Below are 72,089 nucleotides of genomic sequence, written 5' to 3'. Positions count from 1 at the left end.
AAAACCTGGAAGCTCTCAGATTCAGGTTTTCCCAGATGTGCCAGTATGACATCTGTAATAAAATGAAACTTTGAGGAAACTCAAACCTGGGAGTTTTCTTTCATTGGGGTGTTACTTGGAAACCTGACAGAAGGTTGTGTCTCGGTGAAGTTCAAGTAGGGTCATGACTGAAGGAAAAATACATTGTGTATAAAATAATTTAAGTTTTATTTTAAGAATATCAGTATTTGCTGTCTGTAGTTTCTGTCTTTAACAAGATAAGGATTTCCTGTTTTTCCTTATCTTGTGACTGGCATTTTGGGATCTGTTTTTAACAAGATACAGTAGTCCCTCGCTATATCACGCTTCACCTACTATGGCTTCACTTCATCCCGGGTTTTCAAGAAATATTAATGAGAAAAATCATTCGCGGATCTTCGCTGGTTCGCGGGTTTCTGAGGAAGTCGATCGGCAGATTTAAACAGCCCGCGGAACTCAATCGGCAGGTTTTTCAAAAAATATATATCTAAAATTGTAAATACTGTATTTAAATACTGTATTTAAAATAAATACTGTGTGGGAAGGGTTTATAAACACTTAAAACAATGAAAACTTACCAAAAAATTACAATATAAATACTTAAATAAGTACTACCAGTCGATAAATTCCCCATCGCGGATTTCACCTATCGCGGCCGGGTCTGGAACGTAACACCAGCGATAGGTGAGGGACTAATGTAAATGTTTGCTGTTTAACAAGATAAATGTTTGCTGTTTACCCAATAAACCATATAAGGTACTATTCATCTCCGGGAGAAAGAAACAGGATGTAGACCATATTTAGGCAAGGAATTTTGTGTACCCCTGTGATAAGTTGAGGAATTCTATGTACCTTTGTGATTTGTAAAAACTATATAACCTGCTCTTTAGCTTCTGTACAAGTGTCTCTTCCCTTATGAAGAGTACCTGCTTTGCAAACCATTTTTGGTATACCCAGAGAGAATAAACATTTCTGTTCTCTTTGTCCAAACATCTCGTGTGAACTTTTTCATAAAATTTCAGCGCACAATGACTAAGACCAATCCTTCTCTCCATCAAACACCAGAACTGGATAGGGGCCTATTGATTAAATTACTAAATGCGCCACTTTAGAATAGTTTTTTCCAGATTTTAAAAAGATGAATTTGTCTGTTTTGTTTTATAAAATGTTTAATCCCTGTGGAATGTTTAAAAAGTTGTGACTATGGTTATATTGGTCCAACCCTGGTTTTAGTGATTTTTCAATAGGGTTAGTAAAATCAACCAAGAAGACACTGAAAGTAAAGACTATAAAGCATATATTTTTAGCATATACTTTGAAGAACTAATATCTGCTGCCACAATGAAGAAAGTGCAGAAATTTAGGGACCTTGCTTGTTTTCTACCAGGTCTTGCATTTCCTGAGTGGTGTACCATTTGGAGTAAGGAAGCCCATGCTGTAGAATAGTGTTTCCCAACCTTGGCAACTTGAAGATATCTGGACTTTAACTCCCAGAATTCCCCAGCCAGCATTCGCTGGCTGAGGAATTCTGGGAGTTGAAGTCCAAATATCTTCAAGTTGCCAAGGTTGGGAAACACTGCTGTAGAACACTGATGGCTCATTTAGTTCAGCAAGCTGCAGCATATAGTAGGAAACTAGATGAAGCTCACAAGGTTAGAGCACAAATGAATGGCTGTTGTTCTCTAATTGCTAATAGTTAATGCAAACTTTTTCCTACCTTCTAGACATAATAAATAGCCACTGTCTAGTAACAATTGATAAATATCTCCTTGATGAAGGTATGGATTTGCCCAGTCTTTTTATTAGATACAGTTACAGGCTTCATCAATTCAGTTCAATTATTGGACATTCCTATGTCGTTTACCTAGCTGATATACAGACTTTGTCACTATTTTCTTTCAGTAACTTTTTCCTTTTCCTTTTAGTTTTTTTCTGATAATCTTCCATTCAAATACTACAAATAGTCCTCATTGGTTGCTTAGCTTAATCACTTAGTTTAAAGCCCTGCAGTCATATCACCACATTTTGGGTGTTCAGCTACCAACCTGCACTTACAGCCTTTGCAGTGCCCTCACACAACCATGATTTATGATGGTTTGGCTAGAAACTGGTGTGTAATAATCCTGTAGAGCAGTGTTTCCCAACCTTTTTTGAGCCGCGGCACATTATTCACATTTACAAAATCCTGGGGAACATTGAGGGGGGGGGGTGTAAAAAAAAGTTTGGACAAAAATATCTCTCTTCCTCCCTTTTGCTCTATTTTTCTCTCTCCCTCTTTCTCTCTCTCTCTCCCTTCCCTCCTCTTTCTTTCCCCTCTCTCTCCATCTCTCTTTGTTTCTCCCTTCCTTCCTCTATTTTTTGCCCTCCTTCTCTCTCCCTCCTTCCTTCCCTCTCTCTGTCTTTCCCTCACCCTCCTTCCCCTCTTTCTCTCTCTCTCTTGCTGTCTTTCTCTCTTTCTCTCTTCCCCCTCTCTCTCCCTCTCTCTTGCTATCTCTCTTTCTCTCCCCCCTCTCCTTCTCTCTCTCTCTCTCTTGCTATCTCTTTCTCTCTTTCTATCCCCCCTCTCTTCCTCTCTCTTTCTCTCTACCTCTCTTGCTATCTCTTTCTCTCTCTTTCTCTCCCCCTCTCTCCCTCTCTCCCTCTCTTGCTATCTCTTTCTCTCTCTTTCTATCCCCCCTCTTCCTCTCTCTTTCTCTCTCTACCTCTCTTGCTATCTCTTTCTCTCCCCCCTCTCTCCCTCTCTTTCTCTCTCTCCCTCTCTTGCTATATCTTTCTCTCTCTTTCTCTCCCCCCTCTCTTCCTCTCTCTCTCTCCCTCTCTTGCTATCTCTTTCTCTCCCCCCTCTCTCCCTCTCTCCTTCTCTCTCTCCCTCTCTTGCTATCTCTTTCTCTCTCTTTCTATCCCCCCCTCTTCCTCTCTCTTTCTCTCTCTACCTCTCTTGCTATCTCTCTCTCTTTCTCTCCCCCCTCTCTCCCTCTCTCTTTCTTTCTCTCTCTCCCTCTCTTGCTATCTCTTTCTCTCTCCCCCCCTCTCTCTCCCTCTCTTGCTATCTCTTTCTCTCCCCCTCTCTCCCTCTCTCCTTCTCTCTCTCCCTCTCTTGCTATCTCTTTCTCTCCCCCTCTCTCCTTCTCTCTCTCCCTCTCTTTCTATCTCTTTCTCTCCCCCTCTCTCCCCCTCTCTCCCCCTCTCTTGCTACCTCTTTCTCTCTCTTTCTATCCCCCCCTCTCTTCCTCTCTCTTTCTCTCTCTACCTCTCTTGCTATCTCTTTCTCTCTCTTTCTCCCCCCTCTCTCCCTCTCTTTCTCTCTCTCCCTCTCTTGCTATATCTTTCTCTCTCTTTCTCTCCCCCCCTCTCTTCCTCTCTCTATTTCTGTCTCTCCCTCTCTTGCTTTCTCTTTCTCTCCCCCCTCTCCCCCTCTCTCTTTCTCCCAGTAGCCGTGGGGCGACGGCAGGGTGATCAGCTGTGAAGCGGAGCTCCAGAACGGAGGCACAGATGGCGGTGGCTAGACGCCGTACATTTCTGGCGTTGCGCTGGGCATGGACGTGGGGCTTGAGCCTCCGTCCTGGTCCAGCCAGCAGGCAAGTGCCAGCCACGCAATTCCAGCCGCCGCCGTCGGTGCCTCTGTTCCTCTGTTCCGGAGCTCCGCCTCCGGAACAGAGGAACAGAGGCACCGACGATCACCCTGACGTCGCCCCACGGCTATCGGGAGAAGGAGAGAGGGGGGGAGAGAAAGAGAAAGCAAGAGAGGGGGAGAGAGAGAGGGACCACCCTGCCACCGCCCCACGGCATGGCTCCTGCCCGCTGCCGCCGCCATCACCCTCCCCCTGCGCGCCGCCCTCCCGCTGCCGCTGCCCTCCCACCAAGCCCCAAAGCTCACCTGCTGATAGGGAAGCTCCAGCCGGGCGGGGCGCCGCAACTGCTGGAAAACTTGGAAGGCGCAAAGAAGCAAGCTCAGCTTCCAGTCTCACAACTTTTTTCTCTTTGCAAAAAGTTGCGAGACCAGAAGCTGAGCTTATTTCTTTGCGGCACACCTGACCATGTCTCGCGGCACACCAGTGTGCCGCGGCACACCGGTTGGGAAACACTGCTGTAGAGGATAAGGGTCAACAGGATGGTTGATATTTATATTGAATGACTTTGATAAAATCACCCGAGAAGGATCTCCCCGAAAGGCAGCCACATTCTCTTTTATCCACTTCAGGGCCAACTGTTGGTCCCATAAGCCTAGGTTCCCTGGAGCATCTGGTGGCAAGTAAAGAAAGCCCAGGGATCCCAAGCGATAATTAATAGTGACCACAATGACATTCTCAGTGGCAGACAAAGTTGTCCCATTGAACACATCCACAGAAGAAGCGCCCTTTAAAAAACTCCCTCCGTGTATCCAGACCAAAACTGCCACTGGTGAAGAAGGTTGTGGGTGTGGCACCCAGATGTTGAGAGAAAGACAATCTTCTGACAGTGGTGTTTTAAGAGCCTATTTATCTGCTCCAGGGACATCTCGAGAAATAAATTGAGGACAGGAATGGCCAGATCTGGTGGCTTCCAATGTTTGATTCCATGGCTGATGTGGGCGAGGTTTCTGGAAATGCAATTTTCTCACGGGAGGCTCAGCATAAGGAACGCCTAGATAGGCTATCACAGATCCAAGGCCAGACAGGAACTGCTTGCCCTTAATAGGGCCACTGGTGGTTATGACCACTGTGTCCCCATTGGAAGCAGAACCGGAGACTAATGTAAAGGGAAGGAGGAGGTAGCACAAGAGAGTAGGACCAGTCACTGGACCTGAAAACATTACAACCAATATGAGATTATTCCAATACTGTATAAGCCCACCTTATGCCAATTCATGATTACTTTATTGTAATGCTGGGGCTACTTTTTTTGCTGAAGACACCAATGGTGAGCAGGGAATGACTTAGTCAACTTTGCCTTTCTCCATGTTGTATGTGGAACGTTCTAAAAGAACCGCTTAGAATTCTTGATTATTGATCCCCTTGCTCAGCGAGTGGACAGTTTTACACAGAATTGTAAAATTTCTCCTTAGTTCTGAGTAATTCCAGGTAGCATGAGTTATAACTTCCTTTGACTATCACCTTCATAATTTCAAATGGTTATTAAGTGGTGATGAAAGAAGTTCATATGTACCACCAAAGACTTTTTGACAAACCTAACTTACTCATTTTTAGTATGCTCTCCCTTGCTACAAATATTAGAAATGTTTCAAGGCAAATTGATTATTGATTAAATGTCAACTGATTTTAAAATGTTAAAAGGTTATGAAATCTTGAAATATACCCTTGGAATAATAATAACACACTGTGATTTCACATTGTGATGAGCAAATCATCATCATCATCAATCATCATAATCATCATGGATTAATTCATCATCAATCTATTGCAAAAGGCGTCTTTACTCAGAACAGCTATACAATACAATACCTCTAACACAGTGGTGTGAAACTCGTGGCCCACAGGCCAGATGAGCCATGTGCTGGCCCCGCCCAGTTTAGTGAAGGTGGAAAAAGTCCTGAAACATCATGTGATGCTGCCATGATGACACGGGTCTGACACCCATGCTTTAACATCATAAACATCAGAATCTGCCCATCCCAGGTCCTTTGGAAGGACTTGATAAGTGGACAAACGTACCAAATCCAGTCTGAACATCTGGCTAACTGTGAGATGAACCAGTAATTAAAAATGTCTAATCCAGCCTAAGCATTTGCCTATGTTTCAAGCCATAATATATTAAATTATACATTCCATTCCAGCCATAATTCAGTTAGTGAGTCTTAGGCAAAAACATACTTACAGGAGACATTCATTTTGTTGACTTCTAGACTGTCAATGGCAATACTTGGAAGAAGATTTACTGATGCTACATAAAATGTTCAAAACACTTTGATCCACATGTCAGGTGGATGCATTGGAAAATGTTTTTATACCCTAATCTTCTTTGCTACTCTTTTATCCTCCCCGCCCATCTAATTACACACAAAAGAAGGAACAAGGAAATCAACTGTTCTGTCATTTCACATCCAAATCCCTCTTGCAACAATAGTTTAAAAAAACCGATTGAGCAAGCTGGTTGAAAAACACTAATCTACAGGAACCTTTCTCAGTCTTTTTATCCTGGAAGAACACTTATAATAAATTTCAAAAAATGCCTGCTTAAAGACCACAAAAATATAAAAATATTACAATACAGTTAACTTCTACTCTAGAATTCCCCCCATGTCAAGGATTCAAGACCCATCTCATCACTAAAAGGTCCCAACAACAAAGAATACTATGACAAACCAATCAAAGCTAACTTCTTCAACACATTTTTTGGCTCAGTCTTTGTAAACAGTAACATCTCATCCCCAAAATTCCCTAATCGCACCACAAACACTTACAATGACTTATCACAAATAGACTTCACTGAAAACAATATTACAAAAGCACCATGTGACCTAAAACCTTTACTTTCAGTTGGGCTTGATAGTCTATGTGCATACATCATGGAAAAGATGCAAAACAGGGCAACAAGAATGATAAAGGAAATGGAGCACCTCCCTTATGATACCAGGTTGCAATGCCTTGGTCTCTTCAGCCTTGAAAGACGGCATTTAAGGGGTGACTTGATCGAAGTGTATAAAATCATGCATGAGATAGAAAAGGTAGATAGAGAAAAATTATTTTCTCTATCACACAATACTAGGACAAGGGGGCACTCCCTAAAGCTCATAGGTAAGAAAGTGAGGACAAATCAAGGGAAATATTTCTTCATCCAGAGGGTCGTTGGTTTATGGAATTCACTTCCAGAAGAGGTCGTGATAGCTATCAGCCTTGATAGCTTCAAGGCAAGATTAGACAGATTCATGGATGCCAAGTGTATTGGTGGTTATTGAAACGGATGTCCATGTGCCGCCTTTATGTTGAGTACCATTTGTTGGGGGTCAAGGGAAAGGGAGGGTTCTGCCTTCTCTTTTTGCTCAAGATCCCCATGGACAATTGGTGGGCCACTGTGTGACACAGAATGCTCTATGGGCTTTGGCCGATTCAGCATGGCTCTTCTTATGTTCTTATGTTCCTAAAAGAGCTCTCCACAGCCATAGGTTGGACCAGTTCACTACCAAAGCTATGGTCACTAGCCATGGCCATCCCCATCTTCAAAAAAGAAGATCCCAGTCTAGTTGAAAACTACAGACCAATTTATCTATGCTGTGTCACATGCAAAGCCATGGAATCAATCATGAACCAATCCCTTACCCCTCTTCTAGAACCTAGCAACCTACTCTCTAACAAACAATTTGGGTTCAGAAAAAAATTATCCTGTAACCTGAAACTCCTTCACTGCAAAAACATATGGATAGCACATCTTGATCAGGGCAAATCAATAGACACAATTTACATATGCTTCTGTAAAGCCTTCGACTCAGTGGTTCATGATAAATTTATTATTTATTTTATTTATTATTTGGATTTGTTTGCCGCCCCTCTCCGAAGACTCGGGGCGGCTCACAACAAGTGGAACAAATCATAAATAATCCGACTAAATTTAAAATATTTGAAGATTTAAAAAACCCCATATACTAACAGACACGCACACAAGCATACCATGTATAAATTAAACATGCCCAGGGGGAGATGTTTCAGTTCCCCCATGCCTGATGGCAAAGGTGGGTTTTAAGGCGTTTACGGAAGGCAAGAAGAGTAGGGGCAGTTCTAATCTCCAGGGAGAGTTGGTTCCAGAGGGCCAGTGCCGCCACAGAGAAGGCTCTTCCCCTGGGGCCCGCCAACCGACATTGTTTAGTTGACGGGACCCGGAGAAGGCCCACTCTGTGGGACCTAATCCGTCACTGGGATTCGTGCGGCAGGAGGCGGTCTCGGAGATATTCTGGTCCAATGCCATGAAGGGCTTTAAAGGTCATAACCAACACTTTGAATTGTGACCGGAAACTGATCAGCAGCCAATGCAGACTGCGGAGTGATGGTGAAATATGGGCATACCTAGGTAAGCCCACGACTGCTCTCGCAGCTGCATTCTGCACGATCTGAAGTTTCCGAACAGTTTTCAAAGGTAGCCCCATGTAGAGAGCATTACAGTAGTCGAACCTCGAGGTGATGAGGGCATGAGTGACTGTGAGCAATGAGTCCCGGTCCAGATAGGGCCGCAACTGGTGCACCAGGCGAACCTGGGCAAACGCCCCCCTCGCCACAGCTGAGAGATGGTTTTCTAATGTGAGCTGTGGATCGAGGAGGACGCCCAAGTTGCGGACAATCTCTCTGAGGGGGTCAATAATTCCCCCCCAGGGTAATGGATGGACAGGTGGGATTGTCCTTGGGAGGCAAAACCCACAGCCACTCCGTCTTATCCGGGTTGAGTTTGAGTCTGTTGACACCCATCCAGGCCCCAACAGCCTCCAGGCACCGGCACATCAGTTCCACTGCTTCATTGACTGGGCATGGGGTGGAGATGTAAAGCTGGGTATCATCAGCATATTGATGATACCTCACCCCATGTCCTTGGATGATCTCGCCCAGCGGTTTCATGTAGATGCTAAATAGCAGGGGGGAGAGGACCGGCCCCTGAGGCACCCCACAAGGGAGAGACCTAGGAGCCGACCTCTGACCCCCCACTAACACCAACTGCGACCGGCCAGAGAGGTAGGAGGAGAACCACTGGAGGACAGTGCCTCCCACCCCCAACCCCTCCAGCCGGTGCAGAAGGATACCATGGTCGATGGTATCGAAAGCCGCTGAGAGGTCAATGAGCACCAGGACATAGGATAAACCCCTGTCCCGGGCCCGCCAGAGATCATCCATCAACGCGACCAAAGCGGTTTCTGTGCTGTAACCGGGCCTGAAACCCGACTGCTGGGGACCTAGATAATTGGCCTCTTCCAAGGACCGCTGGAGCTAGAGTGCCACCACCTTCTCAACAACCTTCCCCATAAAGGGAAGGTTGGAGACTGGATGATAGTTATTAAGTACGGCTGGGTCCAGGGAGGGCTTCTTGAGGAGGGGGCGCACGAGCGCTTCTTTATAGAGTGTTGGAAAAACTCCCCTCCCCAAGGAAGCGTTGGTAATCTCCTGGGCCCAGCTCCGTGTCACCTCCCTGCTGGCCGAAACCCACCAGGAGGGCCACGGATCCAGTAAACAGGTGGGGAAACTCACAGCTCCAATGGCTTTGTCCACTTCATCAGGTGTCACCAGATCAAACTCTTCCCAGACAGGTGGACAAGTACGTGCCCCAGTCACCTCGACTGCCTCGTTGTCAGTCGACTCTGTTTTACAATTGGAGTCGAGGTCGGCCCGGATCTGAGCGACTTTATCAGCGAAAAACGTGTTAAAATCCTCGGCACTACTCTCCAAGGGCTCCCCACCTCCCCCCTGGTTGAGAAGGGAGCGGGTCACCCTAAACAGAGCGGCCGGGCGGGATTCCGTGGATGCAATCAAGGCGGCATGGTACGCGCATCTTGCCGCCTTGAGCGCCACTTTGTAAGTCTTAATAAAAGCTCTTACAAGTGTTCGATCAGATTCAGACCTACTCTTCCTCCATCGCTTCTCTAGACGTCTCTTTTGGCGTTTCAACTCCCGGAGCTCCTCGTTGAACCATGGGGCTCTACGGGGTCTAACGCCACGGAGAGGTCGCAAAGGCGCAATCCGGTCAAGAGCCTCCGCCGCAGCCCTGTTCCAGGCCTCCGCAAGAGACTCCGCCGAACTGTGGACGAGTGCCTCTGGAATAACCCCAAGCGCCGTCTGAAAGCCCTCTGGGTCCATCAGGCGTCTGGGGCGGAACATTTTCATTGGTTCCGCCTCCCTGCGCGGAAAGATTGGAGCCAGGAAGTCAAGCCGTAGTAGAAAATGGTCTGACCATGACAAAGGCAATGCTTCTAAGCCCCTTAGTCTCAGACCATTACTCAGTTGCTCGGAAAGGAATACCATGTCAGGTGCGTGCCCTCCCCCGTGAGTCGGACCCTGTACTACTTGAGTCAGGTCCATTGCTGTCATGGTGGCCATGAACTCCTGTGCCAACCCAGAGGTTTCGCCGAGTGACAGCAGGTTGAAGTCCCCCAGGACAATGAGTCCGGGGAACTCCACCGCCAACCCGGCTACCTCCTCGAGTAGCACAGGCAGGGCTTTTGACACGCAGCTGGGAGGCAGGTACGTGAGAAATAAGCCCACCTGAACCCCTAAGTCCAACTTCATCAAGAGAGACTCGCAACCCGCAATTTCCGGAGCAATGAGTCTACGCAGGCAAAGGCTCTCCCTGGCTATAATAGCCACTCCTTCCCCCCTTCCCTGGGGTCGAGGTTGATGCCATATCTGAAACCCGGCTGGGCAAATTTCAGAGAGAGGAACACCTCCCTCTGGGCCCAGCCAGGTTTCAGTAATACATGCCAGGTCGGCCTCCTCATCCAGAATCAAATCCCGGATGAGGAGAGCTTTATTTACCACCGACCTGGCATTAAGCAGCAGCAACCTGAGCCCAGGGCCAGAGTTACACTCACCACCAGTACCCAAGATTGGGCTCACAGAGCCAGAACAAGGGACCGTTATTAAGCAACGATCCGTCGTTCCCCTGGAACGGCTAACTCTGTGGCCCCCGCCATATCTGCCTCTCCCCAGCAACACAGGGATATTCCGACCCCCTGCCACCCCAGCGATCGGTGCCCCTTCCTCTCCTGTCTCCCGAGCGTCAGGTGGGCCAAACCTATCATTCACACTACTATCACTCAACTCATCCATACCATAACCCCACCCACCCCCACCCGCCCAATCATACCAGTCATTCCACTCATACCCACAAGTATATTTACCCCAGTCATCCTTTACTTTAGAACCCCAATTATGTTAAAAGTCAATTAAATTAGTAACAGTGTAAAATAGCAGTTAATAACAATTTAAAACACTAAAACATTAAAAATATAAGTATATAAAATATAAGATAAAAATTATAAGTTAATATAAATTAATTTTGTTTGATGGTATAATCAGTTGTCCACGAGGTCAGCAATGAGACCTCAGTTCTCAGATCTAAAAAGGTGAGGGCTTTGGGGGGGGGAGTTTTGGGGTAGGGGTGTTCAGGGAAAGATATTCAGGAAAGAAGTCCTAGTGTATTTTCTTCAGATTTGTGGTGACAACCCCTGCCACAGGCTATGGGTTCTGTCCTCCAAAGTCTCTGAGGTAGGCTTTATAGTTCTCTATGTTTCAGCCACCAGTCTCGGCCCCTCTGACTCAGCAGTACTGCCCAGCTCTCGATGTTCCACCTAGCCTCTTCCCCGTGTCTCTGTAGTTGTCGGGTGACATCACCAGTCCTCCAATCTCTCCGCAACACCGCAACACCGCATCGCCACCATTCGGTCGCTGCAAACCTCGGCCCAGGCCAGTAGCCTCCACAATGTTCTCCTCGGCTTCCACCTCCGAAGGGATGATTTCCTTCTTGTTCCAAAGCCATGCCACAGCTCACTGGCCTCCACCACGCTCCTCCGACTTCCTTCACCATAACGGCCACCCCACTTCTTCCGTAATAGCCCTCCGCCCGATGGCCCCTCCAGCACCGAGCGCTCCCACCAAACCACGCTCGGTTCCTGGGCCCATCGGGGAGGAAGGAAAGGGGGAGTCGTCCTCCAAATCCGCCCGGCTCAGTTTTCAGTCTCCAGCTCCAACGAGCCCCAGTTAGCTCCTGGTCCCATCAGGATTCTTAATGACAGCTAGCGGCCGCCATCTTCCTCCTCCCAGCTGATTTTCCTTCTGGCGTTCCGCACTCCAGGGCAAAAAACGGCTCCGAACACCGCAGAGGATTGCAAACTCAGGGGTCTTCAGAGGCAGCAACACTTATCCCCCCCAAGGCTTCAAAACTTTTTGCTGACTCGGATCAAAACTTCCAAAATTTTCAGATGTTAAAGCCGTAGTCCGGCGGAGCTGCAGCCTCCGCCCTCCTCTCTGCTCCCCAACCGGGGAGTTAAATTATTCACTTAATTAAAGATTCACTTAATAATCATGTTATTAAGTTAACAACTGCAGTGATTAATTTAATAATTGTGGCAAGACAGGTCATAAAATAGGGCAAAGCTCACTTAACAACTGTCTTGTTTAGCAATGGAATTGTTGGGCCCAATTGTGTTCAGAAGTCAAGTTCACGCAGCTCTTCTCAGCTCTCTTTCAAGCAGCCACCACCAATCTTCTCAGGAAACATATTTTGGTTTACTGTACAGAGTTCCCAACTTTATTCTTCTAAATAACCTTTTTAATTCCAATTGCAAAGATGTCTGCAAAATGTCAAGATGGTGTCCTCAGTGGGGCGACTGGAGCTCAGCATGTACTGTAAGAACAGAGTATTGATAGTACCATTACAGCCACCTTCTTGACTTGGTTGACTGAACCGTGCAGGGGCTCCCTGAGTTCTACTTTCTAATCTCCTGATTGTCCCCGTTGCCCTTTTTGTTCTCCTATCATCTGAATCCTCCTTAAAGAAGGATGCCAAACTGGACATAGCACTTAAAGTGGGAGTTGGACTATTAACGTGAAGGAAGTTATTATCTATTGGGGGAAGCAGAAGAGAGGGAGAGAGACAAAGTCAACCAGTAATAATAATAATAATAATAATAGGTTCGCCTGGTGCACCAGTTGCGGCCCTATCTGGACCGGGACTCATTGCTCACAGTCACTCATGCCCTCATCACCTCGAGGCTCGACTACTGTAATGCTCTCTACATGGGGCTACCTTTGAAAAGTGTTCGGAAACTTCAGATCGTGCAGAATGCAGCTGCGAGAGCAATTATGGGCTTCTCCAAGTATGCCCATATCACTCCAACACTCCGCAGTCTGCATTGGCTGCCGATCAGTTTCCGGTCACAATTCAAAGTGTTGGTTATGACCTATAAAGCCCTACATGGCACCGGACCAGAATATCTTCGGGACCGCCTCCTGCCGCACGAATCCCAGCGACCGGTTAGGTCCCACAGAGTTGGCCTTCTCCGGGTCCTGTTAACTAAACAATGTCGTCTGGCGGGACCCAGGGGAAGAGCCTTCTCTGTGGGGGCCCCAACCCTCTGGAACCAGCTCCCCCCTGAGATTAGGATTGCCCCCACCCTCCCTGCCTTTCGTAAACTCCTTAAGACCCACCTCTGCCGTCAGGCATGGGGGAACTAAAGCACCTCCCCCTTGTCCATGTTGTTTTGTTGATTGATTGACTGTGTGCCTGTTTTTTATATATACCGTTTTTATGAGATTACTAGTTTTAAATTGTAATTAGATTGGTGGGCATTGGATTTGGTATTACGTACTGTGCTGTTTTTTATTATTGTTGTGAGCCGCCCCGAGTTTGCGGAGAGGGGCGGCATATAAATCCAATAAATCTAATCTAATCTAAATCTAATAATAATAATAATAATAATAATAATAATAATATTGTTGTTGTTGTTATTATTATTATTATTATTATTGAGGAAGCTCTGGAAATTGTAAAGCAGCAGATAACAGCGACAGCCAGGAAAATTGAGTGATATGAAGCTAGGATCACCCAGTACAGGCAGAATCAAATCAATTCCTCCCAAAGATTCACACGGCCTCCATCCTCATGGCCTTCCAAAAGGCCTTCAAAACACAGCTTTGCCAGCAGGCTTGGGACCATTGAGTGTTATACTCTGCTCTGGCCAGTAGAACTGAATGAATGATGTGTGAATAGTTAATATTTGGGTTTTAAAATCGTTTATTATTATTCAAATTATTCAAATCAAATTATTATTATTATTATTATTATTATTATTATTATTATTATTAATTAGATTTGTATGCTGCCCCTCTCCGAAGACTCCGGGCAGTACCTACTGCTTCAGCCACAACGTTTCTAGGAACACTCTGGCCCAGTAAGATTTGGAACACAGTCATGGAGAGGCCTTTTACAAAAGAATTGATGAGGTTTTCTAGTTGGGAAATGCAAATTTGGGAAACACAAGCAGCCCTTAAATTATGAGGTTAATTGAACCCTGCAATGCTAATTGACCTCTCAGTGGCTTTTGAGATCATTGACCATGGTATCCTCCTGGGACGACTAAGGGACCTGGGGTTGAGAAGCACCTTGCTGTGGTGGTTTTCCTACTATCTCTCTGGTCGTTCACAGTCGGTGTTGGCAGGAGGACAGAGATCAACCCCTAGATGCTTTATTTGCGAGGTGCCTCAGGGCTCGGTCCTATCTCCCTTCCTATTTAATATCTACATGAAACCACTGGGTGAGATCATCCGATGTTTTGGGGTGAGGTATCAGCAATATGCTGATGATACCCAGTTGTATATTTCCACCCTACGTCACTTCAGTGAAGCAGTGGACATGATCTGCCAGTGCCTGGAAGCTGTGATGGTCTGGATGGGTGTCAACAAGCTCAGACTTAACCCAGATAAGACTGAGTGGCTGTGGGTAGTGCCTCCTAAAGACTGTATCGACTGTCCATCCTTGGGTCTGGGGAGGGGAAGAAATGGTCCCCCTCTGAATGGGTCCACAATTTGGGTGTCCTCCTAGACTCACAGCTAAGATTAGACCAGCATCTAACAGCAGTGGCTCAGGGGACTTTTACACTGGCTCATCTGGTGCACCAATTGCGACCCTACTTGGATCAGGAAGCTCTCCTCACAGTCACTCATGCCCTTATCACCTCACAGTTGGATGATCGCAACACACTCTACATGGGATTATAATTGGTCCAGAAATTTATTCATTTATTTATTCGGATTTGTATGCTGCCAACTTCTGAGGTTTTCACAAGGCAGTGATGGCGAAACTTTTTTCCCTCGGTGCTGAAAGAGTGTGGGCGGTGCTATCGCGCATGCACAAGAGCCCACACCCATAATTCAATGCCTGCAGAGCGCGAAAACAGCTTCCGCCACCCTCCCCAGAGGCCCTCTGGAGGCCGGAAATAGCCTGTTTCCCAACTTCTGGTGTGCCTACCGTGTTTCCCCGATAGTAAGACCCCCCCGATTGTAAGACATATGGGGGGTTTCAGGGGGGTCGGCTAATATAAGCCATACCCCGAAAGTAAGAAATATGTCTTACTTTCAGGGAAACACGGTACTAAAAGCGAGGGAGCTGTGCGCGGTGGCGCGCTGCGCCCAGAGCTTGGGCCACCCGGCGGGCGAGGTGGCGGCCCTGGCCGAAGCGGCGCGGCTCTGGCTGCGGCACGAGCGGGAGCTCCGACTGCGTTTCCTGCGCAAGCCCAACACCGACAAAGAGACGTCCAAAGGCGGACCCTTGAAGTTCAGTGACATCGGTGCCGAGGACAAGTCCAGCTTCAAGCCTTACTCCAAACCCAGCGCTGATAAGGAGGACTCCTCGGCTGGTGGAGGAAGCGTGGCGGCGGCGGCAGGCTCCGGAGGGAGCTCGGGCGGTGGCCGCTCCGCCGCTTTGGCCAGGGCCGCCGCCTCGCCCGCCGGGTGGCCCAAGCAACTCCGGACGGGGCGGGCAGGCGGGGATGCGGATTTGTCTCCGTGTGTTTGTGTGTGGGGGGGAGGGTGCTACTACTTTTTACTGGACACGGGTGTTGCGGGTTCGGGTAGGTGGGTTGGCCGGGTGTGTCTCATTTTTTCCAATATAAGACATACCCTGAAAGTAAGACATAGGGGGGCTTTTGGGGGTAAAAAGAAAGTAAGACACTGCCTTACTATCGGGGAAACACGGTAGTAGACTTGTGTTTCATTTTCCCCAGGCTCCAAAGGCATCCATGGAGCTGAGGGAGGATAAAAATGCCCTTTCCCTCTCCCCAGAGGATCTCTGGAAGTCAAAAACGCCCTCCCAGAGTCTCCGTGCAAGCCCAAAATCAGCTGGCCAGCACACACATGCATGTTGGAGCTAAGCTAAGGCAATGGCTCAGATGCCAGCAGATATGGCTCTGCATGCCACCTGTGGCACCTGTGCCATAGGTTTGCCATCACTGTCTCAAGGGAATATAGCGAGTGGTTGTGGGTGCACCTAGGTACACTCACATTATATCAATACTCCGCAAGCTGCACTGGCTCTCTTGATCTCCGGGCTAAATTCAAGGTGTTGGTTATTACCTTTAAAGCCCTACATGGTTCAGGGCCAAGTTATCTTCAAGATTGCCTTCTATCTCATAGTTCCCAGCGACCCGTAAGATTCCACAGAGCTGATCTTCTCCAGGTTCCGTCAGCTAAACAGTGTCGGTTGGCGGGCTTGTGGGGAAGGGCCTTCTCTGTGGCTGCCACCGCTCTCTGGAACCAAGTACCCCCTGAGATCCAGACTGCCCTCACTCTATTGGCCTTCCGGAAAGCATTGAAGAGCTGGCTTTTCCAGCAGGCTTGAGGCTGTTGATCTCACAATTGCGAGGTCTGGCCTTGTTTAATTATTTGTTTAGCAGAGTGATGGCATTCGGGAAAAAAACTTTCTTTGTGTCTAATTGTCTTGGTGTACAGTGTTCCATACTGTCATTTTGAGGGTAGGAGTTGAAACAATTTATGTGCAGGATGCAAGCGGTCAGTAAATATTTTCATGGCCCTCTTTTGGACTCGTGCAGTATAAAGGTCCATCATTTGGAAGGCAGGTTGGCAGTAATTGTTTTTTTCTGCAGTTCTGACATTTAGGGAAATAGATTTCTGAAAGTAGTTACCTAACTGTTCCTGTGCTAATTTATTGGTGTACCTGTTTAGCATGTTCCGTAATTTGATGGACTTCCCTTTTCTTATGACAAGGTGTCAACTTTTGGATATTACGAGAGAAAAACGGTTGCATACACTAAATCCAGTAAACAAAAGCGGGAAAACATGCTGCCTGGCTAACTGCTCTTTCCTCTTACTCAATTATATATAATTGCAAAATCAAAATTATTTGTCAAGTATTGAAGATATTTGCAACCATGTAAACAAAGCCACAGTTCTTCTTATTAGTATTTTTTAAAAATACAGGGTGCACCAGTTTTAATTTAATAACTAATGATTTAATATTATTGTTTTTACACAATGCAATTTCTCTAAATGTGGCAATTTTAAATGTTAATATAATGATATAGCATTTGGAGTAAGAAAGCCCATGCTGGAGAACACTAATGGCTCATTTAGTTCAGCAAGCTGCACCATATAGTACGCAACCAGATGAATTGAGAACTCGCAAGGTTAGAGCAAAAATGAATGGCAGCTGTTCCCTAATTGCTAATAGTTAATATATACTTCTTCCTACTTTCTAGAGGTAATAAATAGCCACTGTCTAGTAACAATTGATAAATATCTCCTTGATGAAGGCATGGATTTGCCCATGCCCATTTTTTATAAGATAAAATTAGAGGCTTCATCAATTCAGTTCAATTATTGGACGTTCTTATGTTGTTTACCTGGCTGAAGTACGGACTGTCATTGTCTTCTTTCAAGAATTATTTTATTATTATTATTATTATTATTATTATTATTATTATTATTATTATTATTATTATTAATTAGATTTGTATGCCGCCCCTCTCCGCAGACTCGGGGCAGCTCACAGCAGTGATAAAACAGCATACAATGACAAATCTAATATTAAGTCTAAAATAACAATTTTACATTAAAAACCTAAAAAAACCTTATATAAAACATACACACAAACATTCCATCCATAAAACTACATAGGCAAGGGGAGATGTCCAGTTCCCCCATGCCTGACAACAGAGGTGGGTTTTAAGAAGTTTACGAAAGGCAAGGAGCGTGGGGGCAGTCCTGATATCCGGGGGGGGGGGCTGGTTCCAGAGGGTTGGGGCCACCACAGAGAAGGCTCTTCCCCTGGGTCCCGCCAGTTGACATTGTTTAGTTGACGGGACCCCGAGAAGGCCAACTCTGTGGGACCTAACCGGCCGCTGGCATTTGTGCGGCAGAAGGCGGTCTCGCAGATATTCTGGTCCGGTGCCATGAAGGGCTTTATAGGTCATAACCAACACTTTGAATTGTGACCGGAAACCAATCAGCAACCAATGCAGACTGTGGAGTGTTGGTGTAACATGGGCATACCTAGGGAAGCCCATGATTGCTCTCGCAGCTGCATTCTGCACAATCTGAAGTTTCTGAACACTCTTCAAAGGTAGCCCCATGTAGAGAGCTTTACAGTAGTCGAGCCTCGAGGTGATGAGGGCATGAATGACTGTGAGCAGTGACTCCTGGTCCAAGTAGGGCCGCAACTGGTGCACCAGGCGAACCTTGGCAAACGCCCCCCTCGCCACAGCTGAAAGATGTTTCTCTAATGTGAGCTGTGGATCGAGGAGGACGCCCAAGTTGCGGACCCTCTCTGAGGGGGTCAATAATTCCCCCCACCAGGGTGATGGACGGACAGATAGAATTGTCCTTGGGAGGCAAAACCTACAGCCATTCCATCTTATCAGGGTTGAGTTTGAGTCTGTTGACATCCATCCAGACCCCAACAGCCTCCAGACACCGGCACGTCACTTCCACTGCTTCGTTGACTAGACATGGGGTGGAGATGTACAGCTGGGTATCATCAGCATACTGATGATACCTCACCCCATGCCCTTGGATGATCTCACCCAGTGGTTTCATGTAGATGTTAAATAGTAGGGGGGAGAGGACCGACCCCTGAGGCACCCCACAAGGGAGAGACCTAGAGGTTGACATCTGACCCCCCACTAACACCGACTGCGACCGACCGGAGAGGTAGGAGGAGAACCACTGAAGAACAGTGCCTCTCACTCCCAACCCCTCCATCCAGCGCAGAAGGATACCATGGTCAATGGTATCGAAAGCCGCTGAGAGGTCAAGGAGCACCAGGACAGAGGATAAACCCCTGTCCTGGGCCCGCCAGAGATCATTCATCAACGCGACCAAAGCAGTTTCCGTGCTGTAACCGGGCCTGAAACCCGACTGTTGAGAGCCTAGATAATTGGCTTCTTCCAAGGACCACTGGAGCTGGAGCGCCACCACCTTCTCAACAACCTTCCCCATAAAGGGAGGGTTGGATACTGGACAATAGTTATTAAGGATGGCTGGGTCCAGGGAAGGCTTCTTGAGGAGGGGGCGCACAAGTGCCTCCTTGTATGGAGCCGGAAAGGACCCCCTCCCCAAAGAAGCGTTGACAATCTCCTGGACCCAGCTCCATGTCACCTCCCTGCTGGCCAAAACCTTTTAATTTTTCTGATAATCTTCCATTCAAATACTACAGGTAATCCTCATTGGTTGCTCAGCTATTCCCCAAAATGTTCCAATTTTCACGTACCCATCTGCCCTTTAATCATACCACTATATCATGTTGTATTCAACAACCAGACTGCATTTACAGCCATTTGCAGTGCTCTGTGGTCACACGATCATGATTTATGATGGTTTTGTCAGAAACTGATGTTTACTATTCCGGTTTCAGGTAAAATCTGCCCCATAAAGAATAATGAGTTCACTTAACAACTATGGTGTTTACCAGGGTTGGTTCCAATTATTTTTACTACTGTTCTGTGGGCCTGGCTTAATTTTGTGGGCCTACCTTAATTTTGTGGGTGTTGCTTGACAGTCATGTGACTGGCTGGAAGTGGTTTGGCAGCCGTGTGACTAGATGAGAGTGGCTTTGCAATCATGTGACTTGGTTGGGGAGGTGCTTGGTGATTATGTGACTGGGGGATCATATGACTGGGTGGGTGTGGCAACTTGACATCACTCACATACTTTCCCTCCCTCCCTCCCCCCCTCCCTCCCTTTCTCTTTCTTTCTTTCTTTCTTTCTTTCCTCTTTCTATTTCTTAATACCCTATACAAGCCCTACAGATTAATATAAGTGAATTTTATTCATATGTATCTTCATGTGATCTGCTACCTCTGCTAAAAGGAGTATGCCAGCAAAGGATTTAGAAGTCTTGGATACCTTAAAAATTGAATGGTTAATATCATAGAGCTACTAAAAATGATGCAGGAAGCACATTAAAACATTTAGGGTGGGTTTTTTTGTTAGTTTATGTCTAGTCCAGGTACTATTAGAGTATATTGTAGTGCAAATGCTAAATTCCTTTTTTTGGGGGGGGGGGAGGGGGGTTATAATTTTTTTATTGTTTTTCACACCTTGCAGAGATTTCAATTCACATACCTCAAATTAAAACACAATACAATATAATGTCAAATGCCAAATTCTTAATCAATTTTTTTCTAATTATTTATCCAATTTATTCTGGTACGTATCATGCATCCTGTGCTACCTCCTTTCCAAATACTATCATCCGGATTTTAGATATTGTTCTTCGCCTTCATTTGCATTTCATTTATATGAGAAAGCCATTAGGTTTGAAAGATTATGGAAAAACTGGTTGTTGGAAATTAAAGTATTTATGGTTTAAAGCAATCAGGTTATGAATGGAATAAGTGTATTGTAAAATAATTAGTTTCCATGGATTTTAAAGCTGGGATAGCTGATCCTTTTTTATTTAGGAGAGAGAAAGATGGTTTGATTTCTCTGTTGCTATTATTTACAGATGATATATAAACGAGGCAACAAGCATTGCAATCTTCGGAATGTTTAAAATGTATTAAAAATTACTAAAATTAACTAACCTTTTGTTGGTCCTCTACTAATGTCGTTAAAGTGTTAAAATCCCCATTGAAGACAGTTGATTTTATATAATGCTGCTCAATTTGCTCATTGCCCGCGTCACAGGCTCACACCCTTCCTTCCCTCCTGTAATTAGCTTTCTTGTTGCTAGCTTAGCCATGTAAACAGGTGGAATTGCTGTTCCTTCTTTATCTTTTGTGTATTGCCTCTTTCTTTCCCCAGGGGATATAGTAGAGTTATACTTTGGGTGTACTAATCATTACTTTCTCCCCCTTGTTGTTATTCCTCCCTTCCTTAGGTACCTACATTGTCTCCTCTGGCATCTTTTTTGTCCGTGGTTGTGTATTGGGTCTGCATTGTTCTACACCCCATCCCCCCACCGCGTCTCTATGCTCTTCCAATGTGCTCTCTTGCATGCAATTCGAGTTTGCCCCACCTTCATTATATTGATTGATTGATTTGTTTGTTTGTTTGTTTGTTTATTTATTCATTCATTCATTTATTTATTTTGTCCGATACACAATAATACACAATGAATGTTATAGACGATAGAGTAGAGAAGAAATACGAGATATAGGAGAGACTATAGGATAGGGGACGGAAGGCACTCTAGTGCACTTATGTGCGCCCCTTACTGATCTCTTAGGAATCTGGAGAGGTCAACCGTGGACAGTCAAAGAGTAAAATGTTGGGGGTTAGGGGATGACACTACAGAGTCCGGTAATGAGTTCCACGCTTCAACAACTCGATTACTAAAGTCATATTTTTTACAGTAAAGTTTGGAGCGGTTAATATTAAGTTGTTGTGTGCTCTTGTGTTGTTGTGGTTGAAGCTGAAGTAGTCTTTGATAGGCAGGACATTGCAGCATATGATCTTGTGGGCAATACTTAGATCATGTTTAAGGCATCGTAGTTCTAAACTTTCAAGACCCAGTATTGTAAATCTAGTTTTGTAGGGAATTCTGTTTCGGGTAGAGGAGTGAAGGGCTCTTCTGGTGAAGTATCTTTGGACATTTTTGAGGGTGTTAATGTCAGAAATGTGGTATGGGTTCCAAACAGATGAGCTGTATTCTAGGATGGGTCTGGCGAAAGTTTTGTAAGCTCTGGTAAGTAGTGTGAGATTTCCAGAGCAGAAGCTACGTAGGATTAGATTAACAACTCTTGAGGCCTTCTTGGCGATGTTGTTGCAGTGGGCTTTGACACTTAGATCTTTAGTTATTAGTATTCCAAGGTCCTTGACCGAGTGGGGATTATCTGTGATAATTTGTTTATTCAGTTTTTATTTGAAGTTCTGATTCTTTTTGCCGATGTGTAGGACAGAACATTTGCTGGTTGAGATTTGGAGTTGTCATGTGTTGGACCAGTCAGAAACTGAGTCTAGGTCTTTTTGTAGACCTTATGTCTATGAGGGTATGTGATATTTTCAGATCTCCATCTAACCTTAATGATCCATCCCCCCCAGGCCTTTGCTGGTATCTTAATGCCTGATATGCCAGTGGTATGTCAATGTGTCTGTTAAGTGAGTTTTTATTTGAAAACCAGGCTTCTTTCAGGAGATGGCCTCCCTTTGTTTTGTCAAACACCTGGAACTCGTATTCTTAGGACAGATGATATAGCGATTATAACAAAAAGTTGAACTAGAAGCAAAAGATATTGTATCTAGAATTACAAAGGAAATTCAGGATTAGAAATTTAGGGGAGATTAAACATTATTTGTGTCTTGATATAATGAAGATAAATAGAGGATTCAAAATTTTGCCAGCTAAGAAGGTTAGCCAATTGTTAAAAAGGTATAATATGGAGAATTGTAAAACTGCTAAAACACCAATAAGTCAGGGATTTACACATAGTGATATAAAATGTCCTTTATTTGATAAGGAAATGTATCAATCTCTAATTGGTAGTCTCTCATATTTGAATAATTGGTCTAGACCAGATATAGCCTACAGCGTAAATCAATTGGCAAGATATAATGCTGAACCAAATGAAAGCTATTGGCATGCAGCTAAGCAAATAATTAGGTACATAAAGCAAACAATACATTATTATTTATATTTAGAACCAAGAAATGAATTTAAGTGCATATGCTGATGCAAGACTTACTACTGATACAATGACCTGTAAGTCAACATCAGGTATAGTGGTTATGTTTTAGGCTATCTATTAGGCAACAACATATTAGTTTATTCAGTATGGAAGCAGGAGTCTCAGGTTTATCATTAATGTGTACAGAATTGGTGCATTATAAACAATTGTTAAAGGATATAGAAATTATTGTACATGAGCCATTTACTGTGACAATCAATTTGCCATTATTATGGTTAATAGTTTCGCTATGAAAATAAGGTCTAAACAAACTGATTTGATATATCTGAATGTTAGACAGTTTGTTTAAAATAAACTGGTTTAGTTAGAATACTGCATGACTGACCAGAATGTTGCAGATCATTTCACTAAAGCGTAAGGTGCAATTAAACACAAAGAGTGTTGTGAAAACTATGGGTTAAAGATGTAAGGTATTATAAATTGAACTACCCAAAGGGGAGAATGTTAGGACTCTGTCCATAACGGTTGGGTTGACAATATATATATATAAACCAACAATATGTGTTATAACTGAGCTATGTCTATTTAGCTGAGGTGTTGCAGACTGCCACAGGAGAGAGCTATAGTTCACCGCTTATTCCTCTGAGTCACTCACTCTGTTTCACTTTGTCTGGCTACTTACTGTTAGTGACTACTCACTCTTAGATATGCTCTGCCTTTTCTCTGCAATCTCTCTGCATTGTAGTTATATATTAGAGCTAAAATGGGTTGATTGCTTCGTTTGCTAATTATGACAAAGACAACTGGTAGGAAAGACTATGTACTTGGTAATATTTGGATTAACACATTTTAGTATAAGAACTTTCCTAATCTAAGAAATGTAACTTTCCTAATATAAGAAATGTAACTCTTCTTCAGAAGAAAGCATTTATTGTGAATGATGTAGTCTATTTTTTAATTTAAAAATTCACATGCAATTTAGTTTAGGGATTTCCCTACATAGATAGTAAATTCTTCTGCTTCTTCTCTATAAAATGATTGAGAGATGTATCAACCATCGAATAGATATTCTAATCAAACTTTGCTTCTGATGGCACTATCACTTGTGAATAAATTATGATAATCCGATTTAGTGTTTCCTCATTCATTTCTTCCTTCTCTCACTCAATTGATATACCATATTTTTGGAGTATAAGACGCACCTTTTTCCTCCCTAAAAGAGGCTGAAAATTTGGGTGTGTCTTATAGCCTGAATGTAGCTTTTTTGAAGCTTTTGTTAAAAGGCAGATTTTTATTTTTTAGGCCTACCCTACAACTTCCAAGAGAAACATTGGGAGTTTGGGATATGGGAAGGTGGCATGCGGAGCCATATCTGAGGGCACACAAGGCGTTGCTCTATGCCATCTTCACCGCGCATGCACAGGCTGCCCAGCTGACTTTTTACCATTTTGGCTGTTTTCACTCTTCTCAGGGTTCAGGGAAGCCTCCTGAAGCTTGAGGATGGCAAAAAATGGTCCAACTGGAAATTTGCTTGTATGCTCACACCCAGCTTCCTTTTTGCCGCAAAGGCAGTGAAGGGCTACCAAAGTTTTTACTACCAAATTCTGGGCATGGCTTATGCAGGATGCCCTGCATTTTCTTTCATCTTTCCTTGAAAATAGGATGTTCTGGGATGAAGGTCTATTTTCACTACCCCACTGCGTCATCCCCCCCCCCCGGTCTGGGCAGCAGGTCACCCCTGTGCCCAGATGTCTTCAGAAACTTCTTCGGCTTTGGACAGTTGCAGCCAGGCCTCACACACCTCGGCCCATTTCTTCAGCGGTGAGCAAGACTTTTCTGAAGACCTCTGCAGCCGATAACAGAGCTCCAGATCAATCTTGAGCTCTGTTATCAGCTACAGAAGCCTTCAGGAAAGCCTTGCATGCTGCAGAAGAAATGTGCAGAAGTGTGGGAGGCCTGGTTGCAACTATCTGAAGATAGGTAGTAGGACAGCTCCACAGCTTCAGTGAGGCCTGTGCACAGTGATGGGCTACCAAAATTTTTATTACCACACTGTGGGCATGACTTATGCATTTTGTTTCAACATCTTACATAGAAACATAGAAGACTGACAGCAGAAAAAGACCTCATGGTCCATCTAGTCTGCCCTTATACTATTTCCTGTATTTTATCTTACAATGGATATATGTTTATCCCAGGCATGTTTAAATTCAGTTACTGTGGATTTATCTACCACGTCTGCTGGAGGTTTGTTCCAAGGATCTACTACTCTTTCAGTAAAATAATATTTTCTCACATTGCTTCTGATCTTTCCCCCAACTAACTTCAGATTGTGCCCCCTTGTTCTTGTGTTCACTTTCCGAGTTAAAACATTTCCCTCCTGAACTTTATTTATAACTTTAACATATTTAAATATTTTGATCATGTCCCCGCTTTCCCTTCTGTCTCCCAGACTATACAGATTGAGTTCATGAAGTCTTTCCTGATACGTTTTATGCTTAAGACCTTCTGCCATTTTTGTAGACCGTCTTTGGACCCATTCAATTTTATCAACATCTTTTTGTAGGTGAAGTCTCCAGAACTGAACACAGTACTCCAAATGTGATCTCACCAGCACTCCATACAGCGGAATCACAATCTCCCTCTTCCTGCTTGTTATACCTCTAGCTATGCAACCAAGCATTCTACTTGTTTTCCATACCACCTAACCGCAGTGCTCACCCATTTTGAGACTGTCAGAAATCACTACCCCTAAATCAGTGGTTCTCAACTTGTGGGTCGAGACCCCTTTAGGGATCGAATGACCGTTTCATGGGGGTCACCTAAGACCACGGGAAGAGACAAATTTCCCCTGGTGTTAGGAACTAAAGCTTCTATTCTGGCACCTTGGGACAATTTTTACTATCCGACCAATCAGGTGTTGACAGTGGGGGTGTCCCTCTGACCTTCCTGCCAATCAGCCTAAAGCTCTGTTGGGAGAATTGATGCTAGACTTATGGTTGGGGGTCACCACAACATGAGGAACTGTATTAAGGGGTCGCGGTATTAGAAAGGTTGAGAACCGTTGCCCGAAATCCTTCTCTTCTGAAGTTTTTGCTAACACAGAACTGCCAATACAATACTCAGATTGGGGATTCCTTTCCCGCAAGTGCATTATTTTACATTTGGAAACATTACACTGCAGTGTCCATTGCCTTGACCACTTATCTAGTAAAGCTAAATCATTTGCCATATTATAGACGCCTCGAGGAATATCAACCCTATTGCACACTTTAGAGTCATCGGCAAATAGGCAAACCTTCCCTACCAAACCTTCCCCTCTGTCACTCACAAACATATTAAAAAGAATAGGACCCAGAACAGACCCTTATGGCAAACCCCTTGTAACTAGGCTCTGCTCAGAATACTTGCCATTAATAACAACACTCTGATATCTACGCTTCAGCCAGTTGCAAATCCACTGAACCATATGTACCACCAAAGACATACCTATCTTAAAATCTGGTCATTTTACACTCACATTATATCAATCCTCTGCAAGCTGCACTGGCTCCCTTTTGGTCTCTGGGCTCAATTCAAGGTGTTGGTTATTACTTTTAAAGTTCTACATGGCTCAGGGCCAGGTTATGTTCAAGACTGTCTTCTACCTCAATTTCCAGCGACCGGTAAGATCCCACAGAGTTGGTCTTCTCCAAATCCCGCCAGCTAAAAAGTGTCAGCCTTCTCTGTGGCTGCTCCAGCTCTCTGGAACCAACTACCCCCTGAGATCTGGACTGCCCCCACTCTGTTGGTCTTCCAGAAAGGATTGAAGACCAGGCTTTTTCAGCAGGCTTGAGGCCGTTGATCTCACAATTGCGAGATCTAGCCTGAATGATATTCGTTTAATTATTTGTTTAGCAGAGTGATGGCATTCGGGAAAAAAACTTTCCTTGTGTCCTTGTGTCCATGTACCGTACGAAAATAGACTAACAATACTGGATCTAGAAATCTTAGAACTACGACGCCTAAAACACGATTTAAGTATTGCACACAAGATCATATGCTGCAACGTCCTGCCTGTCAATGACTACTTCCGCTTCAACTGCAACAACACAAGAGCACGCAACAGATTCAAACTTAATATTAACCGCTCCAAACTTGACTGTAAAAAATATGACTTTAGCAATCGAGTTGTCGAAGCGTGGAACTCATTACCGGACTCAGTAGTGTCAACCCCTAACCCCCAACATTTCTCCCTTACACTATCCACGATTGACCTCTCCAGGTTCCTAAGAGGTCAGAGTAAGGGGCGTACATAAGTGCACTAGTGTGCCTTTCGTCCCCTGTCCAATTGTCTCTCCTTATCTTATGTATCATATATCTTTTCTTCCTTTCATATATGTTCTCCTCTATTTTTATATCTTTTCTTCTATCCTTTTCTTTATATGTAATACTACATGTCTTTTCTCTTCAATATGTATTGTGTATTGGACAAAATAAATAAATAAAAATAAAATAGTTGTCTTGATGTACAGTGTACTATACTGTCATTTTGAGGGTAGGAGTTGAAACAATTTATGTGTAGGATGCAAGCGGTCGGAAAATATTTTCATGGCCCTCTTATTTCCTCTGTCAGGCCGAAGCCATCATTTGGAAGGCAGGTTGTGGCAATAATTGTTTTTTCTGCAGCTCTGACATCTGGGGAAATAGATTTCTGAAAGTAGTTACCTAACTGTTCCCGTGCTAATTTATTTGTGTACCTGTTTCGCATGTTCTGTAATTTGGTGGCCTACCCTTTTCTTATTACAAAACATCAACTTTTGGATATTACGAGAGAAAAACGGTTGAAAACACTAAATCCAGTAAACAAAAGCGGGAAAACATGCTGCCTGGCTAACTGCTCTTTCCTCTTACTCAATTATATATAATTGCAAAATCAAAATTATTTGTCAAATATTGAAGATATTTGCAACCATGTAAAACAAAGCCACTGTTCTTCTTATTAGTATTGTTTAAAAATACAGGGTGCACCAGTTTTAAGTTAATAACTATTGATTTAATATTGTTGCTTTTACACAAATAGTAAATATTAATAAATATAACATACATACACCTAGGTGCTTTCGGGGTCCTCCATCATTTTTAAAAGTAGGAAGGGTTTCTGGGGAAAATAAATGCTGCTCTACATAAATACACTTCTGATGTTGAAATTATAGCCCTACACCCTTCAATGAGTGAAGCAGCTCATATATACCCACTGTCTTCGTGCCAGTCTTTTTCTCAATAGAGTCTCTGTTTTCCAAGGACATTGATGAGGAAAATATAGCACTGTTTTCCATCTTTCTTGAGATGTGAGATAAGAGGAAAAGGCTATGTCAGCATTAGTCCAGCTGTGATTGACTTGAGGGTGTCCCTCTCATGGGTTAGACAGGGGAAGATCACGTCATGGGGACTTATGGAAGAGAATATTTGTAGCTCAGAGTTGAACTGGTGTGTGTGTGTTTCTTTGGTTTGATTGTTTCCTTGCAAATGTTCCGTTACCCAACTAGGTAACAAGTAGTAGCGTTGATGATATTACCTATTGGGATAATGAAATGTCTGCAACAACCAAGCTCAGCAACCACCAAGGACTCCGTATGGGGACTTAGCAGGGAAAGAAAATGTTGACAGGGAAGGTTGTGTCTGGGTTAAGTACAAGTAAGGTAATGACTAAGATAAATCCTTCTCCCCGTCAAATACCAGAACCGGACCGTGGGCCTATTGATTAAATTCAATGTGCCACGATGTTTTAGAATAGTTTTGTCCAGATTTTTAAAAATGAATTTGTCTGTTATTTTAATAATTTTTTTTAATTCCTGTGGAATGTTTAAAAACTTGTGACTATGGTTATATTGGTCTAACCCTGGTTTTAATGATTTTTCAATATGCTTAGTAAAAACAACCAAGATACTGAAAGTAAAGACTAAAGCATATACAGTATTTTTAGCATACACTTTCAAGAACTAACATCTGTTGCAGCAATAAGGAAAATGCAGAAAGTTCAGGACCTTGCTTCTTTCCCACCAGATGTTGCATTTCCTAAGTAGTGTAGTATTTGGAGTAAGAAAGCCTATTCTGGGGAACATCCATGGTTCACTTAGTTCAGCAAGCTGCAACATATCGTACGCAACCAGATAAATCGGGAAGCTCGCAAGATTAGAGCAAAAATGAATGGCTGCTTTTCCCTAATTGCTAATAGTTAATATAAACTTTTCCCTACCTTCTAGAGGTAGTAAATAGCCACTGTCTAGTAATCATTGATAAACATTTCCTTGATGAAGGTATGGATTTGCCCAATCTCTTTATAAGCTAAAATTATAGGCGTCATCAATTCAGTTCAATTATTGGACATTCTTTTCAGCTGTTTTTGCTTTACTCAGTGTTTATTTATTGATTGATTGATTTCGTCCAATACACAATGAGGGTTATAGTGGGTATACACATAGTAAAATACATGATGAAAGTTATAGAGGATATACTCATAGTAAAATATATCTAAGAAAGGATAGAATAGAAGTTATAGGTATAGAACATATCAATGAAAGAATAGAAGCCTCCTGAAGCCTGGGGATGGCGAAAAACAGTCCAACTGGAAATTCGCTTGAATGCTTATGCCCAGCCTCCTTTTTGCCGCAGAGATCTTCAGAAACCTCTTCAGCTTTGGACAGTTGCAGTCATGCCTCGCACACCTTGCAGCCAGCAAGACTTTCCTGAAGGCCTCTGCAGCCGATAACAGAGCTCCAGATCAATCCTGAGCTCTGTTATCAGCTACAGAAGCCTTCAGGAAAGCCTTGCAGGCTGCAGAAGAAATGGGCAGAGGTGTGGGAAGACTGATTGCAAGTATCTGAAGATAAGTAGTAGGACAGCTCCACAGCTTCAGTGAGGCCTATACACTACTCAAAATTTCCACTACCAGTTCTCCAGCTGGATTTCACCCTTGATTAAGAGGGTCTTTTTTGAGGGAGCGGGATTAATTAAAAGCCTGTCTCAAATCAAAATGTAACAAATCTAGCAATTTTTTATATTGACAGCAAAAGCGATGCAAATTTTAGTAGTCTTCTTATTTGTCTTCCAAGTCCCCACAAGTCAGTCTCTGAAAGGACAATGGGTGCTTCCGGAAGGTTCTCTGATGCAGCTTGTCATCATTTCTCTAGGTTTTAAAGAGAAGTCTTGACTGATTCCTGTGAGAAATAAACACACAACCATTATTCTGAAGCCAACAAAACTGTAGCTAGGTTTTCAAATGGTGCCTTTGAGATGTGGATGCCATTTTCAAAGAGGTTCAACCTAACTGGCAGCCCCTCCCAGTAGGCCAAGACACAGGCAAAGCAGAGATTCCAGGAATGCTCTTCTCTGTGGTAAGGTAGAATAAGAGAATTATTATTTTTGTTTATTATTTGTATCTTGCCTTTATTATGTTTACAAATAACCCCAGGTGGAGAACATACCCCACACTCCTTCTTCCTCCTATTTTCACAACAACAACACTTTGAAGTGTGTTGGGATGAGAGTCTAAAATCAGCCTATTTATTGTAAGGGGAACACAGAGTACCTTAAATGCAGGGGTGGGCTACTGCCCAAAAGCATTGGGGAGGGGGATATGCAGTGGGGTAGTGAAAATGGAGCTCCACCCCAGAACACCCAATTTGCACTGAAAGGTACTGAAAGAAAATGCAGAGTGTCCTGCATAAGCCACAGCCACAGTGTGGTAGTAAAAATTTTGGTAGCCCTTCGCTGCTTCTTGAAATTGTCACCAGGTTACAAGTTATTAGACATTGAAATCTAATCTTACTAAGGCAGGATTAGAACTCACAATCTCCTATATGGTGGAAAAAGAAAATCAAATTAAGATGTTTTATAGATGGCACCTTCCACCATATAGAATTTCCAAAATGTTTCCAACAGTTTCACCTATATGTTGGAAATGTAAAAAAGAAATTGGCACATGTATTACCATGTATGGTGGACATGTTTAGAGGCAAACGAATACTGGAATAAAGTAGAGAAATGGATAAATGAAATAACAAAGGAGAAGATTAAAAAATCTCCCGAATTTTTCTTATTGGGTATTTCAAATATTAAGTATAAAAAAGAAATTTATTATTTAATAATACATATATTGGTTGCGGCAAGAATTACATTTGCGCAGAAATGGAAAGATAAGGAAATACCAAAGGATGCAGAAGATTATAAAAAAATTATGGAATGTGCAGAATTAGATATGATGATAAAATGCTTGAATAATCAAGTAGAAACAGAATATTATAAAATATGGAACAAATTGTATGAATGGTGGGATTTTAAAAATAATATTACAAGTTAAAGCAACAAGAATTTATAACTTTTTGAACTTATAGTTTTGAAATTTTATAAGTTAGAGTTTAATAGTTTAAAAAAGGTTTACAGTAGAATAAATTTAGATATGCTATTTACTATATTATATGTTTTTGAATAAGTATTTTACAGACAAAGTAATCAATTAACATATAGAGTTAAATTTAATAAATATCTAATATAAATGTATGTTATTTTTCTATTGATCTGACTATAATTAGATTTTTATTTTTTGTAGTAGTTAGACTTCTAAGATAAGCGGAGCAATGGCAGCTCCTTGAGTGTTTAATGTTGTGTGTCTTTGTTTGTCCTTTTAAAAAAAAGTCAATAAAAATACTTTTAAAAAAAAGAACACAATCTCCTGATATCTAGCCTAGTGCCTTAATCTTAACCTTAAAAGTCTTTCCAAGGTGCTCTGTATTCCCCTTATATCAAACATGGAGGGCTTTGTGGAATTAATATGCAGGACCCAAAGCATGCAACCAAGTCTTGCTGCAGTATTTACTATTAAGTGCACAGGAGAAATTCCCTCGAGAAAATTGTGGGTGGAACTCTTGAAGAGAAAATGATTCTATCAAGCTTGTTCCAGCTTGGATGTTTAGGAAAATAGGACCCTCAAATCCATTTATAGCTAAAGGTATATTTTTTACTAAAGTCAAGTGGTTACAGCGTAAAGAAAGTGGATCTCAATATTCCTGTGCAAACCTGCCTTTTCCCCTTCTCCAGGGCCCTCCCATCTTCACCAGTTTTAAGACTCCAATAATATTAGAAGTTTTGGTAACCGGTTTAACGTTCGGTGCCTCTTTGGTGAACTTTCCCATTCCATTTTTATGCTCATGTTGTTGGATCAACTGGTCTGTTCCAGACTGGCACCTCTGGATTCTATCATCCTGTCATTCCCCTTCCCTACATCCTGATTCTCCCCTCCCTGCATTTTATGGCAAGATGCCAGCGAAGCAAAGTAGGCTAAAGCCATTGCGATGGCATACCTGACAGATTCACTCATAGTTATACATTTCAAAATGGAGGAGGATTTATATGCATGCATACACATTGGGAATTAATAACACAATTAATCTTAAGTTATTTCCCTCCGCTTCTGTTGTCTAGAGAGGACAATGGTCTTAGAAGTAATATTTGTACCTTGAGATTCAGGGATGCTTATGGGAATGTTCTGATAATATTCATCAATGGGCTGCAAGAAAACATTCCCAATGTCTCCATTTGTCTATTAAATAGTCCCATTCATCTGAAAACTGATTTCCCCGACAGGCTGAATTTCATTCTCATGCTTTCTCTTTCTCAGCCCTGCAGAATCTTCTCTATAAGTTACTTTTTGTGGCTCATTCCTTGCTTCCCTATGTCCAAGTTCTTTATTTGTTTATGCTGAGATCTACAGGTTTCTCCAGGTTCCTCTTCCACAAAGGCCATTGGCAACAGCTTGGAGAGCTTCCATTTCACACAGCGAAGCTGAGCTACAAAAGTGCTATTTAAAAATGGTTTCGAATGCCGATGTGAAATTTACTATTTAGAAAGAAGTCCAGCCCCCTTCTGAAATCATCCCACTTGATCCCAATTGCCGGCCCTTGCCAAACACTGGATTCCTACCTTGTGTCTTGTTCCTAGTCCAATGAAACAGAATCACCTTTGGACTTCTCTGCAGAACAAAGAAAAATGAAATATCAGAATAATGTCTACACCTTATCACTAAAGAATCTGAATCTAGAAGTAGGATTCAAAGTGTTGGTTATGATCTTTAAAGCCCTTCATGGCATTGGACCAGAATATCTCCGAGACCGCCTCCTGCCGCATGAATCCCAGCGACCGATTAGGTCCCACAGAGTGGGCCTTCTCCGGGTCCCGTCAACTAAACAATGTCGGTTGGTGGGCCCCAGGGGAAGAGCCTTCTCTGTGGCGGCACCGGCCCTCTGGAACCAACTCCCCCCAGAGATTAGAACTGCCCCTACTCTTCCTGCCTTCCGTAAACTCCTTAAAACCCACCTTTGCCGTCAGGCATGGGGGAACTGAAACATCTCCCCCTGGGCATGTTTAATTTATACATAGTATGCTTGTGTGTGTGTCTGTTAGTATATGGGATTTTTTAAATCTTTAAATATTTTAAATTTAGTCGGATTATTTATGATTTGTTCCACTTGTTGTGAGCCACCCCGAGTCTTCGGAGAGGGGCGGCATACAAATCCAAATAATAAATAAATAAATAAATTCTGAGGATTCCAAGGCATCAAACATTATTGTTCGTCACATGGTCAGCCAGATGTTTATACTGGATTTGACATTTTTTGTCCACCTACTCAATCCTTCCGAAAAAGCTAGAATGGACAGATATTTTTTAATAGTATTAAAGTTATCATTGCAGGATATAAGCTATTCCAAATAAAGCTGCCTTTTGCAATTGACTGAGGAATTTTGTCAATGACGATCATTGTCAAGTGGTGAATCTGATGTTTGGGGATTTGGGCGATGGGCAATCTCTATATTTGATATATAAATGATTAAAAAAAATATTTTTCATCAACCATTACTCCCTTCCAAAGGCAGAACTAATAGCTGAACTTACGTGTCTCTTCAACCTTTGAAAGAAGGCTCTTTAAAAAATCACAGTGCTCTATCACCCTTTCATGGTATGGCTTAGTACTAAGAAGGAAGGAATTCTGCTTTCTGGCATTATAGAGAGGCCACCTATCCTTGGTGGCTGCTGACCCATTGGGATTCCTAAGGAGAAAGAAAAGGACATTGATGGAAACCATCCTACCATCTTTCGAACCAACCTAGGAATAAGGAGAAATTTCCTGACAGTGAGAACAATTGATCAGTGGAACAGCGAGCCTACAGAAGCTGTGAGTGCTTCATCGCTGTAGGTTTTTAAAAAGAGATTGCACACCTGCTTGGCAACTGCTTGAGCAGAAGATTAAGCTAGCAGACCTCCAAGGTCCCTGTTATTCTTATGTAGCTTTTTTGCAAAGAGCCTGGTTTTGACTTGAGAAACTACCACCAAGGGGAATTCCCAAAGGGGACTTTTATTTATTTATTTATTTTATTTATTTATTTATTTAGATTTGTATGCCGCCCCTCTCCGCAGACTCGGGGCGGCTCACAACAAAGTGAAAAAACAATTTACAACAAATCTAAATTTCTACTAAAAACATTTAAAAACTTTTAGGGAAGGGGGCAGTGGAATTAGCAGCCCAACCTCTTTAATACATTTTTTGGCTCATTCCCAATATTTCCTAGTCGTACCACAAATAATTACAACGATTTAACACAAATTAATTTTACAGAAAATATTTTTGAAAAGGCATTACTCAAGTAAAAACCATCTCTATCTATTGGAGCTGATGTACTATGTGCATGCTTCTTTAAAAAGTTCATCACAGCCTTAGCTGAACCTCTAAGCCTAATCTTTGATAAATCATCCCTATTTTCAAAAAAGAAGATTCCAGCAAGGTCAAAAAGTAAAGACCAATTTAATTATGTTGTATCACCTGCAAAGCCATGGATCAATAATAAACCAATCAATTATCCTCCACATAGAAACTAACAACCTACTCTCTAACAAACAATTTAGTTTCAGGAAAAAAATAATCTTGTAATCTGCAATCCCCTACATTGCAAAAACATATGGACAACTCAATCAGGGTAAAGCAATAGATTCAAATTACAAAGACTTTTGTAAAGCCTTTAATTCAGTGGTACATGTCAAACTGCTTCTGAAACCAAAATCTTATGGCATCTCTGGACCTCTACATGATTGGATAACTACGCTCCTGTAAAACGGAAAACAAGAGGTTAAAACAGAGAGTTCTCTATCAAATCCTGCACCTGTCAATAGTGGTGTCCCTCAGGACAGTGTTCTAGGACCTACACTCTTCATGTTTTACATAAATGACCTGTTATCACATTAAAATGGCATTGGACCAGAATACCTCTGGAACCGCCTTCTGCCGCACGAATCCCAGCGGCCAATCAGGTCCCACAGAGTTGGCCTTCTCTTGGTCCCGTCAACTAAACAATGCCATTTGGCGGGACCCAGGGGAAGAGCCTTCTCTGTGGCGTCCCCGGCCCTCTAGAATCAACTCTCCCCAGAGATTCAAATTGCCCCTACCCTTCCCGCCATCCGCAAGATGTTGAAGACCTATCTATGTCACCAGGCATGGAGGAAATAACTATTTTCTCCCCACCACCACCTTTTTTCCTGACTGTAATATATGAGAATGGTGTGATTGTGCAGTAATTATTGCTTTTAATATCTGTTGGTTTTAAATCTTGTTTTTTTAACTCTATTGGATTTGTATTTTATGTATTGTTGTTGTTGTTGTTGTGAGCCGCCCGAGTCTTCAGAGAGGGGCGGCATACAAATCTAATAAATCTAAAAAAAAATATCTAAAAGCAAATGTGTTCTCTCCTCTGATGATGTCAGACTATTTAACACCACAGACAATACTGCTACCCTTCAAATACAGCTCACTTGTCTGGAATGTGCATTGCATATTGGACATTAATACAGTTGAGCCCAGAAATATTTCACAAGAAGAGTCATCCTCTCCTCAGCTCGCAACAGAATACCTAATTCCACCAGAATTGAAATTTTGGCCTTAGATAGCTTAGAACTTAGCCACCCCGAGTCTTCGGAGAGGAGTGGCATATATATTTTTATTATTAAATAATAATAATAATAATAATAATAATAATAATAATAATAATAATAATAATAATAACAACTGTGTCACCTTTGAACCAATCTAAATGTAGTCCATAAAATTATCTGCCACAATGTCCTACCTGTCAATGACTACTTACTTCAGCTTCAAACACAAGAATACACAAGCACACAATAGAAACAAACTTAATGTAAACCACTGCAAACCTGACTGCTGAAATACGACTTCAGCAACAGAGTGATCAATGCCTGGAATTCACTACCCGATTCTGTGGTTTCTTCCCCAAACCCCAAAAACTTTAACCTTAGACTGTCTACTTTCGACTTCACCCCATTCCTAAGGGGTCTGTAAGGGTCATGCAAAAGTGCACCACTGTGCCTACCCTCCCTGTCTTACTGTCCTATTCTCCTCATTTATCTGTACTTACTTTGCTTATGTTTATAGCTATACCTGCTGTTTTGTAAAACAAAGGAACAAACAAAATATCTATAAGTGACACTATTAAAAATTCCAGGGCTGTTCCCAGTACTGGTAGTCCTTGACTTACAACTATTCATTTAATGCCCATTCAAGGTTACAATGGCACTGAAACAAGTGATTTACAACTGATCCTTGCACTTTGCAACTATTCCAAATATCCTCGTGGTCATGTGATCAAAATTTGGCTGCTTGCAAATTGGCATGTATTTACAAGGGCTGCAATGTCCCAGGGTCACATGATCACCATTTGCAACCTTTCCAGATGATTTTCAACAAGCAAAGTTAGTGGAGGAAGCTGGATTCACATAATCATATATTTTACTTAATAATTGCAATGATTTGCTTAATAACTGTGGTAAGAAGGGCTTTAAAATTGCTCAGGCAGGGGGTTGGACTCGATGACCTAACGGTCCCTTTCAACTCTATTAATAAAATAAAAAATAAAAATAAAATAAATAACGTGCATTGCTTTTATGGCTGCATTACTTTAGATATAAAGTGCATTTGTTGAACAGAACGGCTTTCTTTGAATTTCAAAAACAAATTTATAGAAATAAAGTGAAGCACTTACCCAGTTCTGGCAAACTCTGCCCAGTAGTGCATGATTTTACTGCTCAGCCTGGCTTCAGCCTCTGTGATTGGTTTATTGACAGGCATCACTGATTCAAGGGTTCCAAAAACATAAGGAATCTCAGCAGTGTGAAATGCCCCAATCCATTCAGGCCAAACTGACCATGAAGGGTGATGTGCGAATAAATAGACATATACAGGACTCCCTCTTTTCCTGATATTTCTTGCAGCCTCCCTCAATGGGCAGGCAAAGATCCGATCCGTATAGAAGCGGGACAGAGCGGAGCGGTATCGTTCTCGGAGGGGTTGTCCTTTACTGTATTTCATTGCAATAGCCCGAATAACATCTTCAGTTGCATTTGGCACCAAGAGCTGTATCCCTTTCAGAAGCTGTTCCTCATTGATGAGATTGTCAGTGACGTTAGGGAAAACAAAGGGGACAAATTGGGCTCCGTCATCAGAGTTTGCACCTGTGAGGACTGGTTTGAGCTGAATTTTACCCTCCTCCATGAGCTTTTCTGGATTACCAGGCAAAAAACCCCCATCTATAGTTGGCCTGAATGGAAAATTTAAAAGGAGGCCATCTTTAAAGGCCATAGCTATTTCATTCTGAATAAGTTCAGGAACATTTTTTGTTTGTAGACATTGCACTATGCTGGTATTATTGTCCTTGGAACAACCTAGCAGACGAGCGAATTCCAGAGTTGACTGTTCGGCTTCCTCAGGAGACTTCCAAGCATAGAAGGCACTGGCTGTTCCACTCTGGATCACCGCTTGAGCAAAAAGGTCCTTGCTTTTTGGTGCAAGAAGATGGAAATTCACACAAGCTGCTCCAGCACTCTGGCCAAAAATGGTCACCCGAGAAGGATCTCCCCCAAAGGCAGCCACATTCGCTTTTATCCACTTCAGGGCCAGCTGTTGGTCCCATAAGCCTAGGTTCCCTGGAGCAGCTCCTGGGAAGTAAAGAAAGCCCAGGGCTCCCAAGCGATAATTGATGGTGACCACAATCACATTCTCAGTGGCAGCCAAAGATGTTCCATTGAACACATCCACAGAAGACGTGCCCGTTAAAAACCCCCCTCCATGTATCCAGACCAAAACTGGCAGTGGTGAAGAAGGTTGTGAATGTGGCGCCCAGATGTTGAGGGAAAGGCAATTTTCTGACAGTGGTGTTTTAGGAGCCCATATCCCTGCATCGGGGGCATCCTGGGAAATAAATTGAGGACAGGAATTGCCAAAGCTGGTGGCTTCCAATGTTTGATTCCATGGCTGATGTGGGCGAGGTTTCTGGAAGCGCAACTTCCCCAGGGGAGGCTCAGCATAAGGAACGCCTAGATAGGCTGTCACAGGTACAAGGCCAGACAGAAACTGCTTGCCTTTAATAGGGCCACTGCCGGTCATGACCACTGTGTTCCCTTTGGAAGCAGAACTGGAGGCTAATGTAAAGGGGAGGAGGAGGAGGCAGCACAAGAGAGACAGGCAAAGCAAACAAGGCATTGCAATAGTAGTACGAGTCGGTGGACCTGGAAAAAATTACAACCAATATGAGATTATTCCAATACTGTGTAAACCCACCTTATGCCAATTCATGATTACTTTACTGTGATGGTGGGGCTACTTTTGTGCTGAAGGCACCAATGGTGAGCAGGGAATGACTTAGTTATGTTGTGTGGAGAACGTTCTAGAAGAACCGCTTAGAACTCTTGATTACTGATTCCGTGGCTCAGCGATGTGACATTTTTACACAGAATTGATTAGATTATATTGGAAGGCACCTTGTAGGCCATCTAATCCAACCCCCCACTCTAGCAGGAATTCCTACACCACTTCGGACAAATGGCAGTCCAATCTCCCTTTGAAAGTCTCAAGTGTTGGAGCTCTCACAACATCCGCAGGGAAGCTATTCCACTGGTTGATCACTCTCACAGTCAGAAGTTTTTCTTTCTTTCTTTCTTTCTTTCTTTCTTTCTTTCTTTCTTTCTTTCTTTATTTATTTATTTATTTATTTATTTATCAGATTTGTATGCCGCCCCTCTCTGCAGACTCGGGGCGGCTCACAGCAATAATAATACAATGTAAACAAATCTAATATTTAAGTTAATTTAAAAATCCCAATTTAGAAACCAATCATAAATGCATAAATTTTATAAGCCTATGGGGGAGGGAAAGTTGTCAATTCCCCCATGCCTGACGACAGAGGTGGGTTTTAAGGAGCTTACGAAAGGCTAGGAGGGTGGGGACAGTCCTGATATCCGGGGGGAGCTAGTTCCAGAGGGTTGGGGCCGCCACAGAGAAGGCTCTTCCCCTGGGTCCCGCCAGCCGACATTGTTTAGTCGACGGGACCCCGAGAAGGCCAACTCTGTGGGACCTAACCGGACACTGAGATTCGTGCGGCAGAAGGTGGTTTCACAGATATTCTGGTCCGGTGCCATGAATGGCTTTATAGGTCATAACCATATTTCCAGGTTGAATCTCTCCTTGGTCAATTTCCATCCATTATTCCTTGTCTGGCCTTCTGGTGCCTTGGAAAACAGCCTGACCCCCTCCTCTCTGTGGCAGCCCCTCAAATATTGGAACACTGCTATCATATCTCCCCTGTCCTTCTCTTCGCTAGACCGGCCATGCCCAGTTCCTGCAACTGCTTTTTGTATATTATAGCTTCCATTCCCCTAATCATCCTAGTTGTTCTCCTCTGCGCTTTCTTTGGAGTCTCAATGTTTTTTTTGTAGGGTGTGGTGACCAAAATTGGATGCAGTACTGAAAGTGTGGTGTAACTAAGGCTTTATAGAGTGGTAGTACCCCCGTAGTCCTAGATTGTATCCCTGTATTAATGCAATTTATGATTGCATTGGCTTTTTTGGCTGCTGCTGAACATTGCTGGTTCATATATAGTTGGTAGTCCACCAAGATTCCAAGATCCCTCTCACAGTCACTGTTATTGAGTGTGGTTTCACCCAGTATATCTTTGGTTTTTCTTATCTAGGTGTAGGATTTTAGTTTTCTGTGCATTGAGTTTCATTTTGTTAGATTGGGTCCAGTGTTCAAGTATGTCAAGATCCATCTGGATCCTGAGCCTGTCCTATGGGGTATTAGCTACTCCCACAAGCTTGGTATCATCTGCAAATTTGGCCAGTTCCCCTTCTGTTCCCTCATCTAGGTTGTTTATGAAGATTTTGAAGAATGCTGGGCCTATGAAATTGAGATACATTCCAAGTCTTCTATCAATCAGAGTAGTTATCTTGTCAAAGAAGGAGCAAGATTTGTTTCACACAAGTGTTCTGGGTTACGTTTTATGAGATAGGCCAGAAAAGGGTATACAAGGTTTGATGCCTTTCCAGAAGGTCAAACGGTGGGAGCAGACCTCAATTTAGGTGGAGAGATAATCCATAGAGTAGGGCTCATAGATGAGTTCCTCCCGGTTCAGACCGGGTTACCCAAACCGGTAGCAAACCACTGATGATGTCATGGAGCCAATTCTGTCGGTGCTGGTCCACGGATGCCACCATCTCTTTTTTTGGATATTTTTTGGGGGGATTTTGGGAATTTTTTGCTGATCTTTTTCTTCTGCACATGCACAGAAACTGAGTTTTGAGCACTGCGCATGTGCCGCCATCTTGTCTTTGCCTTTTTCTAAAGCAATGGTTCTCAACCTGGGGGTCGGGACCCCTTTGGGGGTGAAATGACTATTTCACGGGGGTTGCTTGAGACCCTGGGAAAAGACAAATTTCCCCTGGCATTAGGAACTAAAGCTTCTACTCTGGCATCTTTTGAACATATTTTTACAATCCGACCAATCAGGTGTTTACAGTGGGGGCGTCTCTCTGACCTTCCTGCCAATCAGGTCAAAGCTCTGTTGGGAGAATTGGTTCCACAACACAAGGAAATGTATTAAGGGGTTGCGGCCTTAAAAATCTTGAGAACCACTGTTCTAAAGGATTGTTTTGGGAATTATCGGTACTGTGCATGCGTGTTTGAAGTGCGGAATGCCCATGCTGTACAGGCACATGTCGTGGGAGGAAGCACATTGGCAGTGAGGTAAGTTAGAACTCACGCCTGATGGGGATCCCCTTCTAGATCTTATGGCCTTGCCAGCCCAAGGATGTCTGAGGCTCCAGTTTGTAAGTAATATGCCTTCAACAAAGAAATATTGGCGTAATGGTGAGAGAAGGTGGCACCCTACAAATGCAACTCTGGCATGTGTACAGTCATTATTGGATCTCCTCCCATGATTTTTTTATTTATTTATTTTTTTTATTTTGTCCAATACACAATGAGGGTTTTAGTGGGTATATATCGATATACACATAGTAAAATACATGATGAAGGTTATAGAGGAGATACTCATAGTAAAATATATCTAAGAAATAATAGAAAAAAAGATAAATAGAACATATCAATGAAATAATAGAAGAAGAGATATAGGAATAGAAGAAAGCTATAGGAGATACAGCAGAGCAATAGGACAGGGGACGGAAGGCACTCTAGTGCACTTGTACTCGCCCCTTACTGACCTCTTAGGAATCTGGATAGGTCAACCGTAGATTATCTAAGGGTAAAGTGTTGGGGGTTTGAGGATGACACTATGGAGTCCGGTAATGAGTTCCACGCTTTGACAACTCGGTTACTGAAGTCATATTTTTTACAGTCAAGTTTGGAGCGGTTAATATTAAGTTTAAATCTGTTGTGTGCTCTTGTGTTGTTGTGGTTGAAGCTGAAGTAGTCGCCGACAGGCAGGACGTTGCAGCATATGATCTTGTGGGCAATACTTAGATCTTGTTTAAGGCGTCGTAGTTCTAAACTTTCTAGGCCCAGGATTGAAAGTCTAGTCTCGTAGGGTATTCTATTTCGAGTGGAGGAGTGAAGGGCTCTTCTGGTGAAGTATCTTTGGACAACATTGATAGCAATGTTTGCCATCAACCGAGTTAATGGCAGTGCATTAATCCTTATGAACCCTTTACGTAAGCAGTCTTGTGTGTCTGGGTGATTAGTATTAGATTATGACATTCACTGTGGAATTTTATGGAAGCAAAAGTTGGAATTTAAATGAGCAGGCTAGGAACTTTAATGTGAGAGAAGCCAAGAAAAGAAAACAATGGATCATCGAGCAAATCAACTCAGCATTCCCACTTGAAGTACAAGTGACCTGGGTCAAATTATTCTACTTTAAAGGGGAATAGATGTAGCTCAGAATTGATTCTCATATTCTGGTCAATCAAGGAAGAGAGGGAAGATTGGCCTACCTGGGAACATTTCCCAAAGCAGATGGACAGGGGAGTTTATATAAAGCTATTGTAAGTTTGTATCACAATAGGAAAAAATAGAATAGAATAGAATAACAGAGTTGGAAGGGACCTTGGAGGTCTTCTAATCCAGTGTTTCCCAACCTTGGCAACTTGAAGATATTTGGACTTCAACTCCCAGAATCCCCATGCTGGCTGGGGGATTCTGGGAGTTGAAGTCCAAATATCTTCAAGTTGCCAAGGTTGGGAAACACTGTAATCCAACCCTCTGCTTAGGCAAGAAACCCTACACCAGTGATGGTGAACCCATGGCATGGATGCCACAGGTGGCACGTGGAGCCATATCTGCCGGCACACAAGCCATTGCCCTAGCTCAGCTCCAACATGCATGTGCATGCTGGCCAGGTGATTTTTGGCTCACAGGGAGATTATGGGAAGGTGTTTTTGGCCTACAGAGGTCCTCTGGGGGAATGGAGAGGGTCTACTGGGCCCACCAGAAGTTGGGAAATGGGCTATTTCTAGCCCCCAGAGGGCCTCCAGGGGAAGGGGGAGGTCATTTTCACCCTCCCCAGGCATTGAGATATGGATGTGGGCACTCGGACATGCGTGATAGTGCACGCACACACACTTTTGGCACCCATAGGAAAAAAGATTCGCCATCACTGCCCTACACCATTTCAGGCAAATGGTTATCCAACATTTTCTTAAAAACTTATAGTTTTGGAGCATTCACAACTTCTGGAGGCAAGTTGTTCCACTGATTAATTGTTCTAACTATCAGGAAATTTCTCCTTAGTTCTAAGTTGCTTCTGTCCTTGATTAGTTTCCACTGATTGCTTCTCTTTCTATCCTCAGGTGCTTTGGAGAATAGCTTCACTCCCTCTTGTTTGTGGCAGCCCCTCAGAGGTAGGAAAACTGTTATCATGTCTCCCCTATTCCTTCTTTTCGTTAAACTAGACATACCCAGTTCCTGCAACCATTCTTCATATGTTTTAGCCTCAAGTTCCCCAATCCTCTTTGTTCTCTTCTCTGCACTCTTTCTAGAGTCTCCACATTTTTTTTTACATCGTGGTGACCAAAACTGAATGTAGTATAACCCTAACCTTATAAAGTGGTATTAACGCTTCATATGATCTTACCCAGCTCTTTGCTTTGATCAAAAATAAAATCGGATATTTTTTCCAAGCCTCATCTTGGGTTTCTCTCTTTGGCATCCTGGTGACTCAAGTACGTTTTGGGACCTTACACTATAACATTTCAGACAAATGGTTATAGAAACATAGAAACATAGAAGACTGACGGCAGAAAAAGACCTCATGGTCCATCTAGTCTGCCCTTATACTATTTCCTGTGTTTTATCTTAGGATGGATATATGTTTATCCCAGGCATGTTTAAATTCAGTTACTGTGGATTTACGAACCACGTCTGCTGGAAGTTTGTTCCAAGGATCTACTACTCTTTCAGTGAAATAATATTTCCTCACATTGCTTTTGATCTTTCCCCCAACTAACTTCAGATTGTGTCCCCGTGTTCTTGTGTTCACTTTCCTATTAAAAACACTTCCCTCCTGAACCTTATTTAACCCTTTGACATATTTAAATGTTTCGATCATGTCCCCCCTTTTCCTTCTGTCCTCCAGACTATACAGATTGAGTTCATGAAGTCTTTCCTGATACGTTTTATGCTTAAGACCTTCCACCATTCTTGTAGCCCGTCTTTGGACCCGTTCAATTTTGTCAATATCTTTTTGTAGGTATTGACAAAATTGAACGGGTCCAAAGACGGGCTACAAGAATGGTTATCCAATCTCTTGTTAAAAACCTCCATTGTTGGAGCACCCACAACTTCTGGAAGAAGCCATTCCACTGATTTTAATTATTCTGTTAGGAAATTTCTTCTTAAGGCTAAGTCAGTGATGGCGAACCTTTTTTCCCTCGGGGGCCGAAAGAGTGTGGGTTTGTGCTATCGTGCATGCTTGAGTGCCCACACCCATAATTCAATGCCTGGGGAGGGTGAAAACAGCTTCTCTCACCCCCCCCAGAGGCCCTCTGGAGGCCAGAAATTTCTTGTTTCCCAAGAAATGGCCTATTCTGGTGCACCCAATAGGCTAATGTTTTGCTCTCCCCAGGGTCCAAAGGCTTCACTGGAGCTGGGAAAGAGTACAAACATCCTCCCCCATCTCCTTGGAGGCTCTCTAGAAGCCAAAAATGCTCTCCGAGAGCCTCTGTCTGTGTCAAAAATCAGCTGGCTGGCACACACATGCATGTTGTAGCTGAGCTAGGGCAGCAGCTCACGTGCCAGCAGGTATGGCTTCATGTGCCACCTGTGGTACCCGTGCCATAGATTCACCATCACTGTTCTAAGTAGTTCCAGGCAGCATGAATCATACTTTAACTCCCTTTGATCCTCACCTTCATGCTTTCAAATGGTTACTGAGTAAGTGGTGGTTAAGGGATGTCATATGTACCAACAAAGACTTTGTGACAAATACAATTTACTAGTTTTTTGTATGTTCTTCTCTTATTACTATAAATATTAGAAATGTTTCAAGGCAAATTGAATATAACCCATCTCATTAATTTGAATCTGACCACTTGATCAAATGGCAACTGATTTTAAATGATAAAAGGTTATGAAATCTTGAAATGTAATCATGGAATAATGATAATACACTTGTGATTTCATATTGTGGTGAAGTAATAATAATAATAATAATAATAATAATAATAATAGATAAATTCAATTGCAAAAGGCAGCTTTACTTAGAACAGCTGACAACCTGTGACAATACCTCTAACATAGGAGTGTGAAACGTGCGGCTCGCAGGCCAGATGAGTTATGTGCTGGCCGTGCCCAGTTTAGCGAAGGGGAAAAAAGTCCCGATATGTCATGTGATGCTGCCGTGATGATGCAAGTTTGACAATCCTGCTCTAACATCAAAAACACCAATATCTGCCTATCCCAGGTCTTTAGGAAGGACTTGACAAGTGGACAAAAAACCCAAATCCAGTCTGAACATCTGGCTAGCTGTGAGATGAACCAGTAATTCAAAATGCCCAATTCAGCCTAAACAGTCGCTGGACTATGCTTTGAGCCATAATATATTAAATAATACATTCCATTCAAGCCACAATTCAGTTAGTGAGTCTTAGACAAAAAGGTACTTACAGAAGACACTCATCTTGTTGGCTTGCAGACTGTCAATGGCAATGCCTGGAAGAAGATGCTATGTAAAATGCTCAAAACATTTTGATTCATATGTCAAGAGGATGCAGTGGAGAATGTTTTATAGCCTAATTTTCTCGCCTACACTTTATTCTCCCCGCCCATTCTAATTATACACAAATAAGGAACAAGGAAATCAACTATCCTGTCATTTCACATCCAAATCCCTCTTGCAACAATAGTTTAAATAACCTGATTGAGCAAGCTGGTTGAAAAACACTGATCTACAGGAACCTTTCTCACCCTTTTTATCCTGGAGGAACCCTTATAATAAATTTGAAGGAACCCCTGCATAAAGATCACAAAAATATAAAAACATTGCAATACTGTTGAAGTCTAATCTAGATAATACATGCTTTACAAGAGTTACAACACCAGCGTAGGAACAGGCTAGCAGCTAAGTTACAGCACTTAAAAATGTCCATCAGGTTGAGCAATAGTATAAAGTTTTTTTTAAAAATCTGATTTACAGTATTTTTTTCTATCACAATCCCTTTCAGAATCTCTGGGCTTATGGAATCCCAGTTTAGAAAGGCTGCCATATTAATATCCTATGAATTCCCTCCACACTCCCCCTTAGTTTTCAGATTGGGATTATTTGAAAGTAAATTTAGTATAAGGGTCAAATTATACATCTGTTCCAATATCATCCAAATATGCTTTGCAAACTTTATTATTAGGTAATACAGCACAATTTTGATTAAATTCTGACATGATTTAAGAGAGGTCATACAATACATTTCTAACTGTGTCCATGGTGGGTTTTGGATTTACCAGTAATTGTTTGAATTCTTCAGAAAAATAGGAAAAAAATGAAAGCTGGAAAGATTAAAAAAAAACCTATTATTGTATTCTAGCTATAGTTAAGTTAAAGAAAATCTAGTAGTGTGTCATTCCATTAAATTGATGACACATAATTCTTTCTTTCTTTCTTTCCTTTCTTTCTTTCTTTCTTTCTTTCTTTCTTTCTTTCTTTGCCAAGTGTATTTGGACACACAAGGAATTTGTCTTTGGTTATATGATCTCAGTGTACATAAAGGAAAATAGACATTAATAAATCAATCAATCAATAAATAAATATGAGATTTCCTCGGTTGACGGGACTTGGAGAAGGCCAACTCTGTAGGACCTAACCGGTCACTGGGATTCATGCGGCAGAAGGCAGTCCCCTAGGTATTCTGGCCTGATGCCATGTAGGGCTTTATAAGTCATAACCAATGTACAGTATATGTATATGTATTCGTGGGGGTGCATGGGTGTGTGTATCATTTATTTTAAGCATTTTAACTTTTCCTAAAATTTCACCAAATTTTACCTATTTATTTATATTTAAATTAATCTGAGACAATACGAAATAAAGGAAATTTAAACACCAAATAAAGCCCCACTTTTTATATATTAGAGACTAAGAGGAAATGTATGTAATTATCTGAGTAATTTATGCCAAGATGTAACCATTTATGTTGGCATGTCACATTTATACTGTAGCAATGAATAAGACTTAAATGTATTATTGACATAGAAAACTATCTGTTACTGGCTCAGTTTTTTATGCTAACGTGAGCTTTGATAGATCAGACAAAAACAGTCAATATTGCATTAAAACTTAATGTAGATAAATACTGCTATAGGGAACATTTGTTTGTTTGTTTATACTTAAACTGTGTTTAATATTTTTATTTATTATTTATTGGATTTGTATGCCGCCCCTCTCCGGAGTTATTTATAAATAACTCAAGTCAAATAACATACCTAATGCTCTTTTTTTGTCGTATTTTTCACCCAACAATAACCCTGTGAACTGGGTTAGTGACAGGTCCAAAGTCACCCAGCTGGCTTTCATTCAAGATTGAATGCAGTCACACCATTGAGACATTAGAGCACCATTTTCCTTCCAACCTGCAGCATCCCAAACTACAAGAAACTATATCCTGGGGATGTTGGCAAAACTACAAATATACACTTATTTATACCGCACCAATCTCTGTAAAGTGGACCAGAGCAGGTGGAGAGCTAACTCTCTTGGTCACAGATTTCTCTAATCACCTTTTTTGTTCTCTGCACTTTTTCTAGAGTCTCAACATCCTTTTTGCATTGTGGTGACCAAAACTGAATGCAGTATTCCAAGTGTGGCCTTACCAAGGCCTTATAAAGTGGTGTTAACACTTCACGTGACCTTGATTCTATCCCTCTGTTAATGCAGCCTAGAACTGTGTTGGCTTTTTTGGCAGCTGCTGCACACTGCTGGTTCTTATTTAAATGGTTGCCCACTAGAACCCCGAGATCCCTCTCAGTTACTACTATTGTGTGAGGTACCACATATACTGTACCTGTGCATTTTGTTTTGGTTGCCTAAATGTGGAACCTTCCATTTTTCACCATTGAATTTCATTTTGTTTGAGAGCACCCAATGTTCATGTCTGTCAAGATCCTTTTGTATCTTGAGCCTATCCCCCCTGCTTCCCCAGGGAGACAAATTTTGTTGTTCTTCAGTCATTTACGTTGTGTCTCACTCTTCGCAACCCCATGGACCATATAGCACAACTCCTTCTTGACATCTTCCATTGTCCACCAAAGCAATCTTAAATTAACAACAGCAATAGAGTAATCAACACCTGGAATGCACTATCTGACTCTGTGGTTTCTACTCCTAACCCCAAAACCTTTAACCTTAGACTATCTACAATTGACCTCTCCCCCTTTCTAAGAGGTTTGTAAGGGGCGTGCATAAGTGCCTACTGTCCCTGTCCTACGTTCTATTGTCTTCTATCATTACTTTCTATCATTACTCATCCAATGTTTTATTTGTACAAATTACCATCCTATAATTATTTGACAAATAAATAAATAAATAAATAAATAAATTCACACTCAATGACGCTTTCTATCTAGCCACCACATCCCCCGCTGTCCCTTTCTCCTTTTGCTTTTGTTTTGTATTTGAGCTTCAGCTTCAGCAGTTCGTTTGTTTGTTTGTTTGTCAAACATGCATAGGACAGTAGTAATTTGTATAAACATAAGGAAAAAATAGATAGGACAAGGACCGTAGGCACAGCGGTGTGCTTACGCATTGCCACGCCCTTACAGACCTCTTAGAAATTTTTGATTTTTGTTGATTTTTGAAGATTTTCTGTTATATCATTTTTTATCTGTATTTGGCTGTGAGCTGCCCAGAGTCGTCTGGGAGTTGGGCGGCATATAAGTTCATTCAATCAATCAATCATTCATTCATTCATTCATTCATTCATTCATTCATTCATTCATTCATTCAATCAATCAATCAATCAATCAATCAATCAATCAATCAATCAATCAATAAATAAATATTTTTTTTAAGGAAAGGAGGCAAATTAAGGAAGGGGGGGAAAAACCCCAACACTCTAGCAGTATAAATATTATATCTCTGTATAGCACCAATATATACGTGATAAAACAAATAAATAAAAATAAAAATAAATAAATAAATAAACATTGTGGAATGAATACAGAGTGAGCTCGGTGCTTTCCAGAAGAGGCTAGAGAGTCATCGGTTGCCTTACAGACCTCTTAGAAATTTGTCCTTGAAAAGGACTGTTAGGGTTGATTTTTCAAATTTTTCTGTTATAACATTTTTTATCTGTATTTGGCTGTGAGCTGCCCAGAGTCCTCTGGGAGTTGGGCAGCATATAAGTTCAATCAATCAATCAATCATTCATTCAATCAATAAATCTTTTTTTAAGGAAAGGAGGTAGATTTTGTCTCTTGCTACAAGAAACAAATTGGAATCACTTTATAATATGTAAATAGATACTTTGTTCTTGGGTTAAAATGATTTATACAAGAAACAACCCCAATTTGGTGGTGGGGTAGGAATGTTTGTCTGGTGGCGGGCACAATTCACAATTTATATTGTAAAAAATCAATAATTTTTTTTTTTTAAAGGAAAGGAGGCAGATTAAGGAAGGGGGGGGGACCTCAACGTGCTAGCGGTATAAATATTATATCTCTGTATACCACCAATACGTATGTGACAACACAAATAAATAAAAATACAATAAAAATAAATAAACATTGTGGAATGAATTCAGGGTGAGCTCGGTGCTTTCCAGAAGAGGCTAGCGAGCCATCAGTTGCCATGCATTGGACAACTGGTTCGTTATCTCAGTGTTTCCCAACCTTGTCAATTTGAAGATATCTGGACTTCAACTCCCAGAATTCCCCAGCCAGCATTCGCTGGTTGGGGAATTCTGGGAGTTGAAGTCCAAATATCGTCAAGTTGACAAGGTTGGGAAACACTGTGTTATCTTATGTTGCTTCAAAAATATCCTAAATCCTCAATTCACTTTCTCTTTGAAAAAGATTCTCCAGATTCCTTAGAGGTCAGTAAGGGGCGAGCATAAGTGCACTAGTGTGCCTTCCGTCCCCTGTCCAATTGTCTCTCCTATATTTTATATATCTTTTCTCCCATCCATATATCCTTCCTCTGCTCTTCATTGATGTATTCTATTCTCATATCTCTTCTATCCCTTCCCTGATATTTACTACTACACGTTTTTATTCTCTTTAACTTTCAATTTGTATTGGACAAAATAAATAAATAAATAACATAAATAAAAAGAAGGTGAAGAAGCTCACTCAACCATCTATGTTAGGGAGAGCAAATGGAAGATAGGATCGCCTCCGGATCACCTGCCCCCCCTCCCGATCACTCGGGATCACTTGAGACAAGATCGAATGTACAGCTTGTTAAATCGTTGCGATCTCTTGCTGGGCTGCTGGCTTTCTTTGGCTCCGTCTTTCTTAAGCCGAGAGGTGCGATCGGGGAATAAAACCACCGTAGTTTCATTTTGAAGTCTTATTTTATTTTATATTTGTAATTTTATTTTATTTCACTTCTCTCTTTTAAAAAGAGAGAATCTGCCGTGTTGTCGCCTGCGCAATGGCGTTTGCGAGGAAGCCGAGTCCAGGGCGAGACATTGGAAGGTGAAGGGGAATGGATGGCGTGGTTAACTCGCGTTTGCTGCAGAGGTTTATAGAGAACCCTGAAAGGCGGTAGATTTGGGGTGGGTGAAAAAAAAAAGGATTATGTCAGAAGTGGGATTTGAACCCACGCCTCCATTCGGAGACCAGAACACCCAACACTGGGAAAGGAAGCGAGCCTTGAGTCTGGCGCCTTAGACCACTCGGCCATCCTGACATCTGGGGAAATGAGCTTCTGAAAGTCATTACCTAATTGATCCCGTGCTCATTTATTTGCGCACGCGTTTTGGATCTCGTAATTTGGAAGCGTTCTCCTTCCTTGTCACAAGGCGCCGCCTTTTGGATATGACAAGAGAGAAGAAAAGGTTGCACAAACTAATTCCACTCACTTCCTTGTAAACAAAGACAGGAAAACATGCTGCCTGGCTAAACACTCTTTCCTCTTACTCAATTATATATAATTGCAAAATCAAAATCATTTGTCACATGTTCGGAGGTGCTTGCAAAAGTGTACAACAAAGCCACTATTCTTCTTATTAGTGTTGTTTAATAATACAGGGTGCGCCTGTTTTATTTAAGTTAATAACTAATGATTTGCTATTGTTATTAATGCAATTTCTCTAAATGTGGCGATTTAATTTTTTAATACAGTAAATATTGATAAATATATCTAAACAGGTTATTTCGGGGCCCTCCATTTTTAAATGTGGGAAGGGTTTCTGGGGGGGAAACAAATGCTGCTCTATTTATTTTTTATTTGTTTTGTCAAATAGTACTGGTGGTATACAAAGATATAACAATATATTTGTATATTTATATATGTGTGTATGTATGTATGATATGTATATGTATACATGTAGTCTGCGGAGAGGGCTGGCATACAAACCTAATAAATAATAATAATAATAATAATAATAATTATTATTATTATTATTATTATTATTATGTCAGTACAACACAGCAAACAAGATCACTATGCTGAATTTCGTATTTCATCACCACTCGGGCGCTTCCCAAGCACCTAGGACTGAGTGATGTAGTGGCGAATTATGTTTGCCGATCCCAGTAAAGCGGCCTTTTGCAATTGACAGATGGAGATTTTGTCAATTCCAATGGTTTTCAAATGTCCGCTGAGATCCTTTGGTACTGCGCCCAGCGTGCCAAGTACCACTGGGACCAATTTCACTGGCTTATGCCAGAGTCATTGTAGCTCGATTTTTAGACCTTCGTATTTCACTAATTTCTCCAGCTGCTTCTCCTCAATTCTGCTGTCTCCTGGGATTGCGATGTCGATGATCCATACTTTCTTTTTTTCCACAATCAGAATGTCTGGTGTGTTATGCTTCAGAATTCGGTCAGTCTGAAGTCGGAAGTCCCACAGTAGTTTTGCTTGCTCATTTTCGACCACTTTTTTGGGCTTATGATCCCACCAGTTCTTTGCCACTGGTAAATGGTAGTTCCGGCACAAGTTCCTCTCTCATCTGCCACAGCAACATGTCTATGCTTGTAGTCAGTCTGTGCGATCTTTTTGCAGCAGCTGAGTATGTGATCGATTGTTTACTCAGCTGCTGCAAAAAGATATTATTATTATTATTATTATTATTATTATTATTATTATTTATTAGATTTGTATGCCGCCCCTCTCCGAAGACTCAGGGCGGCTCACAACAGTAATAAAAACAATATAGTAGTAGAGGTTTGCCCAGTTCTCTTGCTGGTAATACACATAACATCTTATATATTGTTCCACCATTGCATTAGCATGCTCCACTGTGCCATTCGTGCTCGTTTCTTTACAGAGTCTGCACTTTGGATTGTCTGTTGATTTTTCAATTCTGGCTTTGACAACATTTGTTCTAATGGCCTGTTCTTGTGCCGCCAGTATTAGTCCTACTGTCTCCTTTTTGAGTGTTCCACTTGTAAGCCATGACCAGGTCTTTTCTTTATCCACTTTGCCTTCAATCTTCTCCAAGAACTGTCCATGCAATGCTTTGTTCCGCCAACTGTCCATATGACATTGAGTTACATTTTTTCTGTACTGGTCCTTAGTTTGCTTCACCTTGAGAAGCTTCCTATTGTTGACCTCCATCAACGCTGACTCTTTGCTCCCCTTCACGTAGTCAGCTAATGCATGCTTCTATTATTATTATTATTATTATTATTATTATTATTATTATTGTTGTTATTGTTATTGTTATTGTTATTGTTATTGTTATTATTATATACACTGCTCAAAAAAAATAAAGGGAACACTTAAACAACACAATATAACTTATGGAAGAGAATATTTGTAGCTTAGGGTTGAACTGGGGTGTGTGCATTTCTTTGGTGCTCTCTGAGTTTGATTGTTTCCTTGCAAATGTTCCATTATCCAATTAGGTAACCTCATCCGCCACAAGTAGTAGCACTGATGATGTTACCTACTGGGATAATGAAATGTCTCCAAGAAAACAACCAAGCTCAGAAACCACCAAGGACTTCATATGGCAGTGATGGCAAACCTATGACACATGGGCCACAGGTGGCACGTGGAGCCATATCTGAGAGCACACAAGGCATTGCCAATGTCAGCTCCAGCACACATGCACGTGCTGGCCATATGATTTTCGACCTTATTTTCAGTCATTTTTGCTCTTCCCAGGCTTCAGAAAAACCTCCCGAACTCTGGGGATGGCAAAAATTAGCCCAAAGGGCCTACCAGACGTCCGGAGGCTTCAGTGAGGCCAGTGCACATGTGCGGGATGGAGTGGGGGTGGGTGGCAGCAGAAGGGGGTTATGCATATGCATGGGGGGCATTGCATTATGGATGTGGGTGCGTGCAGCACGCATGCTATTGTATGTGCGCACATTGTTTTGGCACCTGAGCCAAAAAAGGTTCATTGTCACTGCCATATGGGGACTTAGCAGGAAAAAAAATATTGATAGGGAAGGTTGTGTCTGTGTTAAATACAAGTAGTCATGATTAACACCAATCCTTCTCTCCATCAAACACTAGAACCAGACAGTGGGCCTGTGGGTTAAATTAAATGTGCTACGGTGTTTTGGGATACTTTTGTCCACCATTTTAAAAAGATGAATTTGTCTGTTTTGTTTTTTTAATTTTTTAATTTTTTAATTTTTTCCTTTCCCTTTTAGCTTTTTCTGGCAATCTTCAAGTACTACAGGTAGCCCTCATTGGTTGCTTAGCTTAATCCCCAAAAAGCTTGCTACCTGTTGCATTTGAGGTTCCAATTTTCACATACCCATTTGCCCTGCAGTTATATCACCACATTTTGGGTGTTCAACAGCCGGCCTGCATTTACAGCCGGTTTCTGGCAAAATCTACTACACAATGTGTTGTATCCTGTAATGGCTACCTTGTATCACTGTAAATAGTTTGTTCCTTGCTAAAGCGCTGCTGAGCTGGAAATCAGGAAGTCGCTCCTGATTGGCTCAGACGTGCCCTGCTCTTGCTTTGGCGGGAACCGCAAATGTATAAAAGAAGCGGTTTCTCCCAAGCAGAGCAGACGGTACTCGCTGAAAGTCACTTACCTATGCTGAGCTGAATAAAAGTACCGTTCTAAACCAACCCTGCCTCTGGGTTTACTTCACTGACGACGACGGACGAAAGAAACTACGCGTGCAACATGAACAATCTCCAAATCGGCCGGGCTCCTGAGTTCTTCGACCCAGAAAAGACTTCCTGGGACGACTACCTAGCCAGCTTCGAGATCTTCCTCGAGGCAGCAGGAATACAGGACGCCGACGCCGATCGAAGATGGGCCATCTTCCTAAATTACTGCGGTCCAGAAATCCGCGCCCTCGCCCAGACTCTCACTGACCTGCTGCCGGCAAGATCCGTCGCTTGGGACGTCCTACAAGACAAGCTTGCGATCCATTTCAGGCCAACAAAACCAGCCATGGTTTTCCGGCACCAGTTTTCTAGAATGGCTCAGCGCGAAGCGGAATCAATCAACCAATTTGCAACGCGACTTCGAACGGTGCTTGCGAAATGCAAGTTTGACAACCCGGAAGCTCGCCTCACCGATGCCTTAGTCTTTGGCATGAGAAACGCCGCGGTCAGGAACAAACTCCTCACCGAAGACGAACCGACCCTACAAACAGTGATTAAGCTAGCGCAAACCGCAGAGGTCGCCGACGCCGCTGCTAAAGAGCTGATAGATCACGAAAAGAAAGAAGTCATCGCCAAGATAGACTCCACGTTCTCCCGCGCCGAGGACCCAGATGACCGCAGCCCACCAGCTCGCAACGAGGACAGCTGTTTCCTGCTGCAAGACCAGCTGAGACAACACAGACTTCCTCACCCCGCCACCCCCTGCGCCGGCTGCCGAGGAAACCATCAGCGCCAACGTTGCCCCTTCCGGGACGCCATATGCCGCCGCTGCAACCGACGCGGCCACATCGCCGAAGCCTGCAGAGCATCAGCACCGGAGGAAACCTTCTCCACACCGCGCCACCAACGACCCCAGAATCAAACACCTCAACCGCGAGAAAACCGACCTTTCCGTTTCTCGAGCCGTAAGAACTACTCAGCCGCTAACCGCGACTACTCAAGAGGTAACACTCAATTTTCCGTGAATACCACGGCAACAAAAAATGGGGGCAAGATTGTTATTTCTTTACTTTTAAATAACAAGCCATGTTCTATGGAACTTGACACGGGGTCTAAATACACCATTATGCCGTGGGAAAAGCTTAAATTGTACATGCCTAGCCTGTCTAAATCTGAGCTATTGCAAACCTCGTTGGTAATTAGAGACTTTCAAGGGGGGATAATCTCTGTTCTGGGCAAAGTGAATGTACCTATCGTATTTAAGAATGTTAAATGTACCCTACCCATGATTGTTGTTACAGGGGCTAAACACTCTCTCCTGGGGTTGGCTTGGATGGAACCTTTGGGAATTGAAATTTCTGGTATTTGCAATGTTAACTGTGATAGCATGCCTAACTTTTTACAAGAGTTCCCTGAAGTGTTTAGCCCCACCTTGGGGTCGTATAAAGGGCCCCCTATCTCATTTTTCCATCGATCCCAAGGTCCCACCTGTCCGGCTCAAACCTCGCAGGGTACCCCTTCCGCTACTCCCCAAACTTGACCTGCAGCTGGATAAGCTCATAAGCCAAGGCATTTTAGTTCCTGTGGAGCAGGGACCATGGGAAACACCCATAGTCACCCCTCTAAAACCGGATGGCTCCTTAAGAGTTTGCGCTGACTATAAATCTACGCTAAATAAGGCCCTCCAACACCACCCTTACCCCATTCCGGTGGTACAACAACTCCTGCACTCCCTGGGGGAAGGGAAAAGGTTTGCAAAGATCGACCTCGCCCAGGCTTATCAGCAACTGCTGGTCGATGAAGCGACAGCAAACGCGCAAACGATTGTGACCCACAGGGGTGCCTTTAAATGTACCAGATTACAGTTTGGAGTAAGCATAGCCCCAGGGATATTCCAAAGCATAATGGAAAGATTGTTATCAGGGATTAAAGGGGCCATTCCCTATTTTGATGACATCTTAATTGCAGGAGAAAACCAAGAACAGCTCAACAAAAGGATTAGGGAAGTATTCCAGAGACTTCAAGACAAAGGGTTGAGAATTAAGCCTGATAAATGCGTATGGGGAACCAACAGTGTAGAATTCCTAGGTTATAAAATCGACAAGGAAGGTATCCACCCCACCACTGAGAAACTGAGAGCTATTGGAGAAGCCCCAGAGCCACAAAATAAGACTGAATTGCAAGCCTTTTTAGGCCTTCTTAATTTTTACTCCATTTTTTTAAAACAGAAGGCAACAGCAGCAGAGCCTCTACACCGTTTGCTACAGAAAGAAACCCCTTGGACATGGGGGAGAACTGAACACGAAGCCTTTGTACAAATAAAACAATTATTGACTTCTAAAAGTGTGGTAGTCCAGTATAGTACTTCGCTACCTATCAGGCTTACGTGCGACGCCTCCCCGTACGGCATGGGAGGAGTCTTGGCTCACGTTTTGCCTAACAAAACAGAGGCCCCAATTGCTTTCTTTTCCAGAACGATGACCAATACTGAAAGGAACTATAGCCAGCTAGATAAGGAGGCTCTAGCTCTAGTGGCAGGAGTAAAAAAGTTTCATAATTACTGTTAAGTATGTAAATATGCCATGTAAATAGTTGCCTGAGGTGAATGCTGTCTCCAGGCAGATTGAAAAGACTAGGTTGCGTCTGATTGGCTCAGACGCAGGGCAGCTCTTTTGGCGCGAGCCTTAAGGGTATAAATAGAGCCGAGTTTCTCATTGCCGGCTGACGAGTTCCCAGCTGATTGTCACTTGCAGAAAGAGCTGAATAAAGGGAACCGTTGTTTAGCACTTGGTCTGGCGTCTCAATACTTTTCACTGGCGACGAGAACCGGAGAGAACCTACGAGCAAGATGAATCCTTCGCAGATCGGCCGAGCACCCGACTACTTCGACCCCGAAAAAGCGTCTTGGGAAGCCTGTCAGGGTATCCACCCCACAACTGAAAAATTAAAAGCAATTACCGAAGCACCTGAACCAACCAATGAGACTGAACTACAAGCTTTCTTAGGTCTTCTGAATTTTTATTCTATTTTTTTGAGACAGAAGGCAACGGTCGCAGAACCCCTCCACCGACTCCTTCAGAAGGGAATTCCCTGGACCTGGGGCAGACCTGAACGCGAAGCATTTTCTCTAATAAAGAACTTATTGACTTCTAATAGCGTGGTGGTGCAGTACAGTTCGGTCTTGCCCATAAGGCTTACTTGCGATGCTTCGGCTTATGGGGTGGGTGGAGTATTGGCCCACGTAATGCCAGACAACACTGAGGCACCTATAGCTTTTTTCTCTAGAACGCTGTCCTCTGCTGAACGGAACTATAGCCAGTTGGATAAGGAGGCCCTGGCTTTAGTAGCTTGCATTAAGAAATTTCATAATTACTTATTTGGAAGGAGGTTTGAATTAATAACTGACCACAAACCCCTTTTGGGACTGTTGCCTTCAGATAAACCTACCCCTCCGTTCATGTCCCCTAGACTAATTAGATGGGCTCTATTCCTCTCCAGTTATCAGTATACCTTAATCCATAAGGGAGGGAAAGCCATAAGCCACACTGATGGACTAAGTAGGTGCCCTTTGGCACAAAGAGGGGAAGACCCAGTTCCTTCTGAAGATGTACTACTATTAGAAATAGAAGAAACCCCTCTAACTTCAGCCAGGGAAGTGGCTGAGCATACTAAATCAGATCCAATTCTTCAAACAGTCATAAATTGTATACACAGGGGTTGGCATGGGGGACCAGAGGAGAGGGGACTGGCAGAATTTAAGACAAAACGACTAGAATTGTCCTACCTAAAAGGATGTGTACTGTGGGGGGATCGAGTGGTCATTCCAGCAACACTTAGGAAAAAGGTACTGACTATGTTACATGTGGGACACCCAGGTATTGTCAGAATGAAAGGGTTGGCTAGGGGATACCTGTGGTGGCCGGGCCTAGATCTCGATATTGAGCATTGGGTAGCCAGGTGTGACCCCTGTCAAGAGTCACGGCCCAATCCCCCTCGAACTGCCCCCGTAGAATGGGAAGAGCCTACTGGACCTTGGTCCAGGATACACATAGATTTTGCTGGCCCCATTGGGTCCCAGTATTTCCTGGTCGTCGTAGATGCTTTTTCTAAGTGGGTAGAGATAGTGGCAATGCAAAATATAACCACATGTGCCACTATTAAGGCTCTGTATCATTTATTTGCAACCCATGGGTGCCCTGATGTACTTGTTTCAGATAATGGGCCACAACTGACCGCCCGACAGTTTGAGGTGTTCTTGAGTAATCTAGGGGTCAGACATGCGCTAATCTCCCCTTACTCCCCATGGGCTAATGGGTTGGCTGAACGTTACGTACGTGTGGCGAAAGGGGCGCTGCGCAGAGCAGGCCCTGGGGAAATACAACATAAGTTAGACCAATTCCTATTGATGCAACATATTACTCCTAATGCTGCCTCCCATAAAAGCCCTGCAGAAGTCTTAATGGGGCGAAAACTAAGGTCTCCTTTAGACAGGTTGCACCCTCGCTATTCCAATACCATGGGTCAAGGTGAGATGTCTGTATTACCTGAAAGAAGCATGTATCTAGGCCAAAATGTATTTGCCAGGAATTTTGATGGGGGAGTTCAATGGGTAAAAGGGAAAATCATTCAACAAAAGGGACCGAAAACATATTTAATACAAACAGAGGATGGCCGTATTTGGAAACGGCACATTGATTATTTAAGAGGGCGGATTAACTCTGAAAATAAGCAAACCGCCATTGTAACATCTTCCCCCAAAGCAGACTCTTATGCACAACCAGAATTGTTGGATGTAGATTTGGGCTTACCGAGGCTGGAACGCTCCCCCGACACCGACGAGCCACCATCGTCCTCCTCCGACGTCGATTCAGCTCCAATCCGGACAGCACAGCAGGCCGGAGCCCCCACTCGGGCCCAGCCATGTTCCGGATCCGACAGAGAGCCAACCTCCACCAACGAAGTCCCAGACTCAACTGATCTGCGCAGGTCTGAGCGAGCCTCGCGCAGACCCACTCGATTGGAGGATTTCATCACATGGCTCAACTGATGGACAGTATGCAATTGACTAAGGAGGGAGGGGTGTTAAGTATGTAAATATGCCATGTAAATAGTTGCCTGAGGTGAATGCTGTCTCCAGGCAGATTGAAAAGACTAGGTTGCGTCTGATTGGCTCAGACGCAGGGCAGCTCTTTTGGCGCGAGCCTTAAGGGTATAAATAGAGCCGAGTTTCTCATTGCCGGCTGACGAGTTCCCAGCTGATTGTCACTTGCAGAAAGAGCTGAATAAAGGGAACCGTTGTTTAGCACTTGGTCTGGCGTCTCAATACTTTTCAATTACCTTTTTGGGAGGAGTTTCGAACTGGTTACCGACCACAAGCCCTTATTAGGCCTCTTAGCCCCCAACAAGCCTACTCCTCCATTTATGTCCCCAAGATTAATCAGATGGGCCCTTTTCCTCTCAGGATACCAGTACGAGCTCATCCATAAAGGGGGGGAAACCATCAACCATGCAGATGGCCTCAGTAGGTGCCCCATGGCAGAGTTAGTGGAGGACCCTGCCCCTTCTGCTGATGTCTTAATGATAGAGCTCGAAGACAACCCACTAACTACTGCAAGGGAGGTGGCTGCACATACGCAGCAAGATCCAATCCTAAAACAGGTGGTTAACTGTGTACTAAAAGGATGGCAAAATGAATCTGTGAAACCTGAATTGTGTGACTTCAAAACCAAAAGACTTGAATTGTCATATGTAAAAGGTTGTCTATTGTGGGGGGATAGAGTGATCGTTCCTAAAAGCCTAAGGGAAAAGGTACTTGAAATGTTACATGTGGGCCATCCTGGGATTGTCAGGATGAAAGGCCTAGCTAGAGGGCATTTATGGTGGCCAGGTTTGGATGCTGATATTGAAAATTGGGCAGCCAAATGTGACCCATGCCAAGAATCACGGCCTAACCCCCCCAAAACAACTCCAGCAGAGTGGGAGCAGCCTGCAGGGCCTTGGTCCCGGGTCCATATTGATTTTGCAGGGCCAGTGGGGTCACAATATTTCCTAATAGTGGTTGATGCATTTTCCAAATGGGTGGAAATCATAGCAATGAACAACATAACCACAAGTGCCACCATCACGGTTTTGCGCAGACTGTTCGCTACCCATAGTTGCCCCGATATCCTAGTGTCTGACAATGGGCCTCAATTAATGGCCAGGCAGTTTGAATTATTTTTAGATAACCTAGGGGTCAGACATGCACTCATCTCACCTTACTCGCCCTGGGCTAATGGGTTGGCGGAACGTTATGTTCGCGTGGCTAAGGAAGCATTACGCAGGTCAGGCCCATGAGATGTACAACAGAATTTGGACCAGTTCTTGTTAACCCAGCACATTACCCCAAACTCTCACATGCACGTGAGTCCTGCTGAGTTACTAATGGGAAGGAAATTAAGGTCCCCACTGGATAGGTTACACCCAAGGTTTTGTACTAAGGACCCAATATATGTAAACCCGGAAAGACAAATGTATTTGGGACAAAATGTATTTGTAAAAAATTTTGATGGAGGTGTAAACTGGATGAAAGGAATTGTTGTTAAACAGACTGCTCCAAAAACATATATGGTGAAACTGGAGGATGGTCGAATGTGGAAACGGCACATTGACCACATTCGGAAACGCATGGGAAACCCCCTGGAGCAAACCGCTGACAAAGACTCTCCCATTCCAACAGACTATAACTCGCAACCCGATTTACTAGACATTCAAATGGACTTATCGGGTCAGGGAGAATCCTCCAGCGACGCCGAACCATCGTCCTCCTCCGAAGCCATCGTCGTGCCGGCCAGGCCGAATCAACAGGCGGGAGCCCCAACCAGGCCCCAGCCGCGCCGGGGGAGCAACAGCGAGCCACCCTCCACCGCCGATAGCGAGGACGCAACTGAACGGCACAGGTCGGAGCGAGCCTCGCGGCGACCCAACAGATTGGACGACTTCATCACATGGCTTTCGTGATGGATGCATCCAACTAAGGAGGGGTGTTGTATCCTGTAATGGCTACCTTGTATCACTGTAAATAGTTTGTTCCTTGCTAAAGCACTGCTGAGCTGGAAATCAGGAAGTCGCTCCTGATTGGCTCAGACGCGCCCTGCTCTTGCTTTGGCGGGAACCGCAAATGTATAAAAGAAGCGGTTTCTCCCAAGCAGAGCAGACGGTACTCGCTGAAAGTCACTTACCTATGCTGAGCTGAATAAAAGTACCGTTCTAAACCAACCCTGCCTCTGGGTTTACTTCACAATGAATAATGAGTTCACTTAACAACTATGGTAATTTCTTAAAGAACACTGCAAAAAGGTTCATGAGACTCACTTTATGAGTCACGATTTATGACTGAAATTGTGGACTCAACAATGGCTAAAGTTGTGGACTGCTTCTAATTAAATTCTTGTCTGCTTCGCTTTTAGGGATCAGTCATGTTTAGTCAGATGTTGGCAACCCTAACCTTAACCTGCTGGCCACAACTGCATTGATTGGGTGGAGAGAAAACATTTTAAAAATGTTTCTTCTTTCCACTGCAAACTTCAGCACCCTCTTTGTTGCTGTCCTGGTTCTCTCACAGTGTTTCCCAACCTTGGCAACTTGAAGATATTTGGACTTCAACTCCCAGAATACCTCAGCCAGCGAATGCTGGCTGGGGAATTCTGCGAGTTGAAGTCCAGATATCTTCAAGTTGCCAAGGTTGGGAAACACTGCTCTAGAATATTTGGGGAAGAGGTCTGGGCAGGGCATTAGGTGTTAGAAGAGTATTAGGATGCTTATAGAATTCCTCTCTCCTCCTTTTCATCATCTCTTTTCTGCCTCTACTGGCTTAGATTCATTCTGCAGAGGGAAGCAGCTTTTTCAGTGACAGGAAACTTATGCTGGATCTCAGCTGTGACAAATTTGGAAAAATATGACATAGTTACACATTTTTTGGGGGGTATTTGTTACTCATGGATAAATGCGGAACAATTATCCAAGAATAATATTTGAAGGAATGAATCACAAACCCTTTATTTATCAACATCTGTCCAGTCAATGTCCAGTCAACGAAGCAGTGGAAGTGATGTGCCGGTGCCTGGAGGCTGTTGGGGCCTGGATGGGTGTCAACAAACTCAAACTCAATCCAGACAAGACGGAGTGGCTCTGGGTCTTGCCTCCCAAGGACAATTCTATCTGTCCACCCATTACCATGGGGGGGGGAATTATTGACCCCCTCAGAGAGGGTCCGCAACTTGGGCGTCCTCCTCGATCCACAGCTCACATTAGAGAAACATCTTTCAGCTGTGGCGAGGGGGGCGTTTGCCCAGGTTCGCCTGGTGCGCCAGTTGCGGCCCTATTTGGACCGGGAGTCATTGCTCACAGTCACTCATGCCCTCATCACCCCGAGGCTCAACTACTGTAACACTCTCTACATGGGGCTACCTTTGAAAAGTGTTCGGAAACTTCAGATAGTGCAGAATGCAACTGCGAGAGCAATTATGGGCTTCTCTAAGTATGCCCATATCACTCCAACACTCCGCAGTCTGCATTGGTTGCCTATCAGTTTCCGGTCACAATTCAAAGTGTTGGTTATGACCTATAAAGCCCTTCATGGCACCGGACCAGAATATCTCCGGGACCGCCTTCTGCCGCACGAATCCCAGCGACCGGTTTGGTCCCACAGAGTTGGCCTTCTCCGGGTCCCGTCGACTAAACAATGTCGTCTGGCGGGACCCAGGGGAAGAGCCTTCTCTGTGGCGGCTCCGACCCTCTGGAACCAACTCCCCCCTGAGATTAGGATTGCCCCCACCCTCCTTGCCTTTCGCAAACTCCTTAAAACCCACCTCTGCCATCAGGCATGGGGGAACTGAAACATCTCCCCCTTGCCCATGTTGTTTTGGTGTTAGATTGATTGTGTGCTTGTTTTTTTAATATTCTGGGGTTGTTTTTTATGAATTTTTTAGCTTAACATTGTAATTGGATTGGTGGGTATTGGATTTGTTATTATGTATTGTTTTTACTTGTTGTGAGCCGCCCCGAGTTTGCGGAGAGGGGCGGCATATAAATCCAATAAATCTAACATCTACAAGGAGAACAGGACTACTACTTGCTAAAATATATTATCCTATCAGTAAGAATAATCTGTTTCTTAGAACTTTAGATCCAACTTTTAGATGTATTTAGCAGAAAGTGCCTTAGCTGAGCCAGAGAATTTGGAAGGGGGTAAACCTTTTCAAATTTTAGAGAATATAATAGCAATGTTAATTGTATTTATAAACTTTGGCTCTTTATAATTGTTAGCTATTTTATATGCTACCACAGAGAGTTGGGGGTTCCCACAGAGAGGAGGGGGGTCACACTATTTTCCAGGGCACCAGAGGGCCAGATGAGGAACAACAGATAAAAGCTGACCAAGGAGAGATTCAACCTGGAAATAAGGAAGAACTTCTTGATGGTCAGAGTGATCAACCATTGGAACGGCCTGCCAGCGGAGATTGTGAACACCCCAACTCTCGGCATATTCAAGAGGAGATTGGACTGCCATCTGGCTTGAGCAAGGGGTTGGACTAGATGACCTGCAAGGTCCCTTTCAACTCAAATAAATAAATAAATAAATAAATAAATAAATGTTTCATGCGTAAGCAGGTAGCAAATAAAGTATCAAAATTGTAACATACAATGTTCTTGTATTGCATACCGAACGACAAAAGCAGAAGAAATTGCTGAGATATTGAAGGTATTGATTCTAAATCCCACTTTATTAGTTTTTGTTTTGTTTAATTGTTTAATCTTCTCTTGATGGATGCTTTCTTACATGCTGGGAAAGATGGAAAAATCCAACATCCTTTGAAACAATAGGATTTTTCTTCTAGTGAAAACAAGGATTCCTCTGGTGATTGAGCAGTTTGTAAAATCTTAAGGCTGGCTATGTTGTTTAAGTCTTTAAAGAAGTGGGCAAAGTCATTTTTTTTCCAGATGCTAGACCTTTTAGTTCCCTAGTGCAGGCTGGTCCATTCTTCTCTTTATTTAGACCAGCCAGGGAGCCACACGGAGTTAAAAAGGAGAGGCATTAGGATCATTGGCAAATTGACGGGTCACCATCTCGTTTCCTTCGTAGTGATCATCCTTGGAGCTGAGGGTGCAGATATTGTTACCCATCTTGCCACAGAGAGCTGGAGAAGGCATTGTGTTGCTGAGGATGCACTGCTGCCAAGCTTGCCACAACTGGTTGTTGAGGGAGCTGTGCTGCGGAGTACACATTGTTGCTGGCCAACTTGTCATGGACGCCTTGCCAGGCCATATCACAGCCGGGGTCCCAACGCTGGGCCCCACGGTGGCTTGGTAGGACATATAATTGCTAAGGAAACATTGCTTCTGCCCATCTTGGGTGGTGAGGATACAGCGTTGGGTAAAGATTGCGTTCTCGTTGGCCTTAGCCAGCTGGGATGCTTTTCCGTGGCACAGGTTTTGCAGCACCTTTGGCACGAAGGACTTGGAAGGGTGTTTCGCTTGCTTTGTGTTCAAGTTGCTCTGGCGTTGCTTTTTCTGTGGCTTCCTTGGCTGCCGTTTCTGTTAAATCAGAGGCAGAGGCTAGAGGGAAGTGACAACAGCTCTTTATTTGATCAGCAGGGGCATTCAGAGAGCCCAGCTCGCAGGCTGGAAAAGAATCTAGCGAGAGATTGAGAAACCCTGGCAAAAACCCACACTTATATACTTTGTTGCCAGCGCTGGGATTGGTGACATTGTTTCCAGTCCTCGTGCTGAAGCTCCTGATTGGTCGTCTTTGCAGGCTTCCTATTGGTTAGCCTGCGGGCTCCTATTGGCTGTGTTTGATCCAATCAGGGATCTGTGTCTGATCCAATCAGGGATCTGTGTCTGATCCAATCAGGGATCTGTGTCTGATCCAATCAGGGATCTCTCTTTCATAACAGCATGCAAACATAACATCCCTCCCCCCATAGTCCTGTCAGTCATTTAGATAGGCTACGTAGTCCTGTAACCTGATTGGTGGTCTGGTCGCCCGGCCGGACCTGCGCAGTTCAGTCTGCTGTGAGCTGTCTTCCTGGGCGGCTGGCTCTTGTGCTGCTCCGTCCTGGCAAGGGTTGCCTTGGCCCGTGGACGATGGTGCGGTCTCACCTCCGCTGGCCACCAGGGCTCCCGGACAGCCCTCGCTGGATGCCAGAAGATGGTGTGGTGAGTAGGATAGTTGTTCTATGCGATTTTCTGTGGGGAAAATGTGATCGTTATTTTGTGGGGACTCACCCAGGTGTTGCTTCCTGATTTGGTCGATGTGTCTTCGCCAGATTTTCCCATTTCGTAGCAGAACCGTGTACGACTTGTGGCCGGTTCTTTGATCTATGGTGCCCTCCCTCCAGCGGAGGTTTGAGTCAAAGTCTTTGGCATACACTGGGTCGCCTGATTCGAAGGTTCTTTCCGGCTCTGCTGTTGGTTTGTCTTTTTCCTTTGTGTATTCTGGGTGCATTCTGTCTAGAGGGGAGCGGAGCTTTCTTCCCATGAGGAGTTCCGCCAGGCTTTTCTTGGTGTTGGCTGAAGGGGTGATGTGTTGGGCCAGTAGGAACTCATCTATTTGTTGTCAGTCTCCGGTTGGTGCTTGGTGAAGGGCCTCTTTCGTGAACCTCACCATTCGTTCAACCCGGCCATTAGAGGCCGCGAAGAGGGGCGCGGTTAGTGCATGAAGGATCCCTCGCTCGGCTAGGAAGATTTCCATTTGTCTAGATGTCAGCTGGGGGCCATTCTCGGAGACTAGGACATCTGGTAACCCATGTGTGGAGAAAATTCTCCGCAGTGCCTTTATTGTAGCTGCCGTTGTAGTTGAGGTCATTAGAATTACCTCGAGCCATTTTGAGTAGGTGTCTACTATGATTAGAAAGGATTGTCCTGCCACTGGTCCTGCGAAGTCTATGTGAATGCGAGACCAGGGCCCTTTTGGTGTTTCCCACTCCGTTGGCTTGGTTTTGGGTGGATCTGGGCGAGTTTGCTGGCACGGGTTACATGTTGCTACCCAGGTCTCAATGTCCTGATCCAGCCCAGGCCACCATAAATGACTCCGAGCCAGACTCTTTATTCGTACCATGCCCGGGTGCCCTTGATGCAGTAATTTTAACACTTTTTTCTGTAGCTGTTTTGGAACTATTACCCGGTCGCCCCACAATATGCAGTCCCTTAACACGCTCAGTTCCGTTTGTCTGTTTTTAAAAGTTTGAAATGCCTCTCCCTGGATTTTCTCTGGCCACCCCCTCAGGATCCACTGCTTAACTTGAGACAATACCAAATCTTTATTTGTCTCCCGGGCAATTTCCTCTGCGCTTATTATCGGGTTCTCCTGCATTTCAATTAGCAATATGTCCGTGGCTGGGGCTGGGTCTATTACCAGGTCTGTCTGGGGGCATCTGCTAAGGGCATCTGCGTGGCCGATTTCCTTCCCCCCTCGGTGTATGAGAGTGTAGTTGTAGGCTGCTAGGAAGATTGTCCAGCGGGTCATTCTCGGGGAAAGGAATGCGGGCGTCTGTTTGTTTCCCGCTAAGATTCCTAATAGGGGTTTGTGGTCTGTAATCAAGGTGAATGGGCGGCCGAATAAATACCCGTGGAATTTTTTGACGCCCGCAACTAAAGCTAGCGCTTCCTTGTCCAGTTGAGAGTAGTTCCTTTCTGCCGGGGACAAGGTCTTTGAGTAGAAAGCGATGGGGGCATCCGTGCCGTCTGGGAAAGTGTGGCTGAGGACGGCTCCTATGCCAAACGGTGAGGCGTCGCAGGTTAAGGTCACGGGCATAGTTATGTTGTATTGCACGAGGACACTGTCTGATGATAGCATTTCTTTGATGGCTTGGAAGGCGTCCTGTTCGGCCGGTCCCCATGTCCAGGCTGTTCCTTGCTTAAGTAGGTGATGAAGCGGCTCCGCTGCTGTGGCTTTCTGCTTGAGAAAGATGGAATAGAAGTTTAGTAAACCCAGAAATGATTGTAGTTCCGTTTTGTTCATTGGGACAGGGGCGTTTTTTATTGCTGAGACTTTTTCTTGTTGGATGGATCCCCCTTTTATCTATGGAGAAACCCAGGAATTCGACGCTGGGGACTGCCCAAGAACACTTTTCTGGTTTTATGCGGAGGCCCACTTCCTGAAATTTAGTGAGTACTTGTCGAATTCTTTCCCATAGCTGGGGGGCTGATGTTGCGGATATTAACATGTCATCAAAATATGGCACCACCCCTGGGATTTTGTTTAGCAAGCGTTCCATGAGGCTTTGAAAAATGCCTGGGGCGGTAGCTACCCCAAACTGTAACCTGGAACATTTGAATGCCCCCCGGTGAGTCACGATTGTCTGGGCTTCTGCAGTTTCCTCTGAGACTGGTAATTGCTGACAAGCCTGGGCCAAATCGATCTTTGCAAAGACAGAGCCATTTCCCAGAGTATGTAATAGCTGCTGAACTACTGGAATCGGGTAAGCATTGTGTTGCAAAGCCCTGTTAATCGTTGCTTTGTAGTCAGCGCATATACGAACTGAGCCATCGGGTTTTAGGGGGAGGACGATTGTGGTCTCCCATTTGGCGTGGTCAATTGGTATGAGGACTCCCTGGGAGATTAATTTATCTAGTTGCTGGTCGACCTTTGGGAGTAATGGCAAAGGTACCCTCCGGGGTTTTAGGCGAATTGGGGGTATCGATGGGTCGAGGTTGAATGATATTGGAGTGCCCTTATATGTGCCCAGCTCTGGTTCAAATACGTCAGCAAAGTCCTTCATTATGTCCTTTGGGGGCATTCTTTGGTCAGTAACGGAGTGAATGCCTGTGATGCCCATGCCTAGCGGCTGGAACCAATCTAGCCCCAACAAGGTGTGTTTAGGGCCGTCTACGACAATTAGTGGCAACAGTCCTTTGAAATGATCAGAGCATACAGGCACATCAATAGACCCCAATACCGGAATGGTATTCCCTTGAAAATCTGCCAGCCCAAAAGTCCAGGGGGTTAGTTGGTCTTTTAGTATATGTGGCAAATATAGGTGGAATTTGTGCCACGGCATTATGGAGTAGCGGGAGCCCGTGTCAATTTCCATCTTACAGGGCCGATTGTTAATTAGAAGGGAGGTGAAAAGATTCCCCTGGGCCGGTGTAGAGTTGTGGTTAATTGAAAAAGGGGAATTACCTTTGCGGGATCCTGAGTGAAAGCCTGTGGACTGCTTGAAGTTCCCGCGGTTATAGGGAGCGTTGGAATTCCCGCCTGTGGCTGGCTGGCGCTGCCAGGGTTGGTTGAAGTCCCCTGGGGCGGGCGCTCGGCAAACTTCGGCGATGTACTCTTTTCTATGGCAGCGGCGGCAGAGGGCATCTTTGAAAGGACATTGGGATCGGGAATGGGAGCCATTGCAGGCAAAACATGGTGGGAAAGGTCGCCGAGGATTGCCATATTGTGAGGAGCGGCGGATCTGAAGGCAGTAGTCTTCGTCAGTTGCTGCTTCGGGCGGTTGTTCGGCAGGGTCTCCCGTGTGTGATGGGGTGATTTCTGTCACCTTGTGCACGGGTGCAGCTGTGCGTTTGAGTTCGGCGGCAGATGCGTCGGAGATCTCAGCAGCTTTGACGACTTTCATGATGTCTTGTAAAGACGTTTCTTCTTCAATGAGGTACTTTTTATGGAAGGCTAGGTTGCTCATCCCGAAGATTAAACGGTCCACCAGGTGTTCCTCTGGCTCTTTGTATTTGCATTTCGTTAGCAGGGCGCGCAGTCGGGTGACAAAGTCATTTTTGGATTCGCCTTCAGCCTGTTTTAGCAGAGAGAATTGGTGGCGGCTGAGGCAGACAGGAGTTGTTGGCTGGAAATGGGTTGCGAGTTTCTCTTGTAGCGCTGCCCAGGAGATGTCCTCTATGGATTCTTGGTCTGTAAGCATGGTGGCCAGGTTGTAGACCATGGGGCCGCAGTAGAGGAGGAAGATCGCTCCTTTTCTGTTGTCTGTGGCATCGTCGAGGTTGTTTGCTTGAAGGAAGAGTCGAAATTTGGACATATATGCTGTCCATGTGTCCTCTTCAGGGTTGAAGAAAGGCAGAGCGTGGGGTATCGGTGTAGCCATCTCTGGTTTTTCCGTGGAGGTTCGAAGCCCCTCGTCGCCATTGTTAAATCAGAGGCAGAGGCTAGAGGGAAGTGACAACAGCTCTTTATTTGATCAGCAGGGGCATTCAGAGAGCCCAGCTCGCAGGCTGGAAAAGAATCTAGCGAGAGATTGAGAAACCCTGGCAAAAACCCACACTTATATACTTTGTTGCCAGCGCTGGGATTGGTGACATTGTTTCCAGTCCTCGTGCTGAAGCTCCTGATTGGTCGTCTTTGCAGGCTTCCTATTGGTTAGCCTGCGGGCTCCTATTGGCTGTGTTTGATCCAATCAGGGATCTGTGTCTGATCCAATCAGGGATCTGTGTCTGATCCAATCAGGGATCTGTGTCTGATCCAATCAGGGATCTGTGTCTGATCCAATCAGGGATCTGTGTCTGATCCAATCAGGGATCTGTGTCTGATCCAATCAGGGATCTGTGTCTGATCCAATCAGGGATCTGTGTCTGATCCAATCAGGGATCTGTGTCTGATCCAATCAGGGATCTGTGTCTGATCCAATCAGGGATCTGTGTCTGATCCAATCAGGGATCTGTGTCTGATCCAATCAGGGATCTGTGTCTGATCCAATCAGGGATCTCTCTTTCATAACAGCATGCAAACATAACATCCCTCCCCCCATAGTCCTGTCAGTCATTTAGATAGGCTACGTAGTCCTGTAACCTGATTGGTGGTCTGGTCGCCCGGCCGGACCTGCGCAGTTCAGTCTGCTGTGAGCTGTCTTCCTGGGCGGCTGGCTCTTGTGCTGCTCCGTCCTGGCAAGGGTTGCCTTGGCCCGTGGACGATGGTGCGGTCTCACCTCCGCTGGCCACCAGGGCTCCCGGACAGCCCTCGCTGGATGCCAGAAGATGGTGTGGTGAGTAGGATAGTTGTTCTATGCGATTTTCTGTGGGGAAAATGTGATCGTTATTTTGTGGGGACTCACCCAGGTGTCGCTTCCTGATTTGGTCGATGTGTCTTCGCCAGATTTTCCCATTTCGTAGCAGAACCGTGTACGACTTGTGGCCGGTTCTTTGATCTATGGTGCCCTCCCTCCAGCGGAGGTTTGAGTCAAAGTCTTTGGCATACACTGGGTCGCCTGATTCGAAGGTTCTTTCCGGCTCTGCTGTTGGTTTGTCTTTTTCCTTTGTGTATTCTGGGTGCATTCTGTCTAGAGGGGAGCGGAGCTTTCTTCCCATGAGGAGTTCCGCCAGGCTTTTCTTGGTGTTGGCTGAAGGGGTGATGTGTTGGGCCAGTAGGAACTCATCTATTTGTTGTCAGTCTCTGGTTGGTGCTTGGTGAAGGGCCTCTTTCGTGAACCTCACCATTCGTTCAACCCGGCCATTAGAGGCCGCGAAGAGGGGCGCGGTTAGTGCATGCCGGATCCCTCGCTCGGCTAGGAAGATTTCCATTTGTCTAGATGTCAGCTGGGGGCCATTCTCGGAGACTAGGACATCTGGTAACCCATGTGTGGAGAAAATTCTCCGCAGTGCCTTTATTGTAGCTGCCGTTGTAGTTGAGGTCATTAGAATTACCTCGAGCCATTTTGAGTAGGTGTCTACTATGATTAGAAAGGATTGTCCTGCCACTGGTCCTGCGAAGTCTATGTGAATGCGAGACCAGGGCCCTTTTGGTGTTTCCCACTCCGTTGGCTTGGTTTTGGGTGGATCTGGGCGAGTTTGCTGGCACGGGTTACATGTTGCTACCCAGGTCTCAATGTCCTGATCCAGCCCAGGCCACCATAAATGACTCCGAGCCAGACTCTTTATTCGTACCATGCCCGGGTGCCCTTGATGCAGTAATTTTAACACTTTTTTCTGTAGCTGTTTTGGAACTATTACCCGGTCGTCCCACAATATGCAGTCCCTTAACACGCTCAGTTCCGTTTGTCTGTTTTTAAAAGTTTGAAATGCCTCTCCCTGGATTTTCTCTGGCCACCCCCTCAGGATCCACTGCTTAACTTGAGACAATACCAAATCTTTATTTGTCTCCCGGGCAATTTCCTCTGCGCTTATTATCGGGTTCTCCTGCATTTCAATTAGCAATATGTCCGTGGCTGGGGCTGGGTCTATTACCAGGTCTGTCTGGGGGCATCTGCTAAGGGCATCTGCGTGGCCGATTTCCTTCCCCCCTCGGTGTATGAGAGTGTAGTTGTAGGCTGCTAGGAAGATTGTCCAGCGGGTCATTCTCGGGGAAAGGAATGCGGGCGTCTGTTTGTTTCCCGCTAAGATTCCTAATAGGGGTTTGTGGTCTGTAATCAAGGTGAATGGGCGGCCGAATAAATACCCGTGGAATTTTTTGACGCCCGCAACTAAAGGTAGCGCTTCCTTGTCCAGTTGAGAGTAGTTCCTTTCTGCCGGGGACAAGGTCTTTGAGTAGAAAGCGATGGGGGCATCCGTGCCGTCTGGGAAAGTGTGGCTGAGGACGGCTCCTATGCCAAACGGTGAGGCGTCGCAGGTTAAGGTCACGGGCATAGTTATGTTGTATTGCACGAGGACACTCTCTGATGATAGCATTTCTTTGATGGCTTGGAAGGCGTCCTGCTCGGCCGGTCCCCATGTCCAGGCTGTTCCTTGCTTAAGTAGGTGATGAAGCGGCTCCGCTGTTGTGGCTTTCTGCTTGAGAAAGATGGAATAGAAGTTTAGTAAACCCAGAAATGATTGTAGTTCCGTTTTGTTCGTTGGGACAGGGGCGTTTTTTATTGCTGAGACTTTTTCTTGTTGGATGGATCCCCCTTTTATCTATGGAGAAACCCAGGAATTCGACGCTGGGGACTGCCCAAGAACACTTTTCTGGTTTTATGCGGAGGCCCACTTCCTGAAATTTAGTGAGTACTTGTCGAATTCTTTCCCATAGCTGGGGGGCTGATGTTGCGGATATTAACATGTCATCAAAATATGGCACCACCCCTGGGATTTTGTTTAGCAAGCGTTCCATGAGGCTTTGAAAAATGCCTGGGGCGGTAGCTACCCCAAACTGTAACCTGGAACATTTGAATGCCCCGCGGTGAGTCACGATTGTCTGGGCTTCTGCAGTTTCCTCTGAGACTGGTAATTGCTGACAAGCCTGGGCCAAATCGATCTTTGCAAAGACAGAGCCATTTCCCAGAGTATGTAATAGCTGCTGAACTACTGGAATCGGGTAAGCATTGTGTTGCAAAGCCCTGTTAATCGTTGCTTTGTAGTCAGCGCATATACGAACTGAGCCATCGGGTTTTAGGGGGAGGACGATTGTGGTCTCCCATTTGGCGTGGTCAATTGGTATGAGGACTCCCTGGGAGATTAATTTATCTAGTTGCTGGTCGACCTTTGGGAGTAATGGCAAAGGTACCCTCCGGGGTTTTAGGCGAATTGGGGGTATCGATGG

At 43.9% G+C, this 72,089-nt stretch overlaps 1 protein-coding gene and 1 non-coding gene across 2 annotated transcripts; both read right to left on the bottom strand.

Moving 5' to 3' along the window:
* Window positions 1–28,949: 28,949 nt before the first annotated feature.
* Window positions 28,950–45,152, bottom strand: LOC139160249 (cholinesterase-like). The gene is made up of 5 exons (XM_070737933.1): window positions 45,058–45,152; window positions 36,650–38,171; window positions 33,498–33,652; window positions 32,528–32,576; window positions 28,950–29,766 (listed from the first exon to the last, which is right to left on the bottom strand). Exons 1-4 carry the CDS (start codon window positions 45,068–45,070, stop codon window positions 32,542–32,544), a joined length of 1,725 nt encoding a protein of 574 aa, XP_070594034.1. The 5' UTR covers window positions 45,071–45,152; the 3' UTR covers window positions 28,950–29,766; window positions 32,528–32,541.
* A 5,027-nt stretch (window positions 45,153–50,179) lies between these two features.
* TRNAL-CAA (transfer RNA leucine (anticodon CAA)) lies at window positions 50,180–50,290 on the bottom strand. The gene is made up of 2 exons: window positions 50,253–50,290; window positions 50,180–50,225 (listed from the first exon to the last, which is right to left on the bottom strand). It is a non-coding gene; the product is annotated as a tRNA-Leu (tRNA).
* Between the last annotated feature and the right edge of the window lie 21,799 nt (window positions 50,291–72,089).

Source organism: Erythrolamprus reginae, chromosome 2, assembly GCF_031021105.1.
Source record: "Erythrolamprus reginae isolate rEryReg1 chromosome 2, rEryReg1.hap1, whole genome shotgun sequence".
NCBI classification, from domain to species: Eukaryota; Metazoa; Chordata; class Lepidosauria; order Squamata; family Dipsadidae; genus Erythrolamprus; species Erythrolamprus reginae.
The sequence above is the reverse complement of the archived record's forward strand: the minus strand, read 5'-3'. Positions and strand labels throughout refer to the sequence as shown.

Excerpts from the sequence above, each read along its gene's own strand:
- LOC139160249 (XM_070737933.1), bottom strand. Across the intron at positions 33,653-36,649 it reads GCAGAGTTTGCCAGAACTGG|GAATCCCAATGGGTCAGCAG; the intron begins GTAAGTGCTTCA and ends CTTTCTCCTTAG. Across the intron at positions 32,577-33,497 it reads TTCAAAGGTTGAAGAGACAC|AGAAGTCCAAAGGTGATTCT; the intron begins GTAAGTTCAGCT and ends TTTGTTCTGCAG.